General features: G+C 47.9%; 1 protein-coding gene across 1 annotated transcript; it reads left to right on the top strand.

Moving 5' to 3' along the window:
- Window positions 1–21,222: 21,222 nt before the first annotated feature.
- LOC132577642 (C-type lectin domain family 4 member F-like) lies at window positions 21,223–48,943 on the top strand. Its single transcript, XM_060247431.1, has 5 exons — window positions 21,223–21,463; window positions 30,994–31,098; window positions 36,872–36,958; window positions 42,524–42,687; window positions 48,836–48,943. The coding sequence occupies exons 1-5, from the start codon at window positions 21,223–21,225 to the stop codon at window positions 48,941–48,943; spliced, it is 705 nt and encodes a 234-aa protein (XP_060103414.1).
- The last annotated feature ends 22,316 nt before the right edge of the window (window positions 48,944–71,259 follow it).

The following is a 71,259-nucleotide window of genomic DNA, read 5'->3' as shown; positions in this document are numbered from 1 at the left end:
TTAGAGGATTGGCTACATCAGGGGGTGTGGCCTAACATACAAAGGAGCTTCTACTAGAATCCCACCCCTGCTCCTAGGTGAAGGTCTTTCCCAGCCTGAGACACTTTGAATGGGGAACTGTATTTCCAAGCATCAGCATGCAACGCATGCTCTTCAGTAGGGATGAGAATGAACCAGAAAAAATGTAGCTTGTGTCTGTGGCCAGACAACAAACTGAACCACAAACCAATTTGAACCAGTAGGTTCGTTCGCAAACCAACCTGGTTCGTGGTTCATGCCCCTGCAAACCCTATTGAAAGGGACCACGATCTCTTTAAACAGGGTTAGAGAAAGCGCCCCCCCCCCCAAACGGCTGAGTGGTGAGGAGCAGTCTGATTCCCACTGCTCTGCTGTTTTGATGGCTTTTGCAAGGAACAGCAGAAAGCGGGAGTTTAAAGGGAACCGGGGTCCCTTTAAACCCCTGCTTTCTGCTCTGTCCACAAACTGCCGTGAACCACCTCACACTACCTTAAAAGTCCATGGAATTCATGGCAGGTCTACAATCCCTTGCGAAGCACGAACAGGGCAACATTTGTGACGAATCTTGCTTTGCGGTTCAATTTGTGCCTATCTGGCACTGAGCTGTAGGTCAGAAGGACAGCCAAAAACTGCGGTCACATGGTAAAGATTCATGACCTAGACATCCCAAAGGTAGAATAAGCAATGCAAAACAAGAGGTCACATGAAAAGCATTATCAGTACAGGTCATATAAACAAGTGAAGTTGTCTTCTGGATGTTAGTCTCTCAAGCTTAAAGAAGCCCCCCCCCTCACACCTCGTGATCAGGGACTGTTATTTGATGATTCTGGGGACTTAACCCTGATTATTCTGTATCACTGAGCATTCCCCCCCCCCACAACCCTTCTTGTAGAACCCTCCATTTCTTAGCAAAGCTCATGGTAAAATATCACGCTTCCTCTTTTCAAAGCTCAGAGCTTCCTCTGTTTTGGGAAAGATGTAGTTTTCTTTGCTGCAATGGTGCCCCAGTTTGCTGTCATGGTTAAGTGCTACATCAGTTCTTGTGACCCTTTTGAGAGCCAGTTTGGTGTAGTGGTTAAGTGTGCGGACTCTTATCTGGGAGAACCGGGTTTGATTCCCCACCCCTCCACTTGCAGCTACTGGAATAGCCTTGGGTTAGCCATAGATCTCGCAGAGTTGTTCTTGAAAGGGCAGCTTCTGGGAGAGCTCTCTCAGCCCCACCTACCTCACAGGGTGTCTGTTGTGGGGGAGGAAGATAAAGGGGATTGTGAACCGCTCTGAGTCTCTGAGATTCAGAGTGAGGGGTGGAATATAAATCCAATATAATCTTCTTCTTCTTCTTCTGCCAAGTGTCATTCTTTTTTGTGGTTCTATGTCTCCTTTTGCAGAATTTCATCCATTCCCAGCTTCAGGACACTTCCTGGATTGGGCTCATAGCTGAAAACGAGGGAGGCATGTGGAGATGGTCAGACGGGTCCAGACTTGTGACACAGTGAGTTTGTCCAGGGGAAACGGGGCTATGAAGCTTCTGCATCTCCAGCCTGCAGGATTTCCTGCAACATCTGGAACAGAACAAAAGGGTCTCCATACCTGGGGGAATTTACAGGGATGGCTCAGTTCTCATCCGCCTACAGCATTTGCTCACTTGACGCCCAGTGAGAGGAGCTGGTCGTTATCAGATTTTCCTCTTCCCAGGGAATAAGGGACATTACTGCCCTGAAGCAATATTTTGGTGGTCATTAAAGGTCGTCAAAGAAAGCTGACCCATGGACACGATCCACCAGAAGTCACGTTCCAGCACAAGCTCTTGTACAATTCAGCATTTTGCCAGCTATATTCTGAAGGCTTTTGCATCTGTTAAAGAAGAGTTTCAGAACAGGCTTGCTCCTAAATTAAACAGGGGTGTCTAACATGCAGCCCAGGGGCCTGAATCAGGCCCCCGGAGGGCTTCTATCAGGCCCCCGAGCAACCAGCTGTCGTCTGCTTCCTTCTCCCTCTCTCTCGCTTCCTTCTGCATTACAGCTTGTTTTGCCAGGCTTGCTCAATCACACAGGAGCTACAGAGCAAAACCTCTATTTTCTCCATTGGTTGAGGCTCCTCCCTTGGGGAGGAAGGGGGGGGGGAGGGAGAGCTTGCTTTGCCAGGCTCTCTCAATCATACAGCAGAGCTACTGAGCCAAGCCTCTCTTCCTTCTATTGACTGAGGCTCGTCCCCACTCCTAGTCTCCTGGGAAGGAAGGAAAAAGCCAGAGCATCCTGCACACAGTTGCCTGGATCACACGGGAGAGATACAAAGAAAGCACCTTTAAGTCCAATGAGTGCTAATGCTTTAAGCATGTTTTTTTTTTAAAAAAAATCTTGAATTGTGTTTGTCTGTGTCCTTTATAAAGTTTATATCTCTGCTACCTGGCATGACATTACGTTACATACCTGGCATACAAGTGACCCGCATCTGAATATCTGAATTTTAAGGAAGACTTTGGGATAGTACGCTGACGAATTGTGTTTATTTTTATTGTGTAAATTATTAATGTATTTTAATTCTTGATTTTATTGTTGTGAGCCGCCCTGAGCCCGCTTCGGTGGGGTAGGGCGGGATATAAATCTAAATAAATAAATAAGTACACTTTATGACGCACTAGGCCCAGCCCAACAAAGGCTCATTTATGTCAGATTCGGCCCTCATAACAAATGAGTAATGCCCCTTACTTAAGTGATAAAAGAAGAGAGAGAGAGAGAGAGAGAGAGCATTTTGCCAGTGAAAGAGCAGTTTGCCGCCTGAATTCAGAGGGCTTTTTCATCTGGTTAGGTTCAGGAATGCCTTGCTCCATACAATTTTAAACACTTAAGCGGCACTGAGAGGATGCTAATTTCGAAGGAAATAAAAGAGGCTGAGCATTTTGCCAGCCATATCCAGAAGGCTCTAGCATCTGTTTAGTGAAGAAGCTAAGGACTGACTGGCTCCCAACACACACACACACACACACTGAATTGTACAAGAGGCTTTGAAATATATAGGAATCCTCCCGAGGAAGACTTTAACGAAACGAGCCTATATCTGTGTGCTCATTGGGATGGACTTTTCTTTGTAATATTGAAAGGTGGTGCAGTCATCAAACATATGAAGCTGCCTTGTACTGAATCAGACCCTCGGTCCGTCAAAGTCAGTCTTGTCTACTCAGACTGGCAGCGGCTCTCCAGGGTCTCAAGCGGAGGTTTTGCACGCCTCCTTGCCTGGACCCTTTTTAGTTGGAGATGCCGGGGATTGAACCTGGGGCCTTCTGCTTACCAAGGCCAAGAGGTATATCTATATCAATATAAAGGGGCTAAGGGCTAATGAAACGTAGGATCAATAAGGCAGACGGGAATGCTTTTAGAATGCCCTTGTGTGCTTCTGTGTGTGTGGCAGCTGCTGAAAAGAGGAACCAACTAACAGATAACTAACAGGATTGCGACATCCTAGCAACCCAGCTGTTAACCAAGCTAAAATACTGTGTTTCCACTGAAGGCCCATAGGTTCCCGTTTAGTATGTACTTCCCCTTTTCTTTGAAAAACTAGAATTGTATCTGTTAAGCATTGCGTATGTATCCGTTCAGCATCGAATATGTGTGTTCTGAACGGCTTAATTTGTACCCGGTTGCATTAGGGAAATCCCCGGAATTAGTTGGAAATTAGTTGGAATTAGGGAAATCCCCTTTTTAGTTGGAGATGCCGGGGATTGAACCTGGGGCCTGCTTACCAAGCAGATGCTCTACCACTGAGCCACCGTCCCTCCCCTTTTTAATCTTTTTAATAACGTGACAAAAGATTTGTAAGATTCTTGATACGTTTTACTAATTGTGATAGCCAGCACATTGCAGTGTTTGTTTGCATCTCCTTTAGTATGGACTGTGATCCCACGTTTGTTGTGTTTTCCAGTACAGACTCTGTCAAAAGGAACTGGAGTTAATTTGTCTAATTTCTACTATTTTAAATGGGGATTTCCCCCCCCCTCTTAAATGTAGGCAATCCCTCAAAAAATCTGATCTCCCCACCTACAGTCAGTGGGAGTCCATCCCGGCACCTTGGGTTTCACCCTGTGTCATTATCACTAATTTGGGCTGCGTATATAAACCTCTTGCTTGTTTCTCCATTGTAACTGAAGCTCTTTGTAACTGAGAGCCAGTTTGGTGTAGTGGTGAAGTGCACGGACTCTTATCTGGGAGAACTGGGTTTGATTCCCCACTCCTCTACTTGCACCCGCTGGAATGGCCTTGAGTTAGCCAGAGCTCTCTTATCTGGGAGAACTGGGTTTGATTCCCCACTCCTCTACTTGCACCCGCTGGAATGGCCTTGGGTCAGCCAGAGCTCTCTTATCTGGGAGAACTGGGTTTGATTCCCCACTCCTCTACTTGCACCTGCTGGAATGGCCTTGAGTTAGCCATAGCTCTCACAGAGTTATCCTTGAAAGGGCAGCTTCTGGGAGAGCTCTCTCAGCCCCACCCACCTCACAGGGTGTCTGTTGTGGGGGAGGAAGGGAAAGGAGATTGTGAGCCGCTCTGAGACTCTGAGTGGAGAGTGGAATATAAATCCAGCGCCTTCTTCTTTTTCCTAGGTATTGGTCTGAGGGCAAACCCAGCAATGCAGAAGTCTTTGGGGCATTCAGCCAAGACTGTACCTTGATGGTTCCTTCATTAACTGACCGTAACTGGAATGATGAGAGCTGCCATGAACTCTATGGATGGATTTGTAAAGAAAACTTAGATCTTGATGAACCATAAAAAGTCAGTTACTGTGAGCAAAAGTGAAAAGGAAAAAAGGATCTGCTTTTCATTTTGGCATCAATGCTGAGCAGTCAGGTTAGAACAGATAAAAGGAAGACCTTCTTCACCTAAAGAATGATTAACACATGAAATGCACTGCCACTGGAGGTGGTGGCAGCTACAAGCATAGGCAGCTTCAAGAGGGGATCGGATAAACATCTGGAGCAGAGGTCCATCAGGGGATATTAGCCACAGCGTATTGTTGGAACTCTCTGTCTGGGGCAAGTGATGCTCTGTATTCTTGGTGCTTGGGTGGGGGCACAGTGTGAGGACTTCTGGTGTCCTGACCTCATTGGTGGACCTCCTGATGGCACTTGGTTTTTTGACCACTGTGTGACACAGAGTGTTGGACTAGATGGGCCATTGGCCTGATCCAATATGGCTTCTCTTATCTTCTTCGGTATGGGGCAAGTGATGCTCTGTATTCTTGGTATTTGGTATTTGGGGGGAGCACAGTGGGGGGGCTTTTAGTGTCCTCGCCCCACTGGTGGACCTCCTGATGGCACCTGCATTTTTTGGCCACTGTGTGATACAGAATGTTGGACTGAGTGGGTTATTGGCCTGATCCAACAGGGCTTCTCTTATGTTCTTATGTGACACAGAGTGTTGGACTGGATAGGCCACTGGCCTGATCCAACATGGCTTTTCTTATGTTCTTATGACACAGAGTGTTGGACTGGATGGGCCGTTGGCCTGATCCAACAAGGTGTATCTTATGTTCTTATCAAAACAAATGGAAAATCCACTTAGGCAGAGAATGAAGAGGGATGTCTTGTTCCTACATAGCTGTATCATTTATATTATACACTTTAAAAGCCCATCACCCTCTGGGGCTATTCCCAACTTCTGTGCCTCAAAGGGAAGAAATGCAATCTCACCTTTGCTTTCTTAGTCTCTATCCCTTGGGTAGGCCAATCTAGCTGAGTTGTTAGATGGTAAAACTTTTGTTGCACTTCAGCCATTTGCTTCTGCAAGGCATGGGACTGCTTTGTGCTTGCTAGATTGACTGATTCCCTTCTGAGCTGTTCTCTCAAGAGCAGTTCTCTCAGAGCTCTCTCAGCCCCACCTCCCTCACAGAATGTCTGTAGTGGGGAGGGGAAGAGAAAAGAGACTGTAAATGGCTTTGAGATTCTGAGTAAAGGGTGGGGTATAAATCAGATTATCTCTCTTCCTCCTCCTCTTCTTTCTTTTCTCCTCCTTTTTCTCTTCTCTTCTTCTCCTATTCCTTTTCTTCTCCTCCTCTTCCTCTTTTCTCCTCCTTTTTCTCTTCTTTTCTCCTAATCCTCCTTTTCTTCTTCTCCTCCTTCTCCTCCTCCTTCTCCTTTTCTCCTTTTTCTCTTCTTTTCTCCTCCTCTTCTTTTTCTTCTCTTCTTCTTCTCCTCCTCCTTTTCTCCTTCTCCTTTTTCTCTTCTTTTCTCCTCCACTTCTTTTTCTTCTCTTCTTCTTCTCCTCCTCCTCCCCATTGCTGATATGACAAGAGGCTCAGTTGGAGGAGAGGGAAGATCATCTATCTGTGAGTTGAAGAGGCCAGATTTTCAGGCTGGAAGGACACAAGGGGGCAGAGCCCAGAGCAAGACTGAGGGGACTGAGACTATAGAGAACTGTAAAGATTGAGGGGGAAGGACAGATGGGAAAAGGGGAGGGAATCGTGCTGGACCCTTGTTAAAAAAAAAGGAGTGTCAGTATGGCCAGGGATGAATTTTGGGGATAGCCTCCTGAAATAAAATAGGCTCCCTGGCTCTGAGGCCCAAACCACAACTGCTGGAAAGGAAAGGTCCCCTTTGCAAGCACCAGTCATTTCCGACTCTGGGGTGACGTTGCTTTCATAACGTTTTCACGGCAGACTTTTTACGGGGTGGTTTGCCCTTGCCTTCCCCAGTCATCTACACTTCCCCCCCAGCAAGCTGGGGACTCCTTTGACCGACCTCGGAAGGATGGAAGGCTGAGTCAACCTCGAGCCAGCTACCTGAAAACCCAACTTCCACCAGGGATCGAACTCAGGTCATGAGCAACTGCTGACACTACTTGTATTCGTAATAAAACTAATCACAGTAAACATAGTTAAATAGATGGGGCATAACAGTACTAATTAAACATATCCAAACTGCGGGAAGGCAGGAGAGAGAGGGAGCAGAAGGGCCAATCGGATGAAGCTATCATTCTGATTTGTCAGAAGCTTCAACTGTCAGCCTGGTGGAATAGCTCTGTTTTGCAGGCCCTGAGACACAGTAACAGGTTCCGCAGAACCTGAATCTCAGGTGGGAGAATATTCTACCAGGCTGGGGCCAAGACCAAGAAGGCTCTGGTCATACCTAGTCAAATGCTTCTTGATCGTGGAATAGTCGGAAGGTCTTTGTCCAGTGAGCATAAACCTCTTGGGGGGGTGGTATACCAGGAAAGGTATGCTGGTCCACGATCATGCATTATTTGTTTGTTTGTTTATTATTTCATTCCATTTATATCCTGCCCTTCCCACAGAGTGGGCTCAGGGCGGCTAACAAGCCAGACTGGCATCTTAAAACAAAGAATTAGACATTAAAACAATAACACATTAAAACCCAGTTAAAAATATTGGTGCTGTATCCAGATAAAAAATGTCGTAAAAAAGGCTAGGCGGCATTCCCGTAGCTATCTTCAATTTTCGAGGAGAGCCATTTCCCACTTTCCAACGCAGTACTACGCTTGGAAACTGGCTTGCTAAGGACAGAGGCTGGGGTGAGCCTACTTTCAATCGCCACTTGGCTTAATCTCAGCCATTGCCCCACAAATATCACATCGTTGATTTTAAAGGATAGTTATTGTTCCTCTTGGCTTAGAGCCATCCATCAGAAATCGTCTACGCTTGGCTTTTCACCTGAATCTCTCCAGATAATGGCCCTGGATCAAGCCAGGGCCATAGTCAAACAGAGACTACAAGACATTGAGAGACAGAATGATATTGCCAAGGCCCCGGATTATCTAGCTCCCCCTCAAAGGAGATAAGTGTTAGCTCCAGCCCCCTATCTCTCAACTCTAACAATACCATCCCACAGAAGGGCCTTTTCTATGGCCCGTTGCAATATCTTTCCTTCAGCAGTCATTGAGGGCCGCTTTAGAAAGGTGCCTATGGCTGAGCGGGTTTGTCCTTGTGGTGCAGATAAAGTTGAAACGATTGACCATGTTTTGTTTGGGTGTGGCCTATACCCTGGCATAAGAGCCAGGTACATTTATTCTTTGTTGGAATGTGTGAATGTGCCCTGCATAGTCCCCCCTCCCTAAGGAATCCCTTTGAAGTGTACCTTATATGATTGCATTCTACTGTATGATCTTTAGTCTTTCAATACTAACCTAGCCGAGAATAACAGTATCAATAAACTAGTTATTTTGTTTCAACAAACGACTCGTTATTGAATCTGCCGACTTGACAGTCTCTATCCCGTGGCCTGGGCAGAAGCTGGATTGGAACGGGTCTAGGGCCGATGTGTCATCCAGGAAACCTGGGGTTATCTGCTGCAGCTTTCTCAAATACCTTGCCCCTAGGGTTGCCAAGTCCAATTCAAGAAATATCTGGGGACTTTGGGGGTTGAGCCAGGAGACTTTGGGGGTGGAGCCAGGAGACATTAGGGGTGGAGCCAAGATCAAGGCTGTGACAAGCATCATTGAGCTCCAAAGGGAGTTCTGGCCCTCACATTTAAAGGGATGGCACACCTTTTCAATTCCTTCCTTCCATAGGAAATAATGAAGGATAGGGGCACTTTCTTTTGGGGCTCATAGAATCGGACCCCCTGGTCCAATCTTTTTGAAACTTGTGGGGTATTTTGGGGAGAGGCACTGGATTCTATACTGAAAATTTGGTACATCTGCTCCAAAAAACAGCCCCCCCAGAGCCCCAGATACCCGCGGATCAATTCTCTATGATTTTCTATGGGAATAAATCTCCATAGGGAATAACAGTTCCCAGCAAACATTTCTCTCCCCTCCCCCCGCTTTCTGATGACCCTGAAGCGGGGGGGGGAGGGCCTCCAAACCTGGGGATCCCCTGCCCTTACCTGGGGATTGGCGACCCTACCTTGCCCAGGAATGAAAGATTTGATCCAAACTGCAAGATGTCATAGTCTCACTGGACACGGCGTTGGTCAGGCCGCACCCGGAATATTGTGTGCCGTTCTGGAGGCCTCACATCAAGAAGGATGTGGACAGAACGGAGCGGGTGCAGAGGAGAGTGATGAGGATGACCAGGGGCCTGGAGACCAAGCCCTGTGAGAAAAGGCTGAGGGACCAGGGAATTTTCAGCCTGGAGAAGAGGTGGTTGAAGGGGGACAAAGGAGACACTTTATCTGGCGAGAGCCAGTTTGGTGTAGTGGTTTTTTGACTACTGTGTGACACAGAGTATTGGACTGGATGGGCCACTCCTCCACTTGCAGCTGCTGGAATGGCCTTGGGTCAGCCATAGCTCTCACAGGAGTTGTCTTTGAAAGGGCAGCTTCTGTCAGAGCTCTCTCAGCCCCACCTACCTCACAGGGTGTTGGCCGTGGGAGTGGAAGGTAAAGGAGATTGTGACTGCTCTGAGACTCTGAGATTCAAAGCATAGGGCAGAATATAAAGCCAATATCTTCTTCAAAAAAGAGAGCCAGTTTGGTGTAGTGTTTGTGCGCGGACTCTTATCTGGGAGAACCAGGTTTGATTCCCCACTCCTCCTCTTACACCTGCTGGAATGGCCTTGGGTCAGCCATAGCTCTCACAGGAGTTGTCTTTGAAAGGGCAGCTTCTGTCAGAGCTCTCTCAGCTCCACCTACCTCACAGGGTGTCGGCCGTGGGAGTGGAAGGTAAAGGAGATTGTGACTGCTCTGAGATTCAAAGCATAGGGCAGGATAAGATTCAAAGCATAGGGCAGAATATAAAGTCAATATCTTCTTCAAAAAAGAGAGCCAGTTTGGTGTCGTGGTTAAGTGCGCAGACTCTTATGTGGGAGAACTGGGTTTGACTCCCCACTCCTCCACTTGCACCTGCTGGAACGGCCTTGGGTCAGCCAGAGCTCTGGCAGAGGCTGTCCTTAAAAGGGCAGCTGCTGTGAGAGCCCTCTCAACCCCACCCACCTCACAGGGTGTCTGTTGTGAGGGGAGGGAAGATAAAGGAGATTGTGAGCTGCTTTGAGACTCTGAGATTTGGAATGGAGGGTGGGATATAAATCCAATATCATCTTCTAAACAGATCTCAGACATCTGGGAATCGGGTAATTCTAGGAGACCTTGAGGTTGGCAAGCCTAGTCTGGCAGAGGATGCTGAAGGGGGGCCTCAGGCCACAGCCCCCTTTATGGCATCATCACAGCTGAGTCCACCTCTCAACCACCAGCTGGCAAATTCCTGAGAGGGGCAGCCAATCAGCAGGGCCTAGCAGGCAATAATGGGGTGGGCCTGTGCCCTGACGGAGACATCGATGGGGACTACAGGAGGCCTTGCAACAAGCAAACCCTCGGGAAGAAAGCAGGGGAAGAAGCCCTGAACGGAAGCGGTGGTGACCCTCCTCAGATCCTGGGGGCGGGGTGGTCATCCAGACTGCTGCTCGATCGTGAGGTAGGCTGAGTAGATCCTGAATGATTCCTCTAAAATGAAGCTCTCTGGCACCCACACAGTTTCATCCTTGTTTAACTGTTTAAATTAGGTGTGTCGAACTCATTTGTTATGAGGGCCGGATCTGACATAAATGAAACCTTGTTGGGTCGGGCCGTGTTGGGTTGGGCTGGGCTGCGTTGGGCCGGGTCATGTGTGCGCCTATTTAAGATTAGGTAGCAGAGATATAAACTTTATAAAGCACACAGACAAACACAAAGATTTTTTAAAACTTAAAAGCACGCTTCAAATATTAGCACGCGTTGGCCTTAAAGGTGCTTTCTTTGTATCTCTCCCATGGGATCCAGGGAACTGGGCAAAGGAAGCTCTGGCTCTTTCCTTCCTTCCCCAGGGGACTGGGGTGGGGGGAGGAGCCTCAGCCAATAGAAGGAAGAGAGGCTTGGCTCAGTAACTCTGCTGTGTGATTGAGAGAGCCTGGCAAAGCAAGCTATGATGCAGAAGGAAGTAAGAAAGAGGGAGAAGAAGCAGACGACACTCGGGGACCTGATAGGAGCTCTCTCTCATTTCTCTACCTCTGCTTAAGAACATAAGAGAAGCCATGTTAGATCAGGCCAATGGCCCATCCAGTCCAACACTCTGTGTCACACAGTGGCAAAAATTTATATACACACACACACACACATACACTGTGGCTAATAGCCAGTGATGGACCTCTGCTCCATATTTTTATCTAAACCCCTCTTGAAGGTGGCTATGCTTGTGGCTGCCACCACTTCCTGTGGCAGTGAATTCCACATGTTAATCACCCTTTGGGTGAAGAAGTACTTCCTTTTATCCATTTTAACCTGTCTGCTCAGCAATTTCATCGAATGCCCACGAGTTCTTGTATTGTGAGAAAGGGAGAAAAGTACTTCTTTCTCTACTTTCTCCATCCCATGTCAACCTCTATCATGTCACCCCGCAGTCGACGTTTCTCCAAGCTAAAGAGTCCCAAGTGTTTCAACTTTTCTTCATAGGGAAAGTGTTCCAGCCCTTTAATCATTCTAGTTGCCCTTTTCTGGACTTTCTCCAATGCTATAATATCCTTTTTGAGGTGCGGCGACCAGAACTGCACACAGTACTCCAAATGAGACCGCACCATCGATTTGTACAGGGGCATTATGATACTGGCTGATTTGTTTTCAATTCCCTTCCTATTAATTCCCAGCATGGCGTTGGCCTTTTTTATTGCAAACGCACACTGTCTTGACATTTTCAGTGAGTTATCTACCACGACCCCAAGATCTCTCTCTTGGTCAGTCTCTGCCAGTTCACACCCCATCAACATGTATTTGTAGCTGGGATTCTTGGTCCCAATGTGCATTACTTTGCACTTGGCCACATTGAACCGCATCTGCCACGTTGACGCCCACTCACCCAGCCTCAACAGATCCCTTTGGAGTGCCTCACAATCCTCTCTGGTTCTCACCACCCTGAACAATTTAGTGTCATCCGCAAACTTGGCCACTTCACTGCTCACTTCCAACTCTACATCATTTATGAACAAGTTAAAGAGCATGGGACCCAGTACCGAGCCCTGCGGCACCCCACTGCTTACTGTCCTCCACTGCGAAGACTGCCCATTTATACTCACTCTCTGCTTCCTATTACTCAGCCAGTTTTTGATCCACAAGAGGACCTGTCCTTTTACTTCATGACTCTCAAGCTTTCTAAGGCGCCTTTGATGAGGAACTTTATCAAAAGCTTTCTGGAAGTCAAGGTAAACAACATCTATCGGGTCGCCTTTGTCCACATGTTTGTTCACCCCCTCAAAGAAATGTAACAGGTTAGTGAGGCAAGATCTTCCCTTACAGAACCCATGCTGAGTCTTCCTCAATAACCCGTGTTCATCAATGTGCCTACTCATTCTGTCCTTGATAATGCTTTCTACCAACTTTTCCGGTATTGAAGTCAGACTGACAGGCCTGTAATTTCCCGGACCTCCTCTGGAACCCTTTTTAAAGATGGGAGTGACATTTGCTACCTTCCAGTCCTCAGGAACGGAGGCAGATTTCAATGAAAGATTACAGATTTTTGTTAGAAGATCCACAAGTTCAACTTTGAGTTCTTTCAGAACTCTTGGATGTATGCCATCCGGACCTGGTGACTTATTAGTTTTTAATTCGTCCATCAGTTGTAGGACCTCCTCTTTTGTCACCTGAATCTGACTCAGGTCTTTCAACACCCCTTCCAAAATTAGTGGTTCTGGGGTGGGCAAAAAGTTCTCATCTTCCACAGTGAAAACGGAGGCAAAAAATTCATTCAGCTTCTCAGCCATTTCCCTATCCTCCTTCAGTAATCCTTTTACCCCATGGTCATCCAAGGGCCCCACTGCCTCCCTGGCTGGTTTCCTACTTCTAATATATTTGAAGAAATTTTTATTGTTGGTCTTTATGTTTTTTGCAATATGCTCCTCATAGTCCCTTTTTGCCTGCCTGATCACAGTCTTGCATTTGATTTGCCACAGCCTGTGTTCCCTTTTACTAATCTCACTTGTACTGGTTTTCCACCGCTTAAAGGAGTACTTCTTACCTTTTACAGCTTCCATTACTTTGTTTGTTAACCATGCAGGCCTTTTCTTATGCCTGTTTGTGCCTTTCCTAACTTGTGGTGTGCATTTTATCTGAGCTTCTAGGATTATAGTTTTAAATAGCGTCCAAGCTTCCCCAAGGGTTTTGATCATATTTACCTTTCCTTTCAGTTTCCTCCTCACATGCCTCCTCATCTCAGTGAATTTACCCCTTTTAAAGTTAAATGTGGTTGTGGCGGTCTTTTTGGGCAACTCCCTATTTATACAAACGGTGAAATCAATAACATTATGGTCACTGCTCCCAAGTAGCGCTATCACCTTTACATCTCTCACCAAGTCTTGGGCAATACTTAGGACCAAATCCAGGATCGCCCTACCCCTTGTAGGTTCTGAGACCATCTGCTCCATAGCATAGTCATTGAGAGCATCAAGAAACTCAATCTCTTTCTCTCGACCAGAACACATATTGACCCAATCAATCTGTGGGTAGTTAAAATCACCTATTACAACACAGTTTTTACGTTTAGCCGCTACCTTTAAGCCTTCCATCATATTATAATCATCCTCTCTCTTTTGATTTGGTGGGCGATAACAAACTCCCATAGTTAAATTTCCTTTTGGGCCCTCTATTTCAACCCAAAGCATTTCTAAAAGGGAATCTAATTCTCTGACCTCAGTCTTACTGGACCGTATATCCTCTCTGACATACAGAGCCACCCCACCTCCAACCCTTCCCTCCCTATCCTTCCGATATAACTTATATCCAGGAATCACCGTGTCCCACTGATTCTCCCTATCCTTCCGATATAACTTATATCCAGGAATCACCGTGTCCCACTGATTCTCCTCATTCCACCAAGTTTCTGAAATTCCCACAATGTCTATGTTTTCTCCCATCACTAAACATTCCAATTCACCAATTTTATTTTGAACACTTCTAGCATTTGCATACAAACATCTATAATTTCCCAGGCAAGCTAGGCCCGCCACCTTCCTCCTGCCACCTCGAGACTCTGGCAGACAGTCCATACTGTTTGTCGCCATCACAGTGGACAACTCTGATCTGTTACCCGGTAGAAAAATAGCAGCCAATCCTTCATCTCTTTGAGACAAGTCCTCCCGAACCAGAGACATTTCATCTCCTGTCGGCTTTCCCCCAAGATTTAGTTTAAAAACTGCTCTGCCACCTTTTTGATTTTAAGCGCCAGCAGCCTGGTTCCATCCGGGGACAAGTGGAGACCGTCTCTTTGGTACAGCTCCCGCTTGTTCCAGAAAGCATCCCAGTGCCTAACAAACTTAAACCCTTCCTCCTTACACCATCGTCTCATCCACACATTGAGACTTCTAATTTGTGCCTGTCTCTCCTGCCCTGCACGTGGAACAGGTAGCACTTCCGAGAAGGCTACCTTGGAGGTCCTGGCCTTAAGTCTCCCGCCTAGCAGCCTAAATTTTTCCTCCAGGACCTCAGGACTGCATTTCCCCACATCGTTGGTGCCAACATGCACCACGACCACAGGCTTCTCCCCAGCACTGTCTATCAGCCTATCTACTACATGCGTAATGTCCGCTACCTTTGCACCAGGCAGGCAAGTCACCATATGGTCAGTACGCAGTTTTGCCACCCAGCTGTCTACTTGCCTAAGGATCGAATCACCAACTACCAAAACCCCCCCTCTCCCCCTGCCCAGGGATGGTTTCTTGGTGCGAAAGGATACCCGCTCACCAACTAAAGAAGAGGTCCCTTCTGAGGGCGCATTCCCCTTATCCTCAGCATGGTGCCCTGTTCCCTCTTGACCCTCACGCTCTCTGGCAGCAACAGGGCTGCTACGTTCAGAGCGGGGCTCATCTAATACGCCCCCGAGAGTCTTCCCCAAGTGCCTAACTGACCGTCTCTGCTTCTCCCGGGCGGTCACCTCGGCCTCAAAGGTATGAACTCGTTCCCTGAGGACCAGGAGCTCCTTGCATCGAGCACACACCCAAGACTTCTGTCCTTTGGGCAGATAGTCGTACATGTGACACTCAGTGCAAAATTCTGGAAAGCCCCCAACCCCCTGCTTGCAAAATCTCTCGTTCCTCTTAATGAGGGGTGTCAAACTCATTTATTATGAGAGCTGGACCTCACATAAATGAGACCTTATGAACATATATGAACATATGAAGCTGCCTTCTACTGAATCAGACCCTTGGTCCATCAAAGTCTGTCTTGTCTACTCAGACTGGCAGAGGCTCTCCAGGGTCTCCAGCTGAGGTTTTCCACGCCTATTTGCCTGGACCCTTTTTAGTTGGAGATGCTGGGGACTGAACCTGAGACCTTCTGCTTACCAAGCAAATGCTCTACCACTGAGCCACCGTCACCTTGTTGGGCTGGGCCATGTTGGGTTGGGCTCAGCCATGTTGGGTCGGGCCATGTGTGTACCTATTTAAGATTAGGTAGCAGAGCTAGAAATGTTATAAAGGACACAAACACAATTAAAAAAATTTTTAAACGTAAAATATGCTTAAAACGTTAGCACTCATTGGTCTTTAAGGTGCTTTCTTTGTATTTCTTCTATGGGATCCAGGAAACTGGGCAAAACGACCTTTGGCTCTTTTCTTCCTTCTCCAGCGAATGAGTGGGGGGAGCCTCAGCCAATAGAAGGGAGACAGGCTTGGCTCAGTAGCTCTGCTGTGCAATTGAGAGAGTCTGGAAAAACAAGCTCTACCTTCCCCCCCTCCCAAGGGAGGAGCCTCAGCCAATGTAGAAAATAGAGGCTTTGCTCTTTAGCTCCTCTCTGTGATTGAGCAAGTCTGGTAAAGCAGGCTGTTATGCAGAAGGAAGCAAGAGAAAGGGAGAAGAAAGCAGATGGCAGCCAGTAGCTCAGGGGCCTGATAAGAGCTCTTTGGGGACCTGAGTCAGCCCCCAGGATGCATTGCAGAAGGTCCCAGGTCCAGTCTCCGGTTAAAAAGGACAAGCAGCAGATGGTGGGAAAGACCTCAGTCACTGCCACTTTGAGTATGCAGTACTGACCTTGGGGGAGTGAAGGTCTGGCTCAGGATAAGGATGCATCCTTTAGGGAGGATCCATGGCTCAGTGGCAGAGCCTCTGCTCGGTGTTCAGAAGGTCCCAGGTTCAATTCCTGGCATCTCCAGTTCAAAGGACCAGGCAGGAGGTGATGGGAAAGACCTCAGCCTGAGACCCTGGAGACTAATGGAGAAGGGCTGTGGCTCAGTGGCAGAGCATCTGCTCAGCATGCAGAAGGTCCCAGGTTCAATCCCCGGCATCTCCAGTTCAAAGGACCAGGCAGGAGGTGATGGGAAAGACCTCAGCCTGAGACCCTGGAGATTAATGGAGAAGGGCCGTGGCTCAGTGGCAGAGCATCTGCTTGGCATGCAGAAGGTCCCAGGTTCAATTCCCGGTATCTCCAGTTGAAAGGACCAGGTAGGAGGTGATGGGAAGGACTTCCACCTGAGACACTGGAGACTAATAGAGAAGGGCTGTGGCTCAGTGGCAGAGCATCTGCTCGGCATGCAGAAGGTCCCACGTTCAATCCCTGGCATCTCCAGTTGAAAGGACCAGGCAGGAGGTGATGGGAAAGACCTCAGCCTGAGACCCTGGAGACTAATGGAGAAGGGCTGTGGCTCAGTGGCAGAGCATCTGCTCAGCATGCAGAAGGTCCTAGGTTCAATCCCCGGCATCTCCAGTTGAAAGGACCAGGCAGGAGGTGATGGGAAAGATCTCAGCCAGAGCTCCAGGAGAGTTGCTGACAGTCTGATTAGACAATACTGACTTTTTTTTTTAAGTTTTCAAAGATTTTATAGATTAACTATGTTGACAATACCGACTAGGAGAAACATTTCAACAACCTCCAATATAAATTACTGAGCATAGAAGCACAATATATCCAATAGAAAATAACTAGAAAAATTCAACATAATATCGTCAAGAGTAAAGGTCTACTTCATGTAACCGAGGGCGTTTTCCCACAGAGTTTACCTTGGAGTGATGTCCCTCTTCACCGCGCAGCGTCTGCGCGGATTTCCCACCAACTGCTCCGCATAACCAGGAAGTGCCGGACCTTTTTGTCGCAGATGTAAACCACTAAATACCAGTTTAGAAGAAGATAGAAGAAGAAGATATTGGATTTATATCCCGCCCTCCACTCCGAAGAGTCTCAGAGCGGCTCAATCTCCTTTACCTTCCTCCCCCACAACAGACACCCTGTGAGGTGGGTGGGGCTGGAGAGGGCTCTCACAGCAGCTGCCCTTTCAAGGACAACCTCTGCCAGAGCTATGGCTGACCCAAGGCCATGCTAGCAGGTGCAAGTGGAGGAGTTGGGAATCAAACCCGGTTCTCCCAGATAAGAGTCTGCATACTTAACCCTATACCCTGTGAGGTGGGTGGGGCTGAGAGGAGGAGTGGGGAATCAAATCCAGTTCTCCCAGATAAGAGAGCTCTGGCTGACCCAAGGCCATTCCAGCAGGTGCAAGTGGAGGAGTGCGGCATCAAACCCAGTTCTCCAGATAAGAGAGCTCTGGCTGACCCAAGGCCATTCCAGCAGGTGCAAGTGGATAAGTGGGGAATCAAACCCGGTTCTCCCAGATAAGGGAGCTCTGGCTGACCCAAGGCCATTCCAGCAGCTGCAAGTGGAAGAGTGGGGAATCCAACCCGGTTCTCCCAGATAAGACAGCTCTGGCTGACCCAAGACCATTCCAGCAGGTGCAAGTGGAGGAGTGGGGAATCAAACCCGGTTCTCCCAGATAAGAGTCCGCACACTTAACCACGACACCAAACTTACATTAGCGACGCAAAAGCCGCGGCTCTTCCTGGTTATGCGGAGCAGTTGGTGGGAAATCCGCGCAGATGCTGCGCGGTGAAGAGGGACGTCACTCCGAGGTAAGCTCTGTGGGGAAATGCCCCAAGTTTACTAACCAAAATAATACTCAAAATATTCCCCCCCCCCCCAAAAAAAAGCTGATTCTGTGGTGCTGTCTGACTGCACCCCAAATCTGATGATGCTGATGAAAATGATAACGATTAGAAATATAAACTAAGAAAGAAAGTAAACTAAGAATAACAGAAAAATCATAAAAGAAGTAAGTAAGATATAAATAAGAGCCCCGTGGCTCAGAGTGATACAGCTCCAGTACTGCAGTCGGAGCCCTCTGCTCACGACCTGAGTTCGATCCCAGCGAAAGCTGGTTCAGGTAGCCGGCTTGAGGTTGACTCAGCCTTCCATCCTTCTGAGGTCAGTAAAATGAGTCCCCAGCTTGTTGGGGGGGAAGTGTAGATGACTGGGGAAGGCAATGGCAAACCACCCCGTAAAAAGTCTGCCGTGTAAACGTTGTGAAAGCAACGTCAACCCAGAGTCGAAAACAACTGGTGCTTGCACAGGGACTACCTTGACCTTTTAAAGATATAAATAAGATTAATAATAAATCCTATTCATATGAACATATGAAGCTGCCTTATATTGAATCAAACCCTGGGTCCATCAAAGTCAGTCTTGTCTACTCAGACTGGCAGCGGCTCTCCAGGTTCTCAAGCTGAGGTTTTTCACACCTACTTGCCTGGACCCTTTTTAGCTGGAGATGCCGGGGATAGAACCTGAGACCTTCTGCTTACCAAGCAGATGCTCTACCACGGAGCCACAGCCTCATTCATGGCTCTCCAGGGTCTCAAGCTGAGGTTTTTCACACCTACTTGCCTGGACCCTTCTTAGTTGGAGATGCCGGGGATTGAACCTGGGACCTTCTGCTTACCAAGCAGATGCTCTACCACTGAGCCAGCATCCCTCCCCTATTCAAAGATTCAGAGAGATAGAATTTGCCTATAAGTTGAATTGCTTGGTGACAATACCGACCTTGATGGAAGACCAGTCTGATTCAATATACAACAGCTTCACACATTCGTATTTTCAAAGGATTTCAAGGCAGGGACTGTGGCTCCATGGCAGAGCATCTGCTTGGCACACAGAAGGTCCCAGGTTCGAACCCCAGCATCTCCATTTGAAAGGAGCAGGCAGGAGGTGATGAGAAAGACCTTGACCTGAGACCCTGACTCAGTGGCAGAGCATCTGCTTGGCACACAGAAGGTCCCAGGTTCAATCCCTGGCATCTCCATTTGAAAGGACCAGGCAGGAGGTGATGGGAAAGACCTCAGCCTGAGACCCTGGAGACTAATGGAGAAGGGCTGTGGCTCAGTGGTAAGGCATCCTCTTGGTAAGCAGAAGGTCCCAGGTTCAATCCCCAGCATCTCCAGTTCAAAGGACCAGGCAGGAGGTGATGAGAAAGACCTTGACCTGAGACCCTGGCTCAGTGGTAGAGCCTCTGCTTGGCACACAGAAGATCCCAGGTTCAATCCCTGGCATCTCCATTTGAAAGGACCAGGCAGGAGGTGATGAGAAAGACCTTGACCTGAGACCCTGGCTCAGTGGCAGAGCATCTGCTTGGCACACGGAAGGTCCCAGGTTCAATCCCTGGCATCTCCATTTGAAAGGACCAGGCAGGAGGTGATGAGAAAGACCTTGACCTGAGACCCTGGCTCAGTGGTAGAGCCTATGCTTGGCACACAGAAGGTCCCAGGTTCAATCCCTGGCATCTCCATTTGAAAGCACCAGGCAGGAGGTGATGAGAAAGACCTTGACCTGAGACCCTGGCTCAGTGGTAGAGCCTCTGCTTGGCATGCAGAAGGTCTCAGGTTCAATCCCTGCCATCTCCAGTTGAAAGGACGAGGCAGGAGGTGATGGGAAAGACCTTGACCTGAGACCCTGGCTCAGTGGTAGAGCCTCTGCTTGGCATGCAGAAGGTCCCAGGTTCAATCCCTGCCATCTCCAGTTGAAAGGACCAGGCAGGAGGTGATGGGAAAGACCTTGACCTGAGACCCTGGCTCAGTGGTAGAGCCTCTGCTTGGCATGCAGAAAGTCCCAGGTTCAATCCCTGCCATCTCCAGTTGAAAGGACCAGGCAGGAGGTGATGGGAAAGACCTTGACCTGAGACCCTGGCTCAGTGGTAGAGCCTATGCTTGGCACACAGAAGGTCCCAGGTTCAATCCCCGGCATATCCATTTGAAAGGACCAGGCAGGAGGTGATGAGAAAGACCTTGACCTGAGACCCTGGCTCAGTGGTAGAGCCTATGCTTGGCACACAGAAGGTCCCAGGTTCAATCCCCGGCATCTCCAATTAGAAAGACCAGGCAGGAGGTGATGGGAAAGACCTTGACCTGAGACCCTGGCTCAGTGGTAGAGCCTATGCTTGGCACACAGAAGGTCCCAGGTTCAATCCCTGGCATCTCCATTTGAAAGCACCAGGCAGGAGGTGATGAGAAAGACCTTGACCTGAGACCCTGGCTCAGTGGTAGAGCCTCTGCTTGGCATGCAGAAGGTCTCAGGTTCAATCCCTGCCATCTCCAGTTGAAAGGACCAGGCAGGAGGTGATGGGAAAGACCTTGACCTGAGACCCTGGCTCAGTGGTAGAGCCTATGCTTGGCATGCAGAAGGTCCCAGGTTCAATCCCTGCCATCTCCAGTTGAAAGGACCAGGCAGGAGGTGATGGGAAAGACCTTGACCTGAGACCCTGGCTCAGTGGTAGAGCCTCTGCTTGGCACACAGAAGGTCCCAGGTTCAATCCCCGGCATATCCATTTGAAAGGACCAGGCAGGAGGTGATGAGAAAGACCTTGACCTGAGACCCTGGCTCAGTGGTAGAGCCTCTGCTTGGCACGCAGAAGGTCCCAGGTTCAATTTCTGGCATCTCCAATTAGAAAGACCAGGCAGGAGGTGATGACCTGAGACCTTGACCTGAGACCCTGGCTCAGTGGTAGAGCCTCTGCTTGGCATGCAGAAAGTCCCAGGTTCAATCCCTGCCATCTCCAGTTGAAAGGGCCAGGCAGGAGGTGATGGGAAAGACCTTGACCTGAGACCCTGGCTCAGAGGTAGAGCCTCTGCTTGGCATGCAGAAGGTCCCAGGTTCAATCCCTGCCATCTCCAGTTGAAAGGACCAGGCAGGAGGTGATGGGAAAGACCTTGACCTGAGCCCCTGGCTCAGTGGTAGAGCCTCTGCTTGGCACGCAGAAGGTCCCAGGTTCACTCCCCAGCATCTCCAGTTAAAAGGCAGCAGGAGAGGTGAAAGTCCTCTGCATGAGACCCTGGAGAGCTGCTACCAGCCAGAGCAGACAAGACTGACCTTCAGTAGGAGGCAGCTTCCTGTGTTCCTGTAAGAAATCAATCTGTGGCCTTGGGGTGTGGGTGGTCTTCTCTGCTGTGTGACCCTCACAGGCATCCTTCCTTTCTGCTTTATCTTTCAAGCCATGGCCCCCAAGGGAAAACCGTCTAAGAACGTAGAAGCAAAGCCATCTAAAAAGTCATCTGAAAAGGTCAAGGGAAAGCCGTCTGGAAAGCTGTCTGGAAAGCTGTCTGGAAAGCTAGGACCAGTGGCAACACCACCACCACAGCCTGTTGTTCTTCCCATTGGAGTAAAGTGCTACTGGATCGCCATTGTGCTCTTCATGGTGGTGAGTCTGGCCGGAGTGATTCTAATGCTCCAAAAATGTAAGTCCAGCTTGGTCTGCTGTCTGCCTGGGCCTCCTGCCCAAGCAAGTCTATCTTTGATGTGTAGTGGTGAAGTGCGCGGACGCTTATCTGGGAGAACCGGGTTTGATTCCCCTCTCCTCCACCTGCAGCTGCTGGAATGGCCTTGGGTCAGCCAGAGCTCTCTTATCTGGGAGAACCGGGTTTGATTCCCCACTCCTCCACATGCACCTGCTGGAATGGCCTTGGGTCACCCATAGCTCTCTTATCTGGGAGAACTGGGTTTGATTCCCCACTCCTCCACTTGCACCTGCTGGGATGGCCTTGGGTCAGCCAGAGCTCTCTTATCTGGGAGAACCAGGTTTGATTCCCCACTCCTCCACTTGCAGCTGCTGGAATGGCCTTGGGTCAGCCTTAGCTCTTGCAGGAGTTGTCCTTGAAAGGGCAGCTGCTGTGAGAGCCCTCTCAGCCCCACCCACCTCACAGGGTGTCTGTTGTTGGAGAGGAAGATAAAAGAGCTGCTTTAAGACTCTGAAATTCGGAGTGGAGGGCGGGATATAAATCCAATTTCTTCTTCTTCTTCTTCTTCTTCTTCTTCTTCTTCTTCTTCTTCTTCTTCTTCTTCTTCTTCTTCTTCTTCTTCTTCTTCTTCTTCTTCTTCTTCTATTGAGATCAGCTCTCCTGGAGAAAACGGCTGCTTTGGAGAGTGGACCCTATGACATTATATCAGGGTTAAAGAAAAACAAAGAAGGGAAAGAAACTTAACCCCAAAACTGGAGTAAGAAACCTAAAAGGTTGATATGCAATTAAAGGGCCGAACATTAAAAACAAAGTGTAAAAAACTCATTTTTTTTTTAAATTTCAATCTTTATTATACATTCACTACATACAACATACAACCACCAGCATAACCTACAACATAACCGTCATTCTTAATATCACCCACACCTTGGTGTTGGTGTAAAAAAAATCATTAATCAACATACATGTATTTACTGTTGAAAGCTAAAACCATTTAAGGGCCCATCATAAGCCTCTATCCCAGGGGTGGCCAACGGTAGCTCGCCAGATGTTTTTTCTGCCTACAACTCCCATCAGCCCCAGCCAGCATGGCCAATGGCAGGGGTTGGTGGGAGTTGTAGGCAAAAAAAACATCTGGAGAGCTACCGTTGGCCTCCTCCTATGTAAAATCATAAAACCTCAATGGGAACCCGCTCAACTTGACCTGATGCGTTTCGACCTAAATTGGTCTTCTTCAGAGGTCAGAAAAGTAAGTACACATATTGGCTCATAATACAGAACAGAATAAAACAATAGAACAATGCTGGACCACAAGGAAATTTCTGCAACATAAAAGAGAAAAATGCCAGTCTGAGAAGACAATACTGACTTTGATGGACCAAAGGTCTGATTCAGCAGAAGGCAGCTTCATATGTTCAACTGCAGGTGCTTATCAGAGTGATTTGATGAAGTCCAGTGTTTCACCAAGGGAGCATGCTTCCTTTGAAGACGGATATTACTGTGCTCACAAATCCTGGTTTTCACAGTCCTAGTTGTAGAGCCAATGTACATCAAGTCACAGCAGATTATACAATAAATAACAGATTTGGAATTACAGTGAAGGAATGACTTAACGAAATACTTCTTCTGCTTGGCAGAGTCAAGGAAAGAATCAGTGCGATGCGTTAAACTGCAAACAGAGCAGCCCCCACGTGGAAAGCTCCCTACTGGTCTGTCCCTGCCATCCACTCCCATCTGTCTTGTTCAAATGGATTTTAATCTGTTAACTAAAACATCCTTCAAGTTCTTAGATCTCCTATATGTAAAAAGGGGAGGAGGAACCTTGGTGAGGAGATGCCAGTGTTTCATAATACTTTCCTTTACCTGTCTTGGCCTGCCCTCAAATGTAAAGGGGATAATTAGTCTCTCAGGGCGTTTTCCCAAAGAGCTTACCTCGGAGCAACGTCCCTCTTCACCGCGCAGCATCTGCGCGGATTTCCCACCAACTGCTCCACATAACCAGGAAGTGCCGGACCTTTTGCGTCGCAGATGTAAACCGCTAAAAACCAGTTTACGTTAGCGATGCAAAAGCCGCGGCTCTTCCTGGTTATGCGGAGCAGTTGGTGGGAAATCCACGCAGACGCTGCGCGGTGAAGAGGGACGTTGTTCCGAGGTAAGCTCTGTGGGAAAACGCCCAGACTTTGTCTAGTTTTAGAAGCCAATAAGGATGACCTGCAGGTATTTTATTTTATTTTTTTTTGCTTTGTGATAAGCTTGTTTAACTATTCTGGAGGAGTAACCTCTCTCCCTAAACTGTCTCATCAATAAGGAAGCCTGTTTAACAAAATCAGAGTATTGGCTGCAATTCCTTCTCAGTCTCAGCATTTGAGAGTATAGTAGATTCTTCTTTACATGTTGGGGGTGGAAACTGTCACTGACAAGTAAGGAATGAACACCAGTTGGTTTTCTATAAGTGTCAGTCTCAATCACATGGCCCACTCTCTTCACAACCACAGCCAGAAAATTAATGGTGTTTTTATCACAATTCATCTAAAATTTAATACTATCATGTACGCTATCGATGAATTGCTGAAATTCAACCAGTAGCTGTTCTGAGCCTCTCCAGATTAAAAATATATCATCCAAAATTCTTTTATACATAACGATGTTGTTTACATAAATGTTATGTTCAGGATATGCTTGTTTTCAAAATTGTTCATAAACAAATTTGCCAAATCTGGTGCAAATTTACAGCCCATAGCTGTCCCAGATATTTGCCAAAAAAACTTATTTTGGAATTGAAAGTAGTTCCTCTTTAAACATATCTCAGCTATTTGGCATAGGAATGCAGCAGGAGGGTTAGTTGGATCCTCTCTCCCATCACGTGTTATCTGCAGTGCCTCCAAGGCCTCACCCTGAGGTATATTAGTATATAATGAGACTACATCAAAAGTCACAAATAACATATCTTCAAAATCATTTATATATATGAAGCTGCCTTCTACTAAATCAGACCCTGGGTCCATCAAAGTCAGTATTGTCTACTCAGACTGGCAGCAGCTCTCGAGGGTTTCAAGCTGAGGTTTTTCACACCTACCTGCCTGGACCCTTTTTAGTTGGAGATGCCGGGGATTGAAACTGGGACCTTCTGCTTACCAAGCAGATGCTCTGCCACTGAGCCACCGTCCCTCCCTTTAGACATATGGACATATGAAGCTGCCTTCTACTGAATCAGACCCTCTTGGGTCCATCGAAGTCAGTATTGTCTACTCAGACTGGCAGCAGCTCTCCAGGGTCTCAAGCTGAGGTTTTCCATGTCTATTTGCCTGGACCCTTTTTAGTTGGAGATGCCGGGGATTAAAAATGGGACCTTCTGCTTATCAAGCAGATGCTCTACCACTGAGCCACCATCCCTCCCCATGAACCTATGAAGCTGCCTTCTACTGAATCAGACCCACCTCGGTCCATCAAAGTCAGTCTTGTCTACTCAGACTGGCAGCGGCTCTCCAGGGTCTCAAGCGGAGGTTTTTCACGCCTACTTGCCTGGACCCTTTTTAGTTGGAGATGCCGGGGATTGAACCTGGGACCTTCTGCTTCCCAAGCAGATGCTCTACCACTGAGCCACCATCCCTCCCTGAATCCATTATTATTTTACTGATATGTCCTTAAAAATCCATTGTATCTTTCAAATAAGTACTGCTTTTGGAAATAAAAGGTTTTTAAAAACTATCAAGATAACAAGCTAAGGATTCAAGGACTGAGCCACAACCTGAAATGATGGGCCTCTCGGGTACTGGCATGGTCCTTTTATGAATCTTGGGAAGGATGTAAAATTGTAGAATTCTGTTATCTGACTTTAACAGGAAATCATAGATGGATCTTGTGATATACCCTGTAAGTAAGGCTCCATCTAATACCTTCCCAATTTCATTCCTGATTTCCAAAGTAGGGTCCTCCTTGCTAATCCTATAGTGAATAGAATACAATCCGAGAGAGGTCACTATAATGGATAACACACCAAAAAATACAAGCTAGTGACCAGTTTACTAAGAAATATATAGAAACCAGTCCAAATGTCCAAAACATGTGCATTCAAATCCCAAAGTAGTATGGTGACAAGCCAATCGATTAAGTACTTGTTTCTTTCCAGTCCTCAAGAAGCCTCATACTGATCTGTAGCTGATGTGAAATTGCTGTTGGAGATGCTCTGCATCCCCCTTTTAAAAAAATTATGTAAAGAATCTATATAATCGAATCGATATTGGTCCCAGGCCTGATGAAGACTGGAAAGAAACAAGTACTTAATCGATTGGCTTGTCACCACACTACTTTGGGATTTGAATGTATATGTTTTGGACATTTGGACTGGTTTCTATATATTTCTTAGTAAATTGGTCACTAAATTGGTACACTGTTGTGTAATCCTATAGTGAAGGCTATTGTTCAGTTGTCTTTCAGCTTCTTTAATATAATCCACTCTATCCCATATAACCACTGCTCCCCCCTTATCTGCCCGTTTATACACTACATCCTCATAAGACATAAGTTTTTTCACACTCTCCTTCCACTGTGGTCAAATTATGCCATACTCTCAACTCTGTTTTATACATTTCATTTAAATCTTCCAGAACCATCTCCTGGAATGCCATAACCCTAGGGTTTTGTGAGGGAGGATTAAAGGTGGATTTTGGCTTAAATCATACCTCTGTATCTATTCTGGGTTCTAAATTGTTCTTAAAGTGATCAGCTAGTCTTATCTTCCTGAAAAGGGGTTGAATTTCAGTCATGAATTTAAATTTATCATGCTTGGGAGTGGGAACGAAGGAGAAACCTTTCATAAGAACCGCCAATTCTGACTGAGAAAAAAAAATTGACAAATTTACTACCTGTGAGTTTTTTGCATTTTACTCCTGTGGAATATCCTGGATTCTGTTTTGTCTTGTTTTCTGTGTTGCCCGTCTAAAAAACTTTTATCACTGGAAGTGTGGAGCACTGGAGAATTGGACCTATGAAAACTGTTATGCACTGATTGAGCTGGGGCTGCTTCCACCTCAGAGTTTGTCCTTTCCATTTCAGAGCTGGTATTAACAGTGGTGTTAAAAGAAACAGACTTTCTTTTTGAGTTTTTTTCTAGTGTCCTGGGACCATTCAAATACCCTCTTCTCCTGGTAATCCTTAAGGTCCCTTTGAAATTTTTTTCTCAGTCAGAATTGGCATAGCTCTTGTAGGATTTGTCCTTGAAAGGGCAGCTGCTGTGAGAGCCCTCACAGCCCCACCCACCTCACAGGGTGTCTGTTGCGGGAGAGGAAGATAAAGGAGCTGCTCTAAGACTGAAATTCGGAGTGGAGGGCGGGATATAAATCCAATTTCTTCTTCTTCTATTGAGATCAGCTCCCGTGGAGAAAATGGCTGCTTTGGAGGGTGGACTCTATGGCATTATATCAGGGTTGCCATCTTCCAGGTGGGTCCTGGAGATCTCCCACTTTTACCGCTCATCTCCAGCTGGCAGAGATTAGCTCCCCTGGAGAAAGCAGGTTCATTTGGGATCTGACAAAGGGTGTAGCCCCTTGTTGCCGGATTACTTTTGTACAGCTCACTCTACCCTCAGTAACCCAAACCCAAAACATAAGAACATAAGAGAAGCCATGTTGGATCAGGCCAACGGCCCATCAAGTCCAACCCTCTGTGTCACACAGTGGCAAAAAATGTTATATACACACATACACTGTGGCTAATAGCCACTGATGGACCTGTGCTCCATATTTTTATCTAAACCCCTCTTGAAGGTGGCTATACTTGTGGCCGCCACCACCTCCTGTGGCAGTGAATTCCACATGTTAATCACCCTTTGGGTGAAGAAGTACTTCCTTTTATCCGTTTTAACCTGTCTGCTCAGCAATTTCATCGAATGCCCACGAGTTCTTGTATTGTGAGAAAGGGAGAAAAGTACTTCTTTCTCTACTTTCTCCATTCCATGCATTATCTTGTAAACCTCTATCATGTCAACCTGCAGTTATCAGAAGGCTAGTACATAACACACCAATACATAACACACCAATAAGTTTCCAAACCATACAGATAAATTTTATTAGGCTTCAAGCTTCTCTTTCAGTCAGAAGGCTTAAAATATAGGCAGCAAGGCAAAACGGCTTAGATAACGTTTGTACATTTCAGAAAACATTTACAGTTAACAGAAGATAGTCAAGCATAAAGCATATTTCTACAGACAGCATACAGCATAGTTCTTATGACAAGTCTAAGTCCCAAGACCCATTTGTTTGGAACGACCAGCATAGAAACAGTCTCCTGTCTCTATCCAAGTCAGCCCAGACTGAAATCAACAAAGGATTGTTATCAAAGATTTCAGGTTTTCACGGCTGGTAACATCATTAGGGTTTGTAGAATCTTTCGGGCTCAAGTGCCGTGTTCTACTGGAGAAAGTTCTACTGGAAAAACTTTCTCCAGTAGAACACGGCACTTGAGCCCGAAAGATTCTACAAACCCTAAAGGCTTGTTAACTTCTGGCCTTGACCAGCATAGAGATCTTCTGCCTCTCAATGCAGCCAGCAGCTTGTGTTCAAAATCCCAGGGCTTTTAAACCATTCCCCCCGGAAACTTTATCACTTCTCTCTATCATCTAATATTTCGCATTCCAAAATCTCCAGCTGCATCTTACAGATGCCCCGTGGCGCAGTGGCAAAGCTGCAGTACTGCAGTCTGAACTCTCTGCTTACGACCTGAGTTCGATCCCAGTGGAAGCTGGTTTCAGGTAGCCGGCTCCAGGTTGACTCAGCCTTCCATCCTTCCGAGGTCGGTCAAATGAGTCCCCAGCTTGCTGGAGGGAAAGCGTAGATGACTGGGGAAGGCAATGGCAAACCACCCCGTAAAAAGTCTGCCGTGAAAACGTTGGGAAAGCAACGTCACCCCAGAGTCGGAAAAGACTGGTGCTTGCACAGGGGACTACCTTGACCTTTTGCCTTTACCAATTCCTGCTCATACCATATAAGACTTTTCTGTACCTTTCACACACTTTCTCTACTGACCTAGATCCTCAGCCTAAGCTGTTGGCTGTTAGCAATAGGAATGCTTAATAGTGCCAAATAGTTTGGATCCCTTCCTGCCAATTTCATAAAAGCTCTTGTAGCCGATTTCCTAAAGAGAGCCAACCCAACAGAAATCTTGCCACACCCCTAAAGGAAGACTGTAGATCTCTGAGGCTCCAGCTGCAACTGTCTATGCAACAATTGTAAAAGCCAGAGAGTGTCTAAATATAAATTTGAAGGAAAGACTGGGTATTCCATGATTGAATTCAAGGCTTTACCTGGTGTACCTGAAGAAGGTGAATGAAATTGAGAGTTACCTAGGCAACCCATTGCTGCGGCTGTTGCTGTAACATCAACCCCCCTATTGCAATTTTGTCGATGTTGTTAAAATCTGGCATCTAGCATGTCATGGGTTTGCTTTGTCAATAATATTGATAATAAATTGTTTTCAAAGATTTCAGGTTTTCACGGCTGGTAACATCATTAGGGTTTGTAGAATCTTTCGGGATCAAGTGCCGTGTTCTACTGGAGAAAGTTTTCCTTCCAGACATTTCGTTCTCAGCTGCGGAGAACATCCTCAGTGGCGTTGCAGCCAGAGCAGGCGCTCAGACCTTCTTGGCTGCTGTGCATTGAGAAGGTCTGAGCGCCAAGAAGGTCTGAGCGCCTGCTCCGGCTGCAACGCCACTGAGGATGTTCTCCGCAGCTGAGAACGAAACGTCTAGAAGGAAAACTTTCTCCAGTAGAACACGGCACTTGAGCCCGAAAGATTATACAAACCCTAATAAATTGTTTGCTTCAAAATATAGACGAGCAAGCTAAGACTTGTATCAACGGTTGCTGCTTTAATACAGCTTCTTCCTTTTGTTACACTATCACTTTTCCGTATAGCCCTCTCTTTCTGTACAACTGACCCCTGGAGAAAATGACGGCTTTGGAGGGCATTATATCTATGGCATTATATCCGGGTTGCCAGCCTCCATGTGGGCCCTGGAGATCTGCTTTTACCGTTGATCTCCAGCTGGCAGAGATCAGCTCCCCTGGAGAAAGCAGGCTCATAAATTCATATTTGACCAAATTTGGCCTAAGAGTCCAGGCCAGTGTGAGTGTCCCATGAATATCAGGCCCCAGGGCACAGAGCTACAAATACAAGTTGATGGGGGTGTGAACTGGCAGAGACTGACCAAGAGAGAGATCTTGGGGTCGTGGTAGATAACTCACTGAAAATGTCAAGACAGTGTGCGATTGCAATAAAAAAGGCCAACGCCATGCTGGGAATTATTAGGAAGGGAATTGAAAACAAATCAGCCAGTATCATAATGCCCCTGTATAAATCGATGGTGCGGTCTCATTTGGAGTACTGTGTGCAGTTCTAGTCGCCGCACCTCAAAAAGGATATTATAGAATTGGAGGAAGTCCAGAAAAGGGCAACTAGAATGATTAAAGGGCTGGAGCACTTTCCCTATGAAGAAAGGTTGAAACGCTTGGGACTCTTTAGCTTGGAGAAACGTCGACTGCGGAGTGACATGATAGAGGTTTACAAGACAATGCATGGGATGGAGAAAGTAGAGAAAGAAGTACTTTTCTCCCTTTCTCACAATACAAGAACTCGTGGGCATTTGATGAAATTGCTGAGCAGACAGGTTAAAACGGATAAAAGGAAGTACTTCTTCACCCAAAGGGTGATTAACATGTAGAATTCACTGCCACAGGAGGTGGTGGCGGTCACAAGCATAGCCACCTTCAAGAGGGGTTTAGATAAAAATATGGAGCAGAGGTCCATCACTGACTATTGGCCACAGTGTGTGTGCATGTGTGTATATATATATAAATTTTTTTTTGCCACTGTGAGACACAGAGTGCTGGACTGGAGGGGCCATTGGCCTGATCCAACATGGCTTTTCTTATGTTCTTCTGTGACACAGAGTGTTGGACTGGATGGGCCATTGGCCTGATCCAACAGGGCTTCTCTTATGTTCTTATGAGACACAGAGTGTTGGACTGGATGGGCCACTGGCCTGATCCAACATGGCTTCTCTTATGTTCTTATGTGACACAGAGTGTTGGACTGGAGGGGCCATTGGCCTGATCCAACATGGCTTCTCCTATGTTCTTATGTGACATAGAGTGTTGGACTGGAGGGGCCATTGGCCTGATCCAACATGGCTTCTCCTATGTTCTTATGTGACAGAGTGTTGGACTGGATGGGCCATTGGCCTGATCCAACAGGGCTTCTCTTATGTTCTTATGTGACACAGAGTGTTGGACTAGATGGGCCGTTGACCTGATCCAACATGGCTTCTCTTATGTTCTTATGTTCTTATTTTCATAAAATGGGTTCTTGGGGTACGTGTGATGGGGGAGGCTAACGTAGGAATGTATCTGCAATGACTTAAACAACAGGGGGAGGAGTTTGTGAGTTTCCTGCATTGTGCAAGGGGTTGGACTAGATGACGCTGGAGGTCCCTTCCAACTCTAGGATTCTATGAATAAGCTCCTATTTTCTTTTAGATACGAAGCTGAAGCAAATGAAGACGCCGTATGATGCACCATTTCAAGTCCTGAGGACGGATTTGGCAACTATACTCGAGCGTCCAGACATTGAACATGGTGACCGTAAGTGAATAGGCAAGCACGATCAGGGCTTTTTTTTGTATCAGGAACTCCTTTGCATATTAGACCGTGCCACCTTGATGTAGCCAATCCTCCGAGAGCTTCCAGGGCTCTTAGTACAGGGCCTGCTGTAAGCTCCCGGAGGATTGGCTACATCAGAAGAAGATGATGATGATAAAGTACAGAAGTCCTTCTTCACCCAAAGCGTGATTAACATGTGGAACTCACTGCCACAGGAGGTGGCGGCGGCTACAAGCATAGACAGCTTCAAGAGGGGATTGGATAAAAATATGGAGCAGAGGTCCATCAGTGGCTATTAGCTACAGCTTATTGTTGGCACTCTCTGTCAGGGGCAGAGATGCTCTGTATGATGGGGGAGGGACGGTGGCTCAGTGGTAGAGCATCTGCTTGGGAAGCAGAGGGTCCCAGGTTCAATCCCTGGCATCTCCAAAAAAGGGTCCAGGCAAATAGGTGTGAAAAACCTCAGCTTGATGACGGGACCAAAATGCTAGAGAATCCAGCTCTAACATTTAGGTGTAGATAGAAAAAGATTTACACACAGGAAAAACATCTGGAAAGTTTCAAAAGGTGCACCAGGGGTTTGCACTGGGAATCAGCAGAGACTTCTTCATAACTCAAAAACTCTTTATTATCTTCTTGGTACATTCTTAGTTCCTACAGGACCAAAAGCACAAAAGCCCCCAAGCACAAAAGCACCAAAAGACCCCTCCCAATACCGAGGGCTGCCTTTTATATCTTTCATGACTTAATAACATGCCACCTGTACCAGCCAATTAATTACCCTGTGTATTCTGCCCAGAGACAGTAGCTCACACATGCGTATATGAAAGAAACAATAAGTTTTCTCTAACAGCAAAATCAAGGTTATATGAAAAAGCACTGTCCACATTCTTTATCTCTCTATGTTCCTCAAGCCTGCATTCCAACACGTCTTCTCTGTATTAAACTGAATGAATCCCCACAGCTTGAGACCTTGGAGAGCCGCTGCCAGTCTGAGTAAACAATACTGACTTTGATGGACCAAGGGTCTGATTCAGTATAAGGCAGCTTCATATGTCCATATTCTTGTGCTTGGGGGGGCCACAGTGGAAGGGCTTCTAGCCCCACTGGTGGACCTCTTAATGGCACTTGGGTTTTTTGGCCACTGTGTGACACAGAATGTTGGAATGGATGGGCCATTGGCCTGATCCAACATGGTTTCTCTTAGGTTCTTATGTTCTTAAGATATTGGATTTATATCCCGCCCTCCACTCCAAATCTCAGAGTCTCAGAGTGGCTCATAATCTTCCTCCTTGCCAAAAGACACCCTGTGAGGTGGGTGGGGCTGAGAGGACTCTCACAGCCAATGCCCTTTCAAGGACAACTCCTACAAGAGCTCTGGCTGACCCAAGGCCATTCCAGCAGGTGCAGGTGGAGGAGTGGGGAATCCAACCCGGTTCTCCCAGATAAGAGAGCTCTGGCTGACCCAAGGCCATTCCAGCAGGTGCAGGTGGAGGAGTGGGGAATCCAACCCGGTTCTCCCAGATAAGAGAGCTCTGGCTGACCCAAGGCCATTCCAGCAGGTGCAGGTGGAGGAGTGGGGAATCCAACCCGGTTCTCCCAGATAAGAGAGCTCTGGCTGACCCAAGGCCATTCCAGCAGGTGCAAGTGGAGGAGTGGGGAATCAAACCCAGTTCTCTCCCACACACTTAACCACTACAGGGGTGTGTGGCCTAATATGCCCACACCAGCACCGCTTGGGGAAGTCCCGCCTTTCTCCCCCAATTCCAGCCCATCACATGTCAAACGAGTCTTAGAGGAGGCAAGTTTCGGCAAGTTTTGAAAATATGAACCTATGAAGCTGCCTTATACTGAATCAGACCCCCCTCGGTCCATCAAATTCAATATTGTCTACTCAGATTGGCAGCGGCTCTCCAGGGTCTCAAGCTGAGGTTTTTCACACCTACTTGCCTGGATCCTTTTTAGTTGGAGATGCCAGGGATTGAACCTGGGACCTTCTGCTTACCAAGCAAATGGTCTGCCAATGAGCCACTGTCCCTCGCATGAACATATGAAACTGCTTTCTACTGAATCAGACGCTCTTGGGTCCATCAAAGTCAGTCTTGTCTACTCAGACTGGCAGCTGCTCTCCAGGGTCTCAAGCGGAGGTTTTTCATGCCTGTTAGCCTAGACCCTTTTTAGTTGGAGATGCCGGGGATTGAACCTGGGACCTCCTGCTTACCAAGCAGATGCTCTACCACTGAGCCACCGTCCCTCCCTGGAGCGCTCCCTGGCCCTTAAGACAGAGCCAGTGCAGAATCCAGCCACATCTGTCTTTAAACAAGGTTCACCCACCCTGCTAAGCGGTCGAGGAAATGGCATCAGAGTGCCAGTTGAGGAAATGGCATAAGAGACCATTTAGTTTAAGCAGCCAGTTTGGTGTAGTCGTTAAGTGTGTGGGCTCGTATCTGGGAGAACCAGGTTGGATTCCCCAGTCCTCCACTTGCGCCTGCTGGAGTGACCTTGGTTTAGTTGTCAGACAATGGAACTTCAAATCAACCAGACTCCATTCGATACAAAGTTTAAGGCTTTATTTGAGAGTTCATAGTTTCTGAGTGTGGAAAGATTGGAACTGATACATTTCTGCCAGTGAGGAGTTACTTTAAAGAATTGCACATCAAAGGTTATAATAATATAATAATAATTTTTTATTTCTATCCCGCCCTCCCCGCCGGAGCAGGCTCAGGGCGGCTCACAACATAAAATACATATTACATCAATTATACTTATAAAAACATAGTTAAAACAATTACAAATTATTAAAATTAGCATAACAATAAGGCGTTAACAATAAGCGTTATAAACAGGTTATCAGTGAATTTCAAAGAATAGAAGCATTTTCAGCAGCCTCTAGCTTTGTCACTAGTTTTGTCACTAGTTGAAGGCCATCTTGAAAAGGTGGGTCTTACAGGCCCTACGGAATCCATCTAAACATCGTAGGGCCCTCACCTCCTCAGGGAGTTGATTCCACAGTAGTGGAGCGGTGATAGAGAAGGCCCGGTCCCGGGTGGCCTTCAGTCTGGCCTCCCTTGGCCCAGGGATATTCAACTGTTTTTTCCAGGATGACCTCAGTGCCCTCTGGGGCTCATACGGGGAAAGACGGTCCCTCAGGTAGGTAGGTCCTCGGCCATATAGGGCTTTAAAGGTGATAACCAGCACCTTGTAGCGAACTCGGTATGCCACTGGCAGCCAGTGCAGCCCGCGCAGCCCCGGCCGTATGTGCTCCCACCTTGGGAGCCCCAACAACAGCCTAGCCGCCGCGTTCTGCACCAGCTGCAGCCGCCGAATTCGGCACAAGGGCAGCCCCATGTAGAGGGCGTTGCAGTAGTCCAGTCTCGAGGTGACCGTAGCATGGATCACCATTGCTAGGTCACGGTGCTCCAGGAAGGGGGCCAACTGCTTCGCCCGTCGAAGATGAAAGAACGCGGACTTGGCAGCGGCCGCTATCTGTGCCTCCATCGATAACTGTGGATAACAGATAACCGCTATCTGTGCCTCCATCGTTCTAAACAAAACGACATTCCCACGCATTCTTAGTATGAAGTGATACTTTTCACACAGTCACTTTCTCTTATCTCTCTGCGGTCCTTGATCTCACAGGGATGGCCAAACCTCCATCCCCGGAGGCATTTTATCTTCAAAGGGGAATTGCCTTTGTTAGTTCCAGGGACAGGAATTCACACCAGTGTTAGTAATAACTCTGCTCCTGCTTTGATAAGCAAGGTCTCTTCCCATGGTCAGTAATATAGGTTAGAAAATGGAGTCAGTTAAGCTAAGCATTTCATCACATTCATTTAAGCTAAGCATTTCATTACAGTAATTTTCCAGTGTCTGACATTAGTCATCGCTCTCTCAGAGGTGTTCTGCTCAAGAGCAGTTTCTGTCGGAGATCTCTCAGCCCCATCTGTATCACAGGATATGTGTTGTGGGGAGGGGAAGGGAAAGGAGATTGTAAGCCGCTCTGAGACTCCTTTGGATACTGAAGGGCTGGGTATAAATCCAATCTCCTCCTCCTTCTCCTCCATTACTGTGAGGGCTGCCCATGACCGGAGAGATATGCGTATGTTTTCCTGTGATGCTACCATGCCTTTTTTTTCAGCAGGAACGCACAGGAACTCAGTTCTGGCTGGCTTGGCCAGGGTTCCAGCTCAAACAAAGGTTTCCAGCAGAGGGAAGGCACTAGGAAGCCACACTCCCAGACGGTGTGCTCTGTCCTCTCCAGGGGCGGTGTTAGGGGTTCTGCTACTTGAGGCAGTCCCTTGTGCCACGCCACCCCCCGCAAACTCCCTTTATGGAACTCATTGCACGAGTGCAGCGCAATGACATCACCGGTAGTGACGTCATCGTGCAGGGCGGCAGGGAACGAGAGAACAACGGGCGGCACACAAGTCTGTGGCGCACTGTCGCTTTCCCCCTGTGCTAAGCTCTTCAGAGGTTTCCAACGAAGCCCCCGAAGAGTGCATTGTTTTAGCATCACCCGGCCGCATTTCGGGTTCCAGTGAGGATCATATGAATCGTAGGGACATGGAGCAGGAAGGGGCCTCTAGGGTCATCTAGTCCAACCCCCTGCACAATGCAGGAAACTCACAAACGCCTCCCCCCAAATTCACAGGATCTTCATTGCTGTCAGATGGCCATCTAGCCTCTGTTTCAAAACCTCCAAGGAAGGAGAGCCCACCACCTCCCGAGGAGGAAGCTTGATCCACTGAGGAACCGCTCTAACTGTCAGGAGAGCCAGTTTGGTGTAGTGGTTAAGTGTGCGGACTCTTATCTGGGAGAACCGGCTTTGATTCCCCCCTCCTCCACTTGCAGCTGCTGGAATGTCCTTGGGTCAGCCATAGCTCTCTTACCTGGGAGAACCGGGTTGGATTCCCCCCTCCTCCACTTGCACCTGCTGGAATGGCCTTGGGTCAGCCATAGCTCTCTTATCTGGGAGAACCGGGTTGGATTCCCCACTCCTCCACTTGCACCTGCTGGAATGGCCTTGGGTCAGCCAGAGCTCTGGCAGAGGTTGTCCTTGAAAGGGCAGCTGCTGGGAGAGCCCTCTCAGCCCCACCCACTTCACAGGGTGTCTGTTGTGGGGGAGGAAGGTAAAGGAGATTGTGAGCCGCTCTGAGACTCTTCGGAGTGGAGGGCGGGATATAAATCCAATATCATCATCATCATCATCATCATCATCATCATCATCATCATCATCATCATCATCATCATCTTCTTCTTCTTCTTCTTCTTCTTCTTCTTCTTCTTCTTCTTCTTCTTCTTCTTCTTCTTCTTCTTCTTCTTCCTCCTCCTCCTCCTCCTCCTCCTCCTCCTCCTCCTCCTAATGTTGAGCTGGAAACTCTTTTGATTTAATTTCAACCCATTGCTTCTGCACCTACCTTTTGGGGAAACAGAAAACAATTCCACCCCATTCTCTCTAGGACGGCCCTTCAAAGACTTGAAGATGGTGATCCTATCACCTTTCAGCCACCACCTCCTCTCCAGGCTAAACATGCCCAGCTCCTTCAGCCTATCCTCATAGGACCCCCTGGCTCAGCAGAAAGGAGCTTCGTTTCATCATCTGTAGACTTGATCTGAGGGTGAGAGGATGAGACACAATCCGAGGGCTGGGTGGAAGGATCCATTGTGCTTCAAAATGGATATCAAAAGAATGGAGAGGTTTGGAAACTGCCCGCTTGTGTGGGGCGCTCTGTCTAATTTTGGGATTGCTTTTTAGCCCCTGCAATAGCCACGGAGGTCGAGAACCTGCCCAACGTCATCCAGTCTGAGCATGACAACTTCGGAGAAAAGAAAAAAAAATACCGTAAGTATCCCTTTTGCAGTTGTGATGCATGGGTTCCTTCTTCGGTTGTTCTATGTGTAGTCGTTTTCAGTCTGGTGCAGTGGTTGAGCGTGCGGAGTCTTATCTGGGAGAACTGGGTTTGATTCCCCACTCTTCCACTTACAGCTGCTGGAATTGCCTTGGGTTAGCCATAGCTCTGGCAGAGGTTGTCCTTGAAAGGGCAGCTGCTGTGAAAGCCCTCTCAGCTCCACCCACCTCATAGAGTGTCTGTTGTGGGGAGAGAAGACATAGGAGATTGTAAGCTGCTCTGAGTCTCTGTGTGGAGGGTGGAATATAAATCCAATATCTTCTTCTTCTTCTATCCCGTCTTTTCTCCCCCGCGGGGACTCCTCCCCTCCATTTTACCCTAACAACAACTCTGTGAGTTTGACCAGGCTGAGAGTGTGGGACTGACCCAAGGTCTCTCAGCCAACTTCCATGGCAGAGTGGGGATTTGAACCTGAGTCTTGCAGAGACTACTCTGGCACTATTGACCACTAGGCCTCAGTGGCTGTCAGGGTATCAAGGAGAGCAATTTATGCCTTGAGGAGGGCATTAATCTCTAGGTACAGGCCTCGGATTCAGTAGGAGCTCACAGGAACACAGCTCCTGAACTTTTCTGAGGGTTCCCCCTCTTCCTCCCCACTTACTTTGTCCATTGAATAGTAGGTTCAGCTGCATAACTAGGCTTGCCAATCCCCAGGTCCCAGTGGGGGTTCTTCCACTTTCCCAGGCTCCCTCCCGCCCCCAGTCAGCTGGCTGGTGGGGGGGGGGAGTCCCGCCCCCAGAGGATCATATGCCTTTTTACCTCCGGAGGCTTCAGTCTCCGATTGAAAGGCTTCCTCTTGGGATGGTGTGTCTGTGTTACTTGGAAGAAGTTGGCAGCAACTCATGAGTAGAGAGGCCAATCCCTCGCTTCAGAGTCACCAGAAACCGGGGGGAGGGGGGGAAAACATCTGCTGAGCACTTCATTACTCCCTATGTGGAGATCAATTTTCATAGGGTATAATGGGGAATTGATCTGGAGGTTTTGGGGGCTCTGGGGGGGATGTCTTTTGAGGTAGAGGCACCTAATTTTCAGTATAGCATCTAGTGCCTCTCCTCAAAGTACCTCCCCAAGTTTCAAAACGATTGGACCAGAGGGTCCAATTCTATGAGCCCCAAAAGAAGGTGCCCCTATCCTTCATTATTTCCTATGGAAGGAAGACATTTAAAAAGGTGTGCTGTCCCGTTAAATGTGATGGCCAGAACTCCCTTGGAGTTCAATTATGCTTGTCACACCCTTGTTCCTGGCTCCGCCCCCAAAGTCCCCCGGCTCCACCCCCAAAGTCCCCAGATATTTCTTGAATTGGACTTGGCAACCCTATACATAACAATTCCTGGATAAGGAGAGTGGGCAGCCAGCCAGTCACCAGGGGCTTTGCCAGGGGTGGCCAACGGTAGCTCTCCGGATGTTTTTTGCCTACAACTCCCATCAGCCCCAGCCAGCATGGCCAATGGCTGGGACTGATGGGAATTGTAGGCAAAAAAAACATCTGGAGAGCTACCGTTGGCCACGCGTGATCTAGAGGATGGTGCGGAATTGTTTTCTGTTGCCCCAGGAGGTCAGACCAGAACCAATGAGTTGAAATTAAATCAAAAGAGTTTTTGGCTAAACTTTAGGAAGATCTTTCCGACAGTTAGAGCGATTCCTCAGTAGAACAGGCTTCCTCGGGAGGTGGTGGGCTCTCCTTCCTTGGAGGTTTTAAAACAGACCCTAGATGGCCATCTGACAGCAATGAGGATCCTGTGAATTTAGGGGGAGGTGTTTGTGAGTTTCCTGCCTAGTGCAGGGGGTTGGACTAGATGACCCTGGAGGTCCCTTCCAACTCAGGAGGTGGTGGGCTCTCCTTCCTGGGAGGTTTTGAAACAGAGGCTAGAGGGCCATCTGACAGCAATGAAGATCCTGTGAATTTAGGGGGAAGTGTTTGTGAGTTTCCTGCCTTGTGCAGGCGGTTGGACTAGATGACCCTGGAGTTCCCTTCCAACTCTATGATTGAGTCATCCTTGTAGAAACGTTTGTGGGCACTTTTATTGCCATAGAATCTTAGAGTTGGAAGGTATCTCCACGGTCATCTAGTCCAACCCCCTGCACAATTCACTAACACCTCCCCACACCCACACACATCCCTGGTGACCCCTGCTCCATGGCCAGAAGATGGGGGGAAACCCCAGGATCCCTTGCCAAACTGGCCTGGAGAAAAAATTCTGCCTGACTCCAAAATGTCCATCAGCATTTCTCTGGGTGTGTAAGAAAGGGCAGCAAGAACAAAGCACTCGATGCAGCCCTTCCTGCCCTCCTTCTCATGATCTGCCTAATTCACAGAATCCGCATTGCTGTCAGATGGCCCTCTAGCCTCTGTTGAAAAGCCTCCAAGGAAGGAGAGCCCACCACCTCCCAAGGAGGAAGCCTGTTCCACTGAGGAACCGCTCTAACGGTCAGGAAGTTCTTCCTAATAGAATCCTAGAGTTGGAAGGGACCTCCAGGGTCATCTAGTCCAGCCCCCTGCACAATGCAGGAAACCCACAAACCCCTCCCCCTAAATTCACAGGATCTGCATTGATGTCAGAGGGCCAGCTAGCCTCTGCTTAAAAACCTCCAAGGAAGGAGAGCCCACCACCTCCCGAGGAAGCCTGTTCCACTGAGGAACTGCTCTAACTGTCGGAAAATTCTTCCTAAAGTTTAGCCAAAAACTCTTTTGATTTAATATCAACTCATCGGTTCTGGTCTGACCTCCTGGGGAAACAGAAAACAATTCCGCACCATCCTCTAGATCATGGGTGGCCAATGGTAGCTCTCCAGATGTTTTTTTGCCTACAACTCCCATCAGCCCCAGCCATTGGCCATGCTGGCTGGGGCTGATGGGAGTTGTAGGCAAAAAAACATCCGGAGAGCTACAGTTGGCCACCCCTGCTCTAGATGACAGCCCTTCAAGTACTTGATGGTGCTCAGGCTAAACATACCCAGCTCCTTCTGAGAGCCGGTTTGGTGTAGTGGTTAAGTGTGCGGACTCTTATCTGGGAGAACCGGGTTTGATTCCCCACTCCTCCACTTGCACCTGCTAGCATGGCCTTGGGTCAGCCATAGCTCTGGCAGAGGTTGTCCTTGAAAGGGCAGCTGCTGTGAGAGCCCTCTCCAGCCCCACCCACCTCACAGGGTGTCTGTTGTGGGGGAGGAAGGTAAAGGAGATTGTGAGCCGCTCTGAGACTCTTTGGAGTGGAGGGCGGGATATAAACCCAATATCTCCATCTACCTCACAGAGTGTCTGTTGTGGGGGAGGAAGGGAAAGGAGATTGTGAGCCGCTCTGAGACTCTTCGGAGTGGAGGGCGGGATATAAATCCAATATCTTCATCTACCTCACAGGGTGTCTGTTGTGGGGGAGGAAGGTAAAGGAGATTGTGAGCCGCTCTGAGACTCTTTGGAGTGGAGGGCGGGATATAAACCCAATATCTCCATCTACCTCACAGGGTGTGTGTTGTGGGGGAGGAAGGTAAAGGAGATTGTGAGCTGCTCTGAGACTCTTTGCAGTGGAGGGCGGGATATAAACCCAATATCTCCATCTACCTCACAGGGTGTGTGTTGTGGGGGATGAAGGTAAAGGAGATTGTGAGCCGCTCTGAGACTCTTCGGAGTGGAGGGCGGGATATAAACCCAATATCTCCATCTACCTCACAGGGTGTGTGTTGTGGGGGAGGAAGGTAAAGGAGATTGTGAGCCGCTCTGAGACTCTTCGGAGTGGAGGGCGGGATATAAACCCAATATCTCCATCTACCTCACAGGGTGTCTGTTGTGGGGGAGGAAGGTAAAGGAGATTGTGAGCTGCTCTGAGACTCTTCGGAGTGGAGGGCGGGATATAAACCCAATATCTCCATCTACCTCACAGGGTGTGTGTTGTGGGGGAGGAAGGTAAAGGAGATTGTGAGCCGCTCTGAGACTCTTCGGAGTGGAGGGCGGGATATAAACCCAATATCTCCATCTACCTCACAGGTGTGTGTTGTGGGGGAGGAAGGTAAAGGAGATTGTGAGCTGCTCTGAGACTCTTCGGAGTGGAGGGCGGGATATAAACCCAATATCTCCATCTACCTCACAGGGTGTGTGTTGTGGGGGAGGAAGGTAAAGGAGATTGTGAGCTGCTCTGAGACTCTTCGGAGTGGAGGGCGGGATATAAACCCAATATCTCCATCTACCTCACAGGGTGTGTGTTGTGGGGGATGAAGGTAAAGGAGATTGTGAGCAGCTCTGAGACTCTTCGGAGTGGAGGGCGGGATATAAATCCAATATCTTCATCTACCTCACAGGGTGTCTGTTGTAAGGGAGGAAGGTAAAGGAGATTGTGAGCCGCTCTGAGACTCTTCGGAGTGGAGGGCGGCATATAAATCCAATATCTTCATCTACCTCACAGGGTGTCTGTTGTAAGGGAGGAAGGTAAAGGAGATTGTGAGCTGCTCTGAGACTCTTCGGAGTGGAGGGCGGGATATAAATCCAATATCTTCTTCTTCTTCCTTCAGCCTTTCTCCACAAGACTTGGACCGATTTCCTACTCACCTTACACCGCTCTCACATCCCTCTTCTCAGCGGGGCTTCCTTCTGATTTCACACTCTCTGCCCTGGAGCTGCAGCTAGCATTGGCTTTTTCGCGGTACAAACAGAAATCTCTAAAAACCAGTTTCCGTTTGTGGCGTGAGAAAGCTGACGCCGGCTGCAGCCCCGGGGCAGATAGTGTGAAACCCAAAGGACACCCTCCTGAGAAGAGAAACATGAGAGCGGCGTAAGGTGAGTGGGAAATTGGTTTTGGTCTCCAGACCCCTCACCATCTTTGTCGCCTTCCTCTGGACACATTCCGGCTTCTCTAGATCCTTCTTAAATTGTGGTGCCCAAAACTGAACACAATACTCCAGGCAAGGCTTAATTAGAGCAGACTACCTGTCAAGTCTGTCTATAACTCTGGCTCAGTCAAGGAGCATTCTGGGTAGAACCAAAGTATAACCAAATGCTGCTAGCTCACACTCTTCCTGCCCCCCTTTCCTGTAGAGGGTAGCTTTGCTTTGAAATGGAAATATGTGAGTCTTATCTGTGCCTTCTCAGGCCTGGCTCACAGAAGGGAGTCAGGAGCCCACTACGATCAAGGCCATGCAAGCCTGAGAATGAATTGGTAACATCAATGTGTGAATGTTCCCTGCATAGTCTTCCCCCCCTTAGGAATCCCTTTGAAGTATCTCTTATATGCAATGTATCTACAGTATGCTCTTTAGTCTTTTCAATGCTTGGCTCAGACCTCAAGTATCAATAAACTAGCTTCTTTGTATCAACAACGACTCGTTATTGAACCTGCCGACTTGACAGTACCATTAGATCCCGACCTTTCCCTCAAAGAATTCAGGGTGCCAGGCATACCGTATATGTTATTACCCAGTTGGCCCCCAGAGCAATCCTTTGAGGTACTTTGAGGGCGCTAACCTGATGTCTGCTTTCTGACTGGTTTCTCTCTATGCTTATCTCCTCATAGAAACACTTTTACTTAAAGCCATGAGAAGTTCTTCTGGCCCTTGGAAGCTTCGTGGAATGAAGCTCTATTACTTTTCCGAAGAAGCAAAAACCTGGTACGATGCGGAGAACTTCTGCCTTTCCAGAGACGCACATTTGGCTTCTATCCTCAACGCCGAGGAGCAGGTGGAGTCTTTTTCTTGTTTCCCTCTCCGATCGTTGTTGCGATCTTTCCCCCAACATCTTCTATTCTTTTCTGCTGGGCACCTCCCCCTGTGGTTTTGTCTTCCGGCACAAATATCTCCATAACTGTAATTCAATTGGGGGTTTTGATAAGACGAGCCAAGTGTTCAAAAGCACATCACAGTGCCTACCTTGCGTACAGCAACCCTGTGAGGTGGGCCAATATCCATCATCATTGGGAGGCCTCAGATTCAGCAGGCGCTCACCGGAGCGCAGCTTCTGAACCTTTCTGACGGTTCCTCCTCTTCCTCCCCACCTACCTTGTCCATCTCATAATAGGTGCAGCTGCATAACAATCCCTGGATTAGGAGAGTGGGCAGCCAGACAGCCACCAGGGGCTTTGCCACACCCCCAGCAGCCCTCATTAACCCCTCGAGAAGCCCATACCACTCTTTCTCCACTTCTTATGTGATTTTGGGCTGTGGGTGGTTTGCTGACCTTTTGACTGTGGGGGGCGGCGGCCAAGGAGAGCCCCAGGCGAGCGAGGCCTGTTTGGGCTGGCTGGATCTCTAGCCTGCCCAAGGAGGCCTCGCTCGCCCGGGGCTCTCCTTTCTTGCATCAGGTTGTTTTTGGCTGGGTTTTTTTTGCAGGATATGCTAATGAGTTATGCTAATGCGCTCCACCACCTATTTTTCTTCAAAATGACCCCTGATTATTTGCCTCTAGAAGGTCGGGGTGCTTTCAGTTCTATCCTCTGCAGAATTGGTCCATTCTAAGCTGACTGAAACCAATGGGCTGGAATAACTCCTTCTAGGATTGCATTACCGGTGAGCGAACCTGAGGCTGGCCACTTCCCAAATCATTCGCTTACCGTTATGGTATTCACATCTCCTCGGATGTTGCTCTGCAGATGCAGTCATGGTGTGGGAAAGGTTCCACTAGGAGCCAATGCAAATGTCTCTCGCCCTCCAGAGTTGGCATTCATGGTCCTCCAGGAGGGAATTCAGGAGGACTGGAGCTCTCATCCTAGCATACACCAACTTCACTAGGTGGAAGGACCTGGAGGACCTGGAGGATGTCCTCGTCCATACTGGCTGGGACTTTGATTGGCAGGTGGGCTCAAATGGGGAGAGGAAGTCAGGGCTGGCGCCAGGGTTTTTGATACCCTATTGCGAGAATACTGCTTAATCCTTTTCGTTGGAGGTGCCAGGGGCAACACCTTGTGCAGGCAAGAAAGATGCGCTACCACTGAGCGACGGCTCCCACCCCATGACTCTGTTAAAGTAATAATAATAATATTTTATTTATATCCCGCCCTCCCCACCGCAGCAGGCTCAGGGCGGCTCTAGGGTTGCCAAGTCCAATTCAAGAAATAGCTGGGGACTTTGGGGGTGGAGCCAGGAGACTTTGGGGGTGGGGCCAGGAGACAAGGAGTGGAGCCAAGATTAAGGCTGTGACAAGCATAATTGAACTCCAAAGGGAGTTCTGGCCCTCACATTTCAAGGGACGGCACACCTTTTCAATGCCTTCCTTCAATAGGAAATAATGAAGGATAGGGGCACCTTCTTTTGAGGCTCATAGAATTAGATCCCCTGGTCCAATCTTTTTGAAACTTGGGAGGTATTTTGGGGAGAGGCACTAGATGCTATACTGAAAATTTGGTGCCTCTACCCCAAAAAACAGCCCCCCCAGAGCCCCAGATACCCGCGGATCAATTCGCCATGATTTTCTATGGGAATAAATCTCCCTAGGGAACAACACAGTTCCCAGCAGACATTTCCCTCCCCTCCCCCCGCTTTCTGATGACCCTGAAGCGGGGGGAGGGCCTCCAAACCGGGGGATCCCCTGCCCCCACCTGGGGATTGGCAACCCTAGGCGGCTCACAACATATAACATAGATACAAAGTTACAATAATAAAACATTATATCCATACAATATATAGTAATTCATAATATTTGCTATTAAAACCATTATGATTCAAACCACCAATTAGTTAAAAGTCTAACATTTCCAGGTGCTATGTTCTAGATGTTCTCCTCTTGTAATTTACGACGGCCGTATAGAGTAGACTAGGATCCACGTTAAGAGAAGGTCAGCGGGAAGAGGGTAGTCTTGCAGGCCCTACGGAATTGAACAAGACTCCACAGGGCCTGTGCCTCCGGTAGTCGGTTCCACCAGTGTGGAGCTGCGATCGAAAAGGCCCTTTCTCTCGTAGTCTTCAATTTGGCCTCCTTTGGCCCGGGGATTGTCAAAAGATTTTGTGCGCCTGATTCAGTACTCTCTGGGGCACATATGGGAAGAGACGGTCCCTAACGTAGGCAGGTCCTCGGCCATATAGGGCTTTAAAGGTAATAACCAGCACTTTCCAACGAATCCGGCATACAATTGGCAGCCAGTGCAGTTAGGGTTACCAATCCCCAGGTGGGGGCAGGGGATCCCCCGGTTTGGAGACCCTCCCCCCGCTTCAGGGTCGTCAGAAAGCGGAGGGAGGGGAGGGAAATGTCTGCTGGGAACTCTATTATTCCCTATGGAGATTTATTCCCATAGAAAATCATGGAGAATTGATCCTCGGGTATCTGGGGCTCTGGGAGGGCTGTTGTTTTGGGTAGAGGCACCAAATTTTCAGTATTGCATCTAGTGCCTCTCCCCAAAGTACCTCCCAAGTTTCAAAACAACTGGACCAAGGGGTCCAATTCTATGAGCCCCAAAAGAAGGTGACCCTATCCTTCATTATTTCCTATGGAAGGAAGACATTTAAAAAGGTGTGCCGTCCCTTTAAATGTGATGGCCAGAACTCCCTTTGTAGCTCAATCATGCTTGTCACAGCCTTGATCTCGGCTCCACCCCTAATGTCTCCTGGCTCCACTCCCAAAGTCTCCTGGCTCCACCCCCAAAGTCCCCAGATATTTCTTGAATTGGACTCGGCAACCCTAAGTGCAGTTTGCGCAGCCCCGGCTGAATGTGCTCCCACTTTGGGAGCCCTAGGAACAGCCTGGCTGCTGCATTCTGCACTAGCTGCAGCTTCCGGGTTCGGCACAAGGGCAGCCCCATGCAGAGGGCTTTACAGTAATCCAATCTCGAGGTGACCGCTGCATGGATCACTGTTGCCAAGTCGTCTTGCTCTAGGAAGGGAGCCACCTGCCTCGCAGCTGAGTAGCAGCAGACAACTTCAACAGGAGCCAGTTTTTAGAAACTGTAATTGACTCTTCAGACCCAGGGAATGTGAAACCAGTAAGACAGCATCTGTACTCCATGCAGCCTGCTTTCCATTAGGGAAGGCAGGCTCCAAGGAGCACACCTGCTGCGCATGGGGAGAGGGGGTGCCTGGTGGCGCTCCCTAGGCCAGGTGGCGCCCTGGACGACTGCCTACTTGACTTACTCCCATGCACCGGCTAGGGTTACCGTCCAATTCAAGAAATATCTGGGGACTTTGGGGGTGGAGCCAGGAACAAGGGTGTGACAAGCATAATTGAACTCCAAGGGAGTTCTGGCCATCACATTTAAAGGGACCTTTTCAATGTCTTCCTTCCATAGGAAATAATGAAGGATAGGGGCACCTTCTTTTGTGGCTCATAGAATTGGACCCCCTGGTCCAATCGTTTTGAAACTTGGGGGGTACTTTGGGGAGAGGCACTAGATACTATACTGAAAATCTGGTGCCTCTACCTCAAAAAACAGCTCCCCCAGAGCTCCCGAAACCTCCAGATCAATTCCCCATTATACCCTATGAGAAGCGATCTCCACATAGGGAATAATGAAGACGTTTCCCTCTCCTTCCCCCCCGCCCGCCCGGTTTCTAGTGAATCTGGCCTCTCTACTCACAAGTTGCTGCCAGCTTCTTTACAGCAACACAGACACACCAGAGTCGAAGCCTTTCAATCGGAGACTGAAGCCTCCAGAGGTAGAAAGGCACATGATCCTCTGGGGGTGGGGCTTCCCCCTCTGGCCAGCTGACTGGGTGCGAGAAGCAGCCTCGGAAAGCAGAAGAACCTAACTGGGAAACTCAATGGGGAAGAGTGGAACTAAAATTGGCGCTGTTCCCCCCCCCCCACTTCTGGATTTTTGGAGAGCGGGGGAGGAGGCTGTGAATTCGAGGGTCCCCCGCCACGGCGGGGGGGTTGGGAAGCCTAGCACCAGCCATGGAGGCAGTCCTTCAGGAGAACCTGTAGAGGGCAGCACTGAAAGGCAGAAACTCCTGAGGCTGCAGAGGTAATTTTTGTTGCAAAGGGAAGCACAGGCCCTTGGCAAAACTTAGGATGAGGTCCCAGACTTGGACAGCCCCATGGATACTCCCCATGGGGAAAGTGGCTTTTGCTGATGGCCTTCCTGATTTTAGAGCTGCCAGTGGAAACCTGAAAGAAAGGAAATCTAGAGAGTATCTCTGGCTTATCTGAGACCCCATATTTTCTAACATATACAACTATCATTTAGACCAGGGGTCCTCAAACTACGGCCCGTGGGCCAGATGCGGCCCGCTGAGGACGTTTATGCGGCCCGCCGGGTTATGGCAAAATCAGACCGGAAGTGATGTTCAACCTAAACTCATGTTAGCAACGCACACTTCCGGCACTGGGCTGAGGCGGCGGAGACAGAGTGTGAGGTGATACCGAGGTGAGGTGAGTTCCCAGGCCGGGGTGTGTGGTGTGGGGAAGGGAGAGAGATGCAGAAGACGGAGAACTGACAGCCCGCGACCTTGTACAGTAATGGCAGTCCGGCCCTCCAACAGTCTGAGGGACAGTGAACTGGCCCCCTATTTAAAAAGTTTGAGGACCCCTGATTTAGACCTTAGGATAGAAGGGTAGTAATACTGAACTTAAGAGCATAAGAGAAGCCCTGCTGAATCAGACCAATGGTCCACTGAGTCCAGCCTCCTGTCTCACACAGTGGCTAGCTAGTTCCTCTGGACACCCAACAGGCATAAAGACTGAGGCCTTCCCCTGAGAAGAACATCAGAAGAGCCCTGCTGGATCAGACCAGTGAGGGTCCATCCATTCCAGCCTCCTGTCTCACACAGTGGCCACCCAGTTCCTCTGGAAAGCCAACAACAGGACAGAGAGGCCGAGGCCTTCTCCAGAGAAGAACCTCAGAAGAGCCCTGCTGGATTAGACCAGTGAGGGTCCATCTAGTCTAGCCTCCTGTCTCACACAGTAGCCAGCCAGTTCCTCTGGTGGGCCAACAACAGGGCAGAGAGGCTGAGGCCTTCCCCTGAGAAGAATATCAGAAGAGCCCTGCTGGATCAGACCACTGAGGGTCCGTCCAGTCCAGCCTCCTATCTCACACAGTGGCCAACTAGTTCCTCTGGAGGGCCAACAACAGGGCAGAGAGGCCGAGGCCTTCCCCTGAGAAGAACATCAGAAGAGCCCTGCTGGATCAGACCAATGAGGGTCCATCTAGTCCAGCCTTCTCTCACACACAGTGGCCAACCAGTTCCTCTGGAGGGCCAACAACAGGGCAGAGAGGCCAAGGCCTTCCCCTGAGAAGAACATCAGAAGAGCCCTGCTGGACCGGACCAGTGAGGGTCCGCCTAGCCCACCATCCTGCCTTGCATAGGGCCAACCAGTTCCTCTGGAGGGACAACAACAGGGCAGAGAGGTCGAGGCCTTTCCCTCATAAGGACATCAGAAGAGCCCTGCTGGATCAGACCAGAGAGGGTCCCTCTAGTCCAGCCTCCTGTCTCAGACAGTGGCCAACCAGTTCCTCTGGAGGGCCAACAACAGGGCAGAGAGGCTGAGGTCTTACCCTGGTGTTGCCTCTTGGTTCTATGTGAGACAGTATACTGGACTAGATGGACCACTGGTTTGTTCCAGCAGGACTTGTTCTTTATTGATGAGCCTCTCCACTGCTCAGCAGAATCCACTGTTTTTTAGCACGGAATCTGGATGATCTTGGCCAAGAGACACACTTCTTTTTAAAGCACAGTCTTCACTGCCTTGGGAACAATGTTAACTGAAGTCAGGGGTTTGTTTGGTTTTTTAGCTGGGACACATAGGAACACAGTTCCAGTTGGCTTGGTGTGGGGTGTGTGTGGCCTAATATGCAAATGAGTTCCTGTTGGGCTTTTTCTACCACAAAAGCCTTGACTGAGTCATGCCTCAGTTTTAGTAGCCAAGTTTCATTTTTGTGTGTGTGGTTTTATGCCTCCATTTGCAGAATTTCATCCGTTCCGAACTTCAGAACAATTCCTGGATCGGCCTTAGAATTAAAAACGAGGACGGTGTTTGGGGATGGTCCGACGGCTCCAAACTTGTGACACGGTGAGTTTAGCCAGGGGGAATCAGAGGGGGGGGGGGCGTATGAAGATTCTGCAGCTTGGTGCAATGGTTGAGAGCCAGTTTGGTGTAGTGGTTAAGTGTGTGGGCTCTTATCCGAGAGAACCGGGTTTGATTCCCCACTCCTCCTCTTGCACCTGCTGATATGACCTTAGGTCAGCCGCAAGTTCTCTCAGAGCTGTTCTGCTCAAGGGCAGTTTCTGTTAGAGCTCTCTCAGCCCCACCTACTTCACAGGGCATCTGCTGTGGGGAGGGGGAGGGGAAGGAGATTGGAAGCCACTTTGAGACCCCTTCAGGTAGTGAAGAAAGGAAAGGTCCCCTGTGCAGGCACCAGTCGTTTCCGACGCTGGGGTGACGTTGCTTTCACAACATTTTCACGGCAGACTTTTTACAGGGTGGTTTGTGATTGCCTTCCCCAGTCTTTTACACATCCCCCCCAGCAAGCTGGGTACACCTTTGACAGACCTCGGAAAGACGGAAGGCTGAATCAACCTCGAGCCGGCTACCTGAAAACCCAGCTTCTGCTGGGGATCAAACTCAGGTCGTGAGCAGAGTTTAGGACTGCAGTACTGCAGCTTTCACACTCCGCGCCATGGGGCTCTTCAGGTAGTGAAGGGTGGGGTATAAATCCAATCTCTCTTTCTTCCTCGTCTCCAGGCCTTCAGGATTTCCTGCAACATCTGGAGCAGAATTAAAGGGTCTCTCTCCCTTTGGGATTTCTAGGGAGATGACCTTATGTTTATTTAATTACTCTATTTACTAAATTTATATTCTGCCTTCCTGCCTTTACAATGGTTGCTGAGGCAGCCAGCCGTTTCAAACTTGCAAGGTAAATTTACATTAGAAAACCATTAAAATCACATACCCCGACATACATCATTTTTAAAAATTCAAAAAGACTTAAAGGACACAGTCAAGAATACATCCAAAGCATTCGAAACGATTAGGAAGGAAAGATCATTGAGAGCAGAGTGTTTTTGCAGCAGGAACTCCTTTGCATATTAGGCCTCACACCCCTGATGTAGCCAATCCTCCTGGAGCTTACAAAAAAAAAGAACCCTGTAAGCTCTTGGAGGATTGGCTACATCAAGGGTGTGTGGCCTAATATGCAAAGGAGTTCCTGCTACAAAAAAAGCCCTGATTGAGAAGATGCCAAAAGAAACAAAAAAGTCTTCACCCACCAGAGGATGGACACATCTCCCTGGGGAGAGAATGTCAGGGCTTTGGTGCCACAACCAAGAAGGCCCTCTTCTGGTTTGCCAGCCATCTAATCTTGGAAAAGAACAATGGCAGCACAATATATGGAATACAAAAATATCAAAAATATTGTGCAAAAACACTCTTAACTAGTATGTACAAAATTAAGTAACTTATATCATATAATAAACAGCCTACAAAAGTATGCATACATTCATATACATCCAGTAGAAATCGAAGACAAACAGGAGTCTCGAATACAGTATTACAGGGAGGACCCCACGCAGTCCCTTAATTTTCCAAACAGAGTACTGAGACTCAACAATAAAGTTCCACAGGAGTCCCTCCGTTGCTTGTTGACTTCTGAAGGAAAAATTCTTGCCTTCACGCAAACTCCGGCTTTGATTGCATTCCGCTGCTCCTGCAGCTTCCTCGTAAGTCAACTGAAAGTTCCAGCCAAGTTCTCTCTCAAACGCCCAATTTGGTATCTTAATTAGCGGCTAACCAGTTGAAGTTGATAAAAGGCTCCCTAGGCCAAAGCTTCTACCTGCTTATCCGGCAGTCGGTCTGGGTCCAAGAACGAGGGGTGGGATTCTTGCAGGAGCTCCTTTGCATATTAGGCCACACACCCCTGATGTTGCGAATCCTCCTGGAGCTTACAGTAGGTCCTGTACTAAGAGCCCTGTAAGCTCTTGGAGGATTGAGCCCACTTGCGGGATAGGGCGGGGTATAAATCTAAAAAATTAAATTAAATCCACCAGAAGTTGCACTGCTGTACGAGTTGCAATATACAGCCAGACAAACTGACTTATAACTCACAAAAATGGCACACCTTTATAGAGCCGTTTCATAGGTTATCTCCCATACCATATTTGTTTCACCTAGAAAACCATGAATGCAGAAGAATATTCTCCCTTATGAGGTGGGACCCCCTCCTTTCTGCAGTTACAGAGGGTAGATACAGGGAAATTCCCTATGAAGCTCGTATATGCCTTTGCTGTAATGATGGCATAGAGTCATTCATTCATATCTTTTACGATTGCAAGGTGTACAGTAAACACAGGGAATCTCTCCTGCCTCCCAATTCCTCCCCCTACTAGTAGTCAAATAATATGCCAACTTCAAGAACTCCTGGAGAGCAAATATCCTGCAGTTACTCTTAAAATAGCTACATTTGGTTGGTTCGCCTTTAGGACGAGAAAATTACTAGTAGCCTAAAATGCCGTATGTTTGTTTTAATGACCATTTCTGTATATTTTCCAATTCTAATAATGTCGTAATACTTTTATCATGTTTTACAGATCGTTCTTATGGATATGTATAGTTATCTCTTTTGTTAAGGTGCCGTAAATAAAATCTATCTAAGTTGCATCCAAGGACCTGGAGCTAATATAGCTCTTTTCCGTGCTGGAGCTCTGTCTTGCCACCTACCATTCCCATCTCTATTAGGGTTTGTAGAATCTTTCGGGATCAAGTGCCGTGTTCTACTGGAGAAAGTTTTTCTTCCAGACGTTTCGTTCTCAGCTGCGGAGAACATCCTCAGTGGCGTTGCAGCCGGAGCAGGCGCTCAGACCTTCTCGGCTGCTGGAATGCACAGCAGCCAAGAAGGTCTGAGCGCCTGCTCCGGCTGCAACGCCACTGAGGATGTTCTCCGCAGCTGAGAACGAAACGTCTGGAAGGAAAACTTTCTCCAGTAGAACACGGCACTTGATCCCGAACCCTAATGATGTTACCAGCCGTGAAAACCTGAATTCTTTGATTCCCATCTCTGTTTACTGTTTACTGTTACACTGTTTACTGTCTTTCTGGTTTTTCCTTTTTTTAATTGAAGCTCTTTTCCCTAGGTATTGGGTCAGTGGCAAACCCAGAAATGGAACCGTCTCCGGGGAATCCAGCCAAAACTGTGCCATGATGGCCCCTTCATCAACTGCCAATAATTGGAATGAAGAGAGCTGCCATAAACTGTACAGCTGGATTTGTAAGGAGAACCTAGATAACGTTCAACCTTAAAAAGCTGGATTACAGCGAACAGTGGTGAAAGAGAAATCAAGATGTGTGGGTTTTTTTCGATTTCAGTATCCAACTTAATGGAATATCCACTTGGAGAAAGGGCAGGGATGTCAGGGAGGGGCCTTGGCTCAGTGGCAGAGCATCTGCTTGGCATGCAGAAGATCCCAGGTTCAATCCCCGGCATCTCCAGTTAAAAGGACCAGGCAGGAGGTGATGGAAAAGACCTCCACCAGAGACTCTCGAGAGCAGCTGACCGTCTGAGTGGACAATATTGACCCTGATTGACCAAGGGTCTGATTCAGTATAAGGCAGATTCGTGTGTTCATTTATTCAAAGATGGCCTGGACTGGGGAATGATAGAGTTGGAAGGGACCTCCAGGGTCATCTAGTCCAACCCCCTGCACAATGCAGGAAACTCACAAACACCTCCCCCTAAATAACCAGGATCAGCATTTCTGTCAGGTGGCCATCTAGCCTCTGTTTAAAAACCTCCAAGGAAGGAGAGCCCACCACCTCCTGAGGAAGCCTGTTCCACTAAGGAACCGCTCTGTAAGGAAGTTCTTCCTAATGTTGAGCAAAAAACTCTTCTGATTTAATTTCAACCCATTGGTTCTGGTCCTTACTTCTGGGGCCACAGAAAATAATTCTGCACCATCCTGTTGGAAATATGTATCTGTTTTGTATGTCCTTTGCAATGTTCTAAAGTTCTAGTCATTCTAGTCATTATAGGGTTATAAGCCGCTCGGAGTCTCTGATTCAGAGAGAAGGGCGGGGTATAAATCTGCAGTCCTTCTTCTTCTAGAGTCCTCTCAGCCTCACCCACCTCACAGGGTGTCTGTTGTGGGAGGAGAAGATATAAGAGATTGTGAGCCGCTCTGAGACTCTGATTCAGAGAGAAGGGCGGGGTATAAATCTGCAGTCTTCTTCTTCTTCCTGTCTCCTCAATGTACAGAGGTCTTCCACATGTTCCACTACAAATGCTATAATATAGTGGGTTCAACGTACGGAAGAGACGAGGGAGTAGTGATCATAGCGCCTTCATTAGATACAGCAGAGTATAGGGCTGCACTTGGAACTGAGGGCTGGGCCAACAGGGCCAAATGTATATATTTTTTATTTTATTTACTTATTTATTTATTTATTTATTTATTTGGGATTTATATCCCGCCCTTCCCACGAATGGCTCAGGGCGGCTTCCAACAATTAATCAAACTTAAAAGTAAACAATTTCAAATATAAAACAGTTAAATAATTTAAGCAGTTAAAACATTAAAACAGAGTAATTCAGTTTCCTATGAACAGATGGCTGGCCAGTTTCCTCAAGTTGTTATCCTAGCTAAATGTAGGCTAGGTATAGGCTAGCCGGAAGAGGGTCGTCTTACAGGCCCTGCGGAACTGCGGCAAGTCCCGCAGGGCCCTCACCTCTTCCGGCAGCTGATTCCACCATACGGGGGCCATAACGGAGAAAGCCCTTTCCCTGGTGGCTTTCAGACGGGCTTCTTTTGGCCCGGGGATAGTGAGGAGATTTTGTGTTCCTGACCTCAGTGCTCTCTGGGGAACATGTGGGGAGAGACGGTCCTTCAGGTAGGCAGGTCCCAGGCCATATAGGGCTTTAAAGGTAATAACCAGCACCTTGTACCGGACTCGGTATATCACTGGAAGCCAGTGCAGAGTCCGGAGACCCGGCCGAATGTGTTCCCACTTTGGGAGACCCAATAACAGCCGGGCCGCGGCATTCTGCACCAGCTGCAGTTTCCGGGTCCGAGACAAGGGCAGCCCCATGTAGAGGGCGTTGCAGTAGTCCAACCTCGAGGTGACCGTAGCATGGATCATATATACGTTCAAGTCCCCGCACTAGCATGCCATTGGATCCTTCAGACCAGCAGGGGGCCCGTGACTGGAGCAGGGCAGCAAGGATTTGGATCTGAGTGCCCAAGCTCAGGCCAAAAGGCTCCAGTGAGCCAGGCAGGAACCTCTTTCCAAAGTCACGACATTAGTTTATGTACACAACATGTACAGCCCTGTACATGTACAGCCCCTGGCTGGGGCTGATGGGAGTTGTAGGCAAAAAAAACATCTGGAGAGCTACCGTTGGCCACCCCTGCCATAGACGAGTCCATCCTCCAAAACAGCCTTTTCCTCCAGGGGTCCCGATCCTTCTCATCTGCTCCACTGCTGGCTCCTCTTGCCTGCTGGGCTTCCCTTCCTGGCTCCAAGCTCTCCTCCCCAGCTCCCCTCACCGACTCCAGCCTCCTCCTCCACTTCTCGGCCCCCAGCCTTTCAACCCCTGGGCCGGCCGGCTGATTTCTGCCTTCCCGGCAGTAGCAGCGTGTCGCTTCCCATAAGTCATTTCTTCTGCCTGGGCCAGATGAGGTGCCCAGCTGCTTCCAGGCCACGGCCAGCACTGCTCACATCTCTTGGCTTAACTTGCCCCTGGCTGTCCCCGGCCCTCCAAGGTGTGTCCCACCAAGATATTTCCTGGGAAGTTAAAAGGCCGAGTCAACCTGTGTGATGACTGCAGAGGTGATCGAGCTCCCCTGTCCTTGTTGGAAGTTCCTGTGTCTCAAAGCTCCAGAAGCAAGTGACCACAGAGAAGGTAGGGCAGACAGGCACACACAAAGCATTTTCCTGTCTACTCTTTATTGTCACAGTGTCCCTTTGAAGTGCACTCCTGGGGAAAAGCAATTTCCTTCCTCTCTCTCTGTCTCTTTGGTCCACTCTGCATAGACAGCTTACTTCTGATTTTCACTGAAGTCGAGTCGGTTGGGTTTACATCAAATGCTGCGCCTACAACTTTCCCTCTCTCTCCAATTTCTATTGAGAGTTGCGGTGTATATATTCTACATACCAATTAGAAAAGCCGGGTAGTGGTCCGGGATTGGTTTCTCCTGATTGGTTAGTTTCACACTGGGCATGCCTTTTGAAATAGGAGATTCTTCCAGCTGAATATACTGTGGGGTAGCTATTAGTGTCCCTCCCCCCCCCTTACCAGTAGTCAAGGAGTTTGCTGGAAGCATACTGCTTTAAAAATTGAGGGAGAGTCAATGCTGACCGCTGGGTTGGAGAGAAGGCAGAGAGAAAACAAAAAATGAGGTATAACAAAAAGAGATGCTGAGATTGTAAAGTAAACAAAGTAAGTTCTCACGTTTGAAATGTTTGTGATCAGAGTCAATTTAAAAGGAAAACTCCCCCCCCCCCAATAGAAAATAGCCCAGCATCTAAACTAAGCAATTACTTTCCTCATCTCCTATTTCAAAAGACATGCATAGCATGACACAGACCAATAAGAACAGACCAATTAGCCTGCCAGTGGAGGGGAGGGGGAAAGTCTGAGGAAATGTTTCTGCTTTGAAAGGCTTGGAAGCGAATTAAGAGGAGGGGGGGAAATACTGCTCTGAAAAACCACCCTTGGAAACTACGGAGATACAGCGGAGTGACAGCAGAATGCTGGGGAAAGGATGTGGAAGGAATTTCAAAATCCGATGGGAGAGTGGGGTGCGTTCGCATGTGAATATGGAAGCAGGCTTTTAAAGTGACAGAGGTGGGAGGTGAGAGCCTTAGTAAACACAAAAGCAGAAAGGGCCCAAGTCTCTTTGTCTCTCTCTCTCTCTCTCTCCTCACTTCCATGCACACAAGATGGGGGTGCAGGATGCTCTTCTCTGCATCCGTCCCCATCCGCCAGATAGTTTAGGATCTGTCTCGTTCTCTTAATCTGCACTATCAGACATGCATTTCTGTAATAAAGCAGTTATTGTTCAGTTTCAGCTACAAATGGTGGCTCTGTGTAACTTTGTAACTGTGCAACCACACGGTCCGTTCAGACTCAATACAAGCGGCTGCTGCGTTAAAGCTCGGAGTGCTCTGCTAACTAAAAGAAGGATCTGGACGTACCAGAACCAGTACCCTTCCTAGCAGCCCCCAGTCTCCTTAACAACCTAGAACAAACTCAGGATTTGAAGAATGAATTATCTAATAAAAGTTCATTTTATTAGAAGTGGAATTGCAAGACGCTCTGGCATTCCCAGTGATCTCAAATTATCACGGGGTTCTAAGTATTCCCTGGAACCTCTCCTCCACCCCAAACTTCTGCTTGTTGATGAGACCAGAAATCCTAGAAGGGAAACTCTAGAAGTAAACCCCTTCCCAAACCATTCTAGAACTTACGGTGGCCAAAATGCTTGTTTATTAATATCAGGCATTCTTGGAAATACAGTTTCCAAAATGTTCCACAATTCCCAAAATGTTCCATTGTTCCTGGAGCACACCAAGGAGAAGGGGAGAGGGGGGAGGCATCTTTCATTTGAGCAGGGAGGGGGTAAGGAAAATACAGGTATATTAACTCCCTTCCTGAAACTTCTGCTACAGTATGGCGAATACTCTGGTTCTGGGATGAATGAAGCCCTGAATTCAAGCACTCTTACTAGGAGCTGGGTAAAAAGACAGCAGCGTTTTTTTCTTTCCCAACATGGGGGATAAGTTCATAGATTTTCATCTTAACCCCCCCCCCCCCAAGTGTTAGATTCCAAGTCACTCTAGGAGCTGGGATGTCTCCTTATTCTGAAGGGCAAACCAGAAACAGAAAGCCAAGGGACGGACAGATATTCTACATTGATTTACTGCAGTGGAAAGTGGGCTATAACTGTTTCATACTGGGGGGAGGGGTTGGTTTTTTCCCCTTTTTTGCTAAGTCTTTGAAGCATTCAAAATGAGTTCTATTTCTCCAACCGTGGAGAATATGATTTTGACTTGCTCAAGTCCAGAGTTTTGTTCTCCTTTTCACCTGTGGCCGATAAGGCAGCCGGTCGGCTGGAATCACTATCGGTTTTTACGATACGCAGATTGGAAACCCAGCGGGAGTCATCTTAATGCATCAAGTCAGAGATCCAGCGCCTTAAGCTTCAGTTTACAGATCCATTTTCTGGGTATATCGCAGCGGACAAAATTCCAACATTGCTGCGGTTGTCCACATCCAAATATTAGCGCACACGGTCCCTGTTCTTCGCCTTCTGCTCTCGGTCCCCAGTAGCTGAAAAGTGAAAAGAGCAACAATCAATGCAGACCAGGCGTATGCTTCCTTTTGTACAATTTCCCAGGATACTTCCAGGTTAAATAATAATAATAATAATAATAATAATAATAATAATAATAATAATAATAATAATAATAATAATAATAATAATAATAATAATAATAATAATAATAATACTTTTTATTTGTATCCCGCCCTCCCCGCAAGCAGGCTCAGGGCGGCTCACAACACGTAAATGCAGTGTACAATAAAAGCATATACAATAATTACAATTTCAGTTCTAAAATCATCCTTAAAATCATTAAAATTACATTAAGATTAAGATTATGGTGCTATAGTTAAGATCTTCCATAAAATCCAGTGACTGAAACATAAAACATATCCAGCAGGACTTTCTTGGCTCGGTATTAAGTGAAGGCTATTTTAAAGAGGTGGGTCTTGCAGGCCCTGCGGAATTGGTCTAAACATCGCAGGGCCCGTACCTCCTCCGGAAGTTGGTTCCACAGTAGGGGAGCCGCTATGGAGAAAGCCCGATCCCGGGTGGACTTCAATCTGGCCTCCCTTGGCCCAGGGATATTCAGCTGGTTCTTTCCAGCTGACCTCAGCGCTCTCTGGGGTTCATACAGGGAAAGACGGTCCCTCAAGTAGACAGGTCCTCGGCCACACTATGGTTGAAAGCCACACTATGTTTGATAAAGATCTTTCCCTGCTTGGACCCATCGCCTTCCTCTGCAGAGTCTTCCTTGAAGGTCTCCATTCCAATTCCTCCCCCCACCCCAAACTTTTTATTAGAGAATAAACTCAAAAGGAAATATACATACAGTAATTATATAGTTAGAATACACCTCAAAAGCAATACACAGAAAAACTGACAATGTGACAAAGGTAAGATACATTGGTACATAGGAACCACAGAAGCCACAAGAACCTAATAAAGCATGTTTTTTCCTGTATTATATATATTTTTAATTAATTTTGCATAATAAATAGCAGCATCAACCGAAAAGAAATTTGTAACCAAGCGTTACTTTCCTTAACATCAATTTTACGAATAAAGGAGAAAATGTTACTTGATACAACTCTATCCATAACCGAACGGAGGTAGGGAATGAGTGAAGTCCCTATTTTATGATTGCCTAGTGAACATCCACATTGTCTCCCATACCGAGTACTAACATACAAATTATATTTATTTACCTATTTATCGCGCTTGTATCCTGCTCTCCCCAAATGAGCTAACAAAAGTCACAATTTGATGACGGGTTCACATTATAACAATAAAACATTAAAATATTTAAAAAGTTTAAATACAGTTCAGATGGCGTTCTGTCTGTTTTGAATTGATTTGTGATGATACTGTGGGGTAGATAGTACGCCCCCCCCCGGTAGATGTTAAAAGCACCTCCATTTAGTTATTAAAAGCCTGCCTGAACAGATACGTCTTACACGCCCTGCGGAATTGTGATAAATCCCTCAGGGCCCTGGTCTCCGCTGGGAGGGCCTTCCAGAGGGCAGGCGCAGCCACGGAGAAGGCTCTTGCCCTCGTAGTGGTCAGACGGGCATCCTTTAGCCCAGGAATCTTTAACAGATTTAACGAGCTTGATCGTAGTGCTCTCTGGGGCTCGTGCAGGGAAAGGCGGTCCCGAAGGTAGACAGGTCCCAAGTCATTTAGGGCTTTACTATAGGATATACAGTTATGTCAACTCATAAGTACTTTATATATTATTTATATTTTTGATAACCAGTCATATAATTTCTTCCGTTTCATAGAAGCCTCTTGCTTAGATTTACCGTTTGCTAAACCTGTTACTATATCTAGTTCTGCAAGCTCGAAAGTTTTAACAATCAGTTCGTCTGTTGTAGGTACTCTAGATTGTTTCCAATAAAGTGCATAAAGAATTCCAGCTGCAGTTAATGATCTGTATCACAATATGCCAGTTCTCTTTTTCTATTCCCTGTTGCACCATACTGAGTAAAAATAACCGAGGAGTAAAAGGTATTGCTGTTTTCAACACTTTTTTGAATCCATTCATTTACCTTCTCCCAAAACTTACTAGCTCTTTTACATAGCCCCCCTGCATGAAAAAACTGTGCCCGGTTTCTCTTGACACTTCCAACAGAGATTTGAAATTTTAGAACCACTTTTTGACAATCTGCGTGGTGCCAAATGCCAATGGTAAAACATTTTCAGTAAATTTTCCTTAAGCGTCAGCAATTTTGTTATTTTATAGTTTGTTTTCCACGTTTGAGCCCATTGGTCTAAGAACCTGAGAAAGCATGTTGACGGCATCTACTGTGGATTTAAATTCTTGTTTAAAAAAGGTAATGTAAAGGCAGTCCCCTGTGCAATTCTCTGCAAACAACTTCTAAAAATTACTCCAAAAGACATTTCAGAGAAAGTTTCTAGAGCTTCTCCTGTATTCTCAGGGCTTTTTTTTTGGTAGAAAAAGCTCAGCAGAAGCACATTTGCATATTAGGCCACACCCCCTGATGTTACCATTGTTCTGCACAGGAGTTTTTGTAGAAAAAGCCCAGCAAGAACTGATTTGCGTATTAGGTCACACCCCCAACCTAGCCGGAACTATGTTCCTGTGCGTTCCTGTTTTTTAAAAAGCCCTGCGTATTCTCATTTCCCTCACTTGTAAGTTCTTGTTTCTTCATGTTTTTCTGTTTTGTCTGCGTTTTGCTTCCTCTAGCAGTTGATCTGATATTAGACCAGTTTATGTCCAGCATATCTCTGCAGATTTAAACTGCCAGACTGATTCCTCCCTAGCGTCTCTCCACCCCTACTGGCTTCTGTTTCCCCCAGCGCATGTGATCAACTTCCCACCAGTTGCTCTGCAGGTGCATTTTGACACGGGACTCCCTCCAGTTCCCCGTGCAGTTTTGTGATACTATCTTTTAAGGATTACGATGTGGCACGGGGAGCTGGAAGGAGCCCCACGTCAAAATGCACCCAGAGAGCAACTGGTGGGAAATCTATCGTTTGCACTGGGGGAAAACAGAAATCTGGGGGTGGAGCAGGTTGGTCCAAGTTTTTGTGTTGGATATAAGCTGGCATCATTTTGAATTGACCACTAGATGGAGCAAAACACATGCGGAATAGACCACCTCCCCACCCCCACCTCCAAAGCAGGAGCTTAGGAACAAGAGAAATGAGATGTGGGAAAAGTACTGCAAAGCAAAGTACCAAGAAACATCCAAAGCCTCACCTGCCTGTTAGTAGCTCGCCAGTTACCCACTTCCAGCGGTTTCCATCATATGTGAGCCCAATATAGTATTTACCACCTCGTCTAGCGGTTTCGTCCTCTAAATATATCTGCAATGAAAACACAAAACGAAAGTCTTCTGTGGCAACTGCAGGCTCAATTCTTTCAAGGAGTTTCGACCTTACCCAGGGTAACAGACTCCCTCACAGACTCATAGAATCATAGAATTGGAAGGGACCTCCAGGGTCATCTAGTCCAACCCCCTGCACAATGCAGGAAACCAACAAATACCTAACCCAAACTCACAGGATCTTCATCACTGTCAGATGGCCATCCAGCCTCTGTTTAAAAACCTCCAGGGAAGGAGAGCCCATCACCTCTCGAGGAAGCCTGTTCCACTGAGGAATAACAGTCAGGAAATTCTTCTTAATGTTGAGCCGGAAACTCTTTTGATTTAATTTCTACCCATTGGTTCTAGGCCTACTTTCTGGGGCCACAGAAAACAATTCCACCCCATTCTTTATATGACAGTCCTTCAAATACTTGAAGATGGCGATCATATCACCTCTCAGCCACCTCCTCTCCAGGCTATACATCCCCAGCTCCTTCAACCTTTCCTCATAGGACTTGGTCTCCAGACCCCTCACCATCTTTGTCGCCCTCCTCTGGACCCGTTCCAGCTTGTCTATATCCTTCTTAAAATGTGGTGCCCAAAACTGAACACAAGACTCCAGGTGAGGTCTTATCAGACTGTTTCACTCCCTTTCTGAGTGTTTAATTGGTTGCTTCAAGAAACACGACATCCCCGCTCAGTGACAAGAGGGATGCTAGACAAAGCTTTGCTCTAGTGTACTTGGATGCTGACAGGTGGAGCTCACATCTTCTGGTGAAGAAAGGGAAATAGAGCCAAGGTGCAGGGAGTCAACAGCAATGTCAAAGCTGCCCGTGTGGTGCGGTGTGATCTCAGGCTGCTGGGAAACTGTGTTCATTGATGGTCGTTTCAGAGGGCAGCCATATTGGTCTCCAGTAGAACAGCGAGATTCAAGTTCAGGAGACCAACTGTCTCAGCCTTTGAAACCAACAAGTTTTTCAGGATAAATCCAGGTGGGCAGCCATGTTGGTCTGAGTCCAGTGGCACCTTTAAGACCAACAAGGGTTCATTCAATCATAGAATTGGAAGGAATCTCCAGGGTCCAACCCCTTGCACTATGCAGGAAACTCACAAATACACCTCCCTAAATTTCCAGGATTTTGATTGCTGTCAGGTGGCCATCCAGCCTCTGTTTCAAAACCTCCAAGGAAGGAGAGCCCACCACCTCCCGAGGAGGAAGCCTCTTCCACTGGGGAACCTCTCTATCGGTCAGGAAGTGCTTCCTAATGTTGAGCCGGAAACTCTTTTGATTTAATTTCAATCTGTTGGTTCTGGTCCTACCTTCTGGGGCCACAGAAAACAATTTCAAACCGCGCCCCCTGCCGTCTCCTCTTCTCCAGGCTGAACATTCCCAAGTCCCTCCGCCTTTCCTCGTGGGGCTTGGTCTCTAGGCCCCTGACCATCCTCACCCTCCTTTGCACCCACTCCCATCTGTCCACATCTTTTCTGAAGAGAGGCCTCCAGAACTGCACCCAGTGCTCTACATGGGGCTTGGCCAATATGGTGTACAGCAGAACTATGATATCTCGTGATCTGGATGTTATGTTCTGGATCAGTGTTACAGCACTACAGAAGGGTTCCATAAGAATATGGGAAATACGCATCACTCGAACAAAAGAGGAGCAAGAAGAGATCGGCTGTTGAAGATGAAGCAATGAGGGCCAGCTGCAGGAAACGTTTATAAGTGAGCAAAAGAGTAGACAGGGAAATCCTCCTCCTCTTCCTCCTCCTCCTCTTCCTCCTTCTCCTCCTCTTCCTCCTCCACCTTCTCTTCCTCCTCCGCCTTCTCCTCCTCCTCTTCCTCCTCCTCCTCCCCCTCCTTCTCCTCCTCCTCCTCTTCCTCCTCTTCATTTTCCTCCTCCTCTTCCTCCTCCCCTCCTCTTCCTCCTCCTCCTCTTCCACCTCCACCTCTTCCTCTTCCTTCTCTTCCTCCTCCTCCTCATTTTCCTCTTCATTTTCCTCCTCCTCTTCTTCCTCCTCCTCCTGCTCTTTCTCCTCCTCCTCTTCCTCCTCCTCCTCTTCCTCCTCCTCCTCCAGAACGCTATTCCCATCTGTAAGGTATTCAGTTGTTCCGCTCACCTCCTCTTCCAGGGACTTAATGTCAACCAAGTGGGCTCCTTCTCGGACACATTCCTCACCAGCTGCATGGGCAGTCTGCGTTGTGATGGAGTAGTAATAGAGGTGCCCCGAAAAGGGCTTCCAGCCGTCCTTGAACTTTTTAATGATCTCATCTTTCAGCCAAGCCAGAAGTGTGCCGAAGACCAAGAAAAAGGAAGAGAGAGGGAGTTAGCAGAAGATCATTTGGCAGTCAAGAAAAAAGTATATACGATAGGATCTAGTAACTTTTTTTAAAAAAAAGAGCAACACTTCCAGGGCTGGAAGAGACTCTTGTCTGAGGGTGAGCAGAAGGATTTAGTTCATTGGATGAAGTCTTGGGGATTCAGGGGGGCACCAGACGCTGTTAGGGCTCTCCCCAGTGCCTGAGCCCCTAGATCATGTTCCCCCACCAGCCCTTCTCTTGGAGCTTTCCAGAAAGTGGGTGGGGCCATTGGAAAGCAGGGCCTGTTATTGGGTGGCCTCCTTCCCATAGAATGGGTTTTCCCTGGAGGATCAGGGGGACTGGGAAGCACCTGGCCTTTCCTTAGCCCTTGCGTGGCTCCGTTGCCCCTTCACCGGAGGAGCACGGAGGGAGACATTCCGTTTGGCCCAGAATGCGGTCGCTGTTTTGGTTCCATCTCGGTCTTCTTCAGCAGCTGTCTTGGGGCGGCAATCACCACCCTCTCTCAAAATCCAAAGGTGCCCCAAGCTTTAAAAGGTGGGTGACAGATGCCCTTGATGAAGAGACCTCTGCAGAATCAGATCCTAAGTGTTTCTCTGCAGCATCAGGCCACAGAGAAGTAGGCTTGCCAGCCCCAAAGTCCCAGCAGGTGATCTCCCAGTTTTCCAGGCTCCTCCCCACCTCCAGCCAGCTCTTCCTGGGGTGTGCTTGAAGCATGTGAGAAAGGAGGAGTACAGTCCCTCTGTTTTGTATTCATTTCAGAAGTCATTTGCATCGTCAAAGGGATAGTAAAGAGTTAACTGGAACCTGATTAGGCCTCTCTGCTTTCATTTTCCTGTTAGTCTGTAGAAGTTGGTTGAAAGTACAGCAGATGGTTGCATTCAGCAACTCCCTTGAGTAAACTGCCCCAGTGAGATCACAAAAGTGTGTGCTTGCAAACTGGTCTTATTTTGGCTGCTTTGTGAGTGAGCAAGTGTGTGTGTATGTGTTCACTTTCATTTAGTGGAAATGCAACTGCTGGGGAACCCTTTGAAGGGAAAAAAGAGGATGAGGAAATGAAGCCTATATTCAAGGGAACTGCTCTGCTGTATTTTTATTATTTATTTATTACTTTAAATTTCTATCCCGCCCTCTCTGCAAGCAGACTCAGGGCGGCTGACAATATTCATATTCTCAAGTTAAAACCAATAAAAACCAATAAAACATAATTACAATTACAATTTAAACTTTTAAAAACCATTTTGTGGTGCTGTGTCACTACAATATAAGCGAGTTCTTATTTTCTGACGGTGATCACCTAGAACTTTATATGATGTCGGGTGGCGGTTCTCTCCCGGTTAGATATCAAAGGCCTGTTGGAACAGCTCGGTCTTACAGGCCCTGCGGAAAGTAGAGAGATCCCGCAGGGCCCTTATGGCCTCCGGGACAGCATTCCACAATTCTGGTGCTGCCACCGAGAAGGCCCTAGCTCGCGTCAAACGCAACCTAGCCTCCTTTGGTCCAGGGATGGACAATAGATTTTTTTGTCCCTGAACACAGTGCTCTCTGGGGAACATGTGGAGAAAGGCGGTCCCGTAGATAGACAGGCCCCTGACCATAAAGGGCTAAAAAGGTCAATACCAACACCTTGAAACGGAACATAATAGGTAGCCAGTGCAGCTCTTTCAGCATTGGCCGAATGTGCTCCCATTGGGGGAGCCCCATTAACAGCTGTGCTGAGAGCCAGTTTGGGATAGTGGTTAAGTGAGCGGACTCTTATCTGGGAGAACCGGGTTTTGATTCCCCACTCCTCCACTTGCACCTGCTGGAATGGCCTTTGGTCAGCCATAGCTCTGGCAGAGGTTGTCCTTGAAAGGGCAGCTGCTGTGAGAGCCCTCTCAGCCCCACCCACCTCACAGGATGACTATTGTGGGGGAGGAAGGGAAAGGAGATTGTGAGCCGCTCTGAGGCTCTTCAGAGTGGAGGGCGGGATATAAATCCAATATCTTCTTCTTCTTCTGCACAAGCTGTAGTTTCCGAGTCAAGGGTAGCCCCATGTAAAGAGCATTACAGTGATCTATTCTTGAGGTGACCGTGGCATGGATCACCATTGGTAAGTTGCCATGTTCCAGGAAAGAGGCCAACTGTTGCACCCACTGAAGATGAAAAAAGGCGGATCTAGTAGTGGCTGCTACCTGGGCCTCCATTGTAAGAGAGGACTCCAGGAGCACACCTAAGCTCTTGACCTTAGGGGCCGGTATTAGTGACACCCCGTCAAGAGCCGGCAGAAGGATCTCCCCTCCCTGACCACCCCGGCTCAGGTAGAGAACCTCCATCTTTGTCGGATTCAGCTTCAGCTATTTATTTAGAATGAGGAAGTCTCGAGGCTCTACCCACAAAGTCCCCAGATACTTCCTGAGCTGGGAACACTACAGAGGAGGCTCATGGGAGGGTGGTGCAAAGTCTTCCAGATGCTACCTATATCAGCCGGAATCCTGGATAGCATGTTTGCTAGTTCAGCTGCTTGGAAAGATCAGCTGCTGCAGTTCTTGACAAACCCACCAACCTCAGACAGACACCAAGTCTGCCCTTGAGGGTGCCCAAAAGTTCCCAGTTCCAGTCTGGGAAATTCCAGGAAATTTGGAGCCTGCAGAAGCTGGGATAGAATGCCACAGAGTCGACCTTTCAGAGCAGCCATTTTCTCCAGGGGAACTGATCACTGTAGCCTGGAGATCAGTGGAAATTCTGAGAGATCTCCAGGTCCCACCTGGAGGTTGGCTTACATAAGCATCCCTGTTACTAGTCACCAAGACCATCAGTTGCTTTCCCAGTTCCATCCTCCAACACACCTAGAACACAACACACCTCTTCTATTGGCCTATAATTTGACAAGCTGGATTCTTTGGCCAGAAGTTCACTTAGAAAATTTCTTTTCGCTTGGATGGAAGATAAGTAAACATGCATCAAGCAACAATGAATTGCAAAACAGGTGAATGAATGTAATGGCAAATGGAAATAGAGGGAAAGAGTTTTTTTAAAATAAATAAAGTGCACAACAGATAAACAAGAGATGGTGACTGTCTCTTTAAACATTAGATAGGGCTTTCCCGCATTCTCACTTTCCTCATTTGCATGTTCCTGTTGCTTGGGTGGAGTGTGTCGCATGTATGTTTTCTTCCCCCCTACCGGTTGATTCAATATTACTTTACCTGCAGTTAAAACTTCAGGGAAGAATACCAGCCATAAAGCAATGTAATATCCGATTGGCCACTAGAGGGAGCAAAACACATGCAGAAGAGAACTGCCCCCCAAAACCACAGAAATACACAAGCAAGCAAAATGAGAATGTGGGAAGGCTGTAGAAAAGGGAATTTGTAGCAGGTGCTGTTCCGGGGGACAGGGGAATTCCTTTAGGCAAATACTTCTGCTTCAGGGTTGCAAAGTCACTTACCGGTTGCATTTCTAACTTTCTCACTTCTTGACTTCAGTTCGGATAGATTTTGTGCTAAATGCTGGACTCCATCAAGAATTTCCGAATCTGCAACGTTTGTGACAATCCAAGTCAGGGGATCTCAAAATGCCAAACATCCCCAACATTCTACTACTCTCTGCAGTGACCAAACCATGGAACCCCGGATGGGACCATGCAAAGCGACTGGGGTTCCTCGGAGGAGACAGTCTTATCCCCCTCCCCACTCCACTGATTTCCCCAAGAAAATCCCATGACTTTCCACAAAGGTCCATTGATGTACAGAGGGCAAAAACAGTCCTTTGTCTCTGAGGCCATGGGTTGGGAACTTCGCAAAGAGGATTTCTAAAAGGGCTGCCATATGGCTCCATAAGGACTGTTAACTTCAGCTTAGGAAATTCTTCAACATTTGGGAACGGTGGGAGGGAGTTCAGCATGGTATAATGCCACGGAACCCCCTCCAAACCAGCTCTCTCAGTAAGGGGAGGGACAGTGGCTCAGTGGTAGAGCATCTGCTTGGTAAACAAGAAGGTCCCAGGTTCAATCCCCGGCATCTCCAACTAAAAAGGGTCCAGCCAAGTAGGCGTGAAAAACCTCAGCTTGAGACCCTGGAGAGCCGCTGCCAGTCTGAGTAGGCAATACTGACTTTGATGGACCCAAGAGGGTCTGATTCAGTAGAAGGCAGCTTCCTCCCTCCCTCCCTCCCTCCCTTCCTTCCTTCCCTCCCTTCCCTCCCCTCCTTCCTTCCGGTAGAGCATCTGCTTGGGAAGCAGAAGATCCCAGGTTCAATCCCCGGCATCTCCAACTAAAAAGGGTCCAGGCAAATAGGTGTGAAAAACCTCAGCTTGAGACCCTGGAGAGCCGCTGCCAATCTGAGTAGACAAGACTGACTTTGATGGACCGAGGGGGGTCTGTTTCAGTAAAAGGCAGCTTCCTTCCTTCCTCCCTCCCCTCCCCTTCCTTCTGGTAGAGCATCTGCTTGGTAAGCAGAAGGTCCCAGGTTCAATCCCCAGCATCTCCAACTAAAAAGGGTCCAGGCAAATAGGTGTGAAAAACCTCAGCTTGAGACCCTGGAGAGCCGCTGCCAATCTGAGTAGGCAATACTGACTTTGATGGACCCAAGAGGGTCTGATTCAGTAGAAGGCAGCTTCCTTCCTCCCTCCCTCCCTCTCTTCCCTTCCCTCCTTCCTTCCGGTACAGCATCTGCTTGGGAAGCAGAAGGTCCCAGGTTCAATCCCCGGCATCTCCAACTAAAAAGGGTCCAGGCAAGTAGGGGTGAAAAACCTCAGCTTGAGACCCTGGAGAGCCAGTCTAAGTAGACAAGACTGACTTTGATGGACCGAGGGTCTGATTCAGTAGAAGGCAGCTTCATGTGTTCATATACGTAATCTGGAGATCTGTAGCAATTCCCAAGAGAACCCCATGGAGTCCCTCACATCAACAGGAGCCAGAGAAGGTGGACCTTGTCGTGGAGGGCCCAGGCCAGCCCAATCTTGTCAGATCTCAGGAGCTCAGCAGGGTCAGCCCAGGTTGGTGCTTGGATGAGAGACCACCAAGGAAGTCAGAGTTGCTACGCAGAGGCAGGTTAGCCACCTCTCTTGCCTTGAATACCCTGTTGGGTCATCGTAAGACTTCTGCATCCTGAAGGCACTTTCTGTCACCAAAGATGCTGACTTTATTTTGTTGTTGTTGTTGTTCAGTTGAGTCCAACTCTTTGCAACTCCATGGACCAAGTCACGCCAGGCCCTCCTGTCTTCCACCATCCTCCAAAGTCTGCTCAAATCCCTGTTAGTTACATCAGTAACTCTGTCCAGCCGTCTCCTCTTTTGCCGTCCCCTTCTTCTTTGGCCTTCTGTCTTTCCCAGCATCAGGGTCTTCTCCAGGGAGGGCTCCCTTCTCATTGGGTGGCCAAAGTATTTGAGCTTCAGCTTTAGCATCTGACCTTCCAGGGAACAATCTGGGTTGATTCCCCTTAGGACTGACTGATTGGATCTTCTTGCAGTCCAAGGGACTCTCAAGAGTCTTCTCCAGCACCACAGCTCAAAAGCATCTATTCTTCTGCGCTCAGCCTTCCTTATGGTCCAGTGCTCACAGCCATACATGACTACTGGGAATACCATCGCTTTGGCTATACGGACTTTTGTTAGCAGGGTGATGTCTCTACTTTTTATTATACTGCCCAGGTTCGCCATAGCTGTCCTCCCTGGGCCATCCTGAACAAGGCCCACCTTCTTTGGCTCCTGTTGATGTGGGGGACTCCCTAGAGTTCTCTGTTGAAACCCCTGTCGGGTCACCATAAGACTTCCGCATCCTGAAGGCACTTTGGCCGATTCCGCACTCATCTTGGTCCGGGGCAGGCTTCTGTTTCCACGTGGAGCAAGCTGGCGACTTCACAGCAGTTGCTCCGCACCGCCATTTTGAAAAAAAAAAACCAGGTTTACGCTGAGGCGGGGCAAATCGCAGGTTCTCCCCGCACAAAATGGTGGTGCGGAGCAACTGGTGAGAAATCTCCAGCTTGCTCCGTGTGGAAACGGAAGCCTGCCCCGGACCAAGGTGAGTGCGGAATCAGCCGTTCTGTCACCAAAGATCTTGGCTTTATTTTAGCTTCATTTAAATCTTTATTCATGTTAAGTGTTCCTCAGGACTCCCCGTTTATACCACCTGCATATCCTTTTCCCCTTCCTCTGGGCATAGAGCAAAGGTCACTTGGGGGGAAAGTGGGGGGGGGACATCTGAAACTCCTACATTTTGCAGAGGGTTGGACTAGATGACCCCTGGGGTCCCTTCCAGCTCTAGGTTTCTGTGCCATGATGATCTTCATAGCCGTCTACATTTCCAATGCAAATTCACCCAGCCCCCACGCCCGTTTCCCCAGTGATTCTAAGCAAGACTAGAAATCAGATCTCCCAGATGGGGGTGGGTATGTGTGATCTCAGGGACTGGAGAAAATAGTTGTTGGGTATCCCCACTGTAACAAACGGCTTACCATTCTTCTCTTTGAAGGATTCGTTTTGAAGGATCATAAACTCCCTAACAACTGTCATGACACTGGAGTGGTCAAGCATTGCTTTTCTTTGTTTATGAAAATCTAATAAGGAGGAAAGAGAAATGGAAACACTTTTTTGACCCAGGATGTGTATGCCAAGAATGACTGTGGCCCCATAGAGTCCCCAATCCCCCCAAGAACTGGGGGCTGGGTTAGAATCATAGAGTTGGAAGGGACCTCCAGGGTCATCTAGTCCAACCCCCTGCACAATGCGAGAAACTCACAAATACCTACCCCTAAATTCACAGGATCTTCATTGCTGTCAGATGGCCATCTAGGCTCTGTTTAAAAACCTCCAAGGAAGGAGAGCCCACCACCTCCCGAGGAAGCCTGTTCCACTGAGGAACTGCTCTAACAGTCAGGAAGTCCTTCCTAATAGAATCCTAGAGTTGGAAGGAACCTCCAGGGTCATCTAGTCCAACCCCCTGTACAATGCAGGAAACTCACAAACCCCTCCCCCTAAATTCACAGGATCTTCATTGCTGTCAGATGGCCATTTAGGCTCTGTTTAGAAATCTCCAAGGAAGGAGAGCCCACCACTTCCCGAGGAAGCCCGTTTCACTGAGGAACCGCTCTAACCATCAGGAAGTTCTTCCTAATAGAATCCTAGAGTTGGAAGGAACCTCCAGGGCCATCTAGTCCAACTCCCTGCACAAGGCAGGAAACTCACAAACTCCTCCCCCTAAATTCACAGGATCTTCACTGCTGTCAGATGGCCATCTAGCCTGTTTCAAAACCTCCAAGGAAGGAGAACCTACTACTTCCTGAGGAAGCCTGTCCCACTGAGGAACTGCTCTTACTGTCAGGAAGTTCTTCCTAATGTTGAGCTGGAAATTTTTTTGATATAATTTCAACCTGTTGGTTCTGATCCTACCTTCTGTGGCCACAGACAACAATTCCACCCCCTCCTCTATAGGACAGCCCTTCAAGTCCTTGAAGATGGTGACCCTATCACCTCTCAGCCGCCTCCTCTCCAGGCTAAACATGCCCAGCTCCTCCAGCCTTTCTTCTTAGGACTTGGTCTCCAGACCCCTCACCATCCCAGATAAGATTCCACACACTTAACCACTACACTCTCAGGAGGCTGAACTAGATGTACCCACACTGGTCTGATACAGCAGGGCTCTTCACATGGGCTTATCTGCTTTGGTTTTATGGACAGTTTTTGTGTTGTTTATTCCTGATGGCTTGTGTGATGTACGGATTAAGGAAGTCAGCCATGTTGTATTGGTGAAGAGCAATGGGCTCTAATCTGGAGAACCGGTTTTGATCCCGCACTCCAAAACATGAAGCCAGCTGGGTGACCTTGGGTCAGTCACAGTTCTGTCAGAATTCTCTCAGCCCCACCTGCCTCACAGAGTATCTGTCGTGGGGAGAACAGATTTTGAGTCCAATGAGAGGAACGGAAGGTGCTTGTAAGCTGCTCTGAGACCCCTTTGGGTAGTGAAAAGGGGAGTACAAAAACAAACTGTTCTTCTTCTTTGTATTTTTACTTTGTTTAAATTGTAAGATGCCTTAAGGACTCTGAGAAGGTGGCACATAAATATCCTAAGTAAATCAATATTATTAAATTTTGGTATGGTTTACACCTTGTGTGCATTTGGTTTAAAAGAGGTCTTGACACTGAAGTAAAACAAGCTGGGGTATATCTGAAAGGTGTCAAGGACCTTGTCCTTTCATCTTATTTGGTTTACAGCTCTTGCTGAATTACAGCCCTTGTTTTATAAGTCAGTCCCGTGTTGTGTCTTCAGAAGAACGTGTAGTGTCGAAGCCTGTAGCCTTCCCTGTTTTTCTCAGGTCTCTTATCAGTTCCTGAATGCTCTGCAGAACTTCGTAGTAAATTATCAATGTTATTAGAACAAAGCAGTAGACAAGCTCACTTTTAAGACCGACTAAGTTTTACTCAGAATGTAAGCTTTCGTATAAGAACATAAGAG

This window comes from Heteronotia binoei, chromosome 9 (genome assembly GCF_032191835.1).
Source record: "Heteronotia binoei isolate CCM8104 ecotype False Entrance Well chromosome 9, APGP_CSIRO_Hbin_v1, whole genome shotgun sequence".
Lineage (NCBI taxonomy): Eukaryota > Metazoa > Chordata > Lepidosauria > Squamata > Gekkonidae > Heteronotia > Heteronotia binoei.
The sequence above is the reverse complement of the archived record's forward strand: the minus strand, read 5'-3'. Positions and strand labels throughout refer to the sequence as shown.

What these genes read in the sequence shown, in the direction of transcription:
- LOC132577642 (XM_060247431.1), top strand. Translation starts at nt 21,223, where the DNA reads ATGGCCCCCAAGGGAAAACCGTCTAAGAACGTAGAAGCAAAGCCATCT. An exon ending in GATTCTAATGCTCCAAAAAT is followed by an intron (nt 21,464 to 30,993) that starts GTAAGTCCAGCT and finishes ATTTTCTTTTAG; the next exon opens with ATACGAAGCTGAAGCAAATG. An exon ending in TCCTCAACGCCGAGGAGCAG is followed by an intron (nt 42,688 to 48,835) that starts GTGGAGTCTTTT and finishes CTCCATTTGCAG; the next exon opens with AATTTCATCCGTTCCGAACT.